Source organism: Daphnia magna, linkage group LG10, assembly GCF_020631705.1.
Source record: "Daphnia magna isolate NIES linkage group LG10, ASM2063170v1.1, whole genome shotgun sequence".
Taxonomy (NCBI): Eukaryota; Metazoa; Arthropoda; class Branchiopoda; order Diplostraca; family Daphniidae; genus Daphnia; species Daphnia magna.
In genome coordinates this window covers 4,739,839-4,811,416 of record NC_059191.1, presented here as the reverse complement: position 1 = coordinate 4,811,416, position 71,578 = coordinate 4,739,839, and the positions used below count along the sequence as shown (strand labels likewise).

Below are 71,578 nucleotides of genomic sequence, written 5' to 3'. Positions count from 1 at the left end.
GATTTCTCATTGGAACTGTAAAAACAAACCTACTGGCATAATCTGATATAACTAATATATATCTGTATCCCTTTGCGCTTTCTTGAATTGGGCCCACTATATCCATAGCGATCCTTTCCCATACTCCTTCAACTAAAGGCAAAGGGTGCAATGGTGCTTCACTTCCACCTACCGCTTTTCTTTTATTGCACATCAAACAACTTTTAACGTATTCTATTACGGAGGTACGCATGCATGGCCATGTGTACTGTCTTTGAAGTCTAGCCAACGTTTTTCCTACTCCTAAATGTCCTGCCAATATGTGATCGTGATTTTCCTTTAAAATTTGTGGCACCAGTCTTACTGGCGTTACAATTCTTCTTCTGGTATCTACTAATAATCCCTTGTCGTTTATTTTAAATTTATTTTTAACGTCCTTACTTGGATTGGCCTTTGCCATTTCTTTTAATATTGTTCTGCAATACTCATCTTTGTGTTGGAGTTCTATCCATTTTTCCGTGTCCTTGGACTGATTACTTTCCGTTTCAAAAATTACTTGTTTTGTTTTAGTTTCCTTGTTTTCGTTTTTTACTTCTGGTTTCTCTTTTGTACCTGTTGACCTTGTTTCTACTTTCGCTAGCGGCACTATTGGGGTGCGACCAAGTGTGTCAGCATTTTGGTGTGACTTTCCTGGTCGGTACCCAATAATGATATCAAATTCTTGGATCTTAAGAGCCCATCGAGCTAATCTTCGTGCTGGTTCTGTCTTACTCATTAACCATTCTAAAGGTCTATGATCTGTAAATACGGTAAACTTACGCCCGTATAGGTACGTCCTAAACACGTCGATGGCGTGGATTATTGCGTATGCCTCTTTCTCTGTGGTTGACCACTTGGCCTCGCGGTCGTTCAGATGTTTAGAGGTATAGGCTATGACGACTTCTACGTCGTCTGATTTACGAAGGTCCTGTCCGTCGGACTCCGCTAAATCCGCTAATGAGGTGGAGGTTGTATTTGAGCCAAGACTGCTCCTATTCCATATCCTGAAACATCCGTGTAGATGATAAATTCTCGAGAAAAATCTGGATAACCTAGAACAGGTCTAGTAATGAGACAGTTCTTAATACATTCAAAGGCGTCCCTTTGTTCCTCCCCCCATTTCCATTCCGCTGACTTTCTAGTGAGCGTAGTTAGTGGATGGGCTTTATCAGCAAAAGCCCGAATGAATTTTCTGTAGTAGCTGGCCAGCCCAAAAAATGAGCTCAATTCTTTTACGTTTTTGGGAGCGGGATATTTAATAATCGCGTCTAACTTTTTTGTACTTGGTGTTATTCCTTTCCCGGATACGATGTATTCTAAATAATCTAATTCTTCTTTAAAAAATTCGCACTTCTTCCTTTTCAACTTTAAACCCGCTTGTTTAAGGAGTCTAAAAACTGCTTCCAAGTGTGTCACATGATCAGTAATTGAGTTACTGAACACTATGATGTCATCTAGGTAAACCAATGCGAATTTGTACAATACCGTTTTCAATATGTTATTCATTGCTCTTTGAAAAGTGCTGGGTGCATTTGTTAAACCAAATGGCATTCGATTAAATTCGTATTGGCCAAATTCACAAATGAAAGCTGTTTTGTGTTTATCACTTTCTTCTATTTCTATTTGCCAGTAGCCGCTTAGTAAGTCCAATGTAGAAAAATAAACTGATCCGCACAACGCGTCAATTGTGTCATCTATCCTAGGTAGAGGGTACTTATCCTTAACAGTGATTTTGTTCAAAGCTCTGTAGTCGATGCACATTCGCATTTTTCCATCTTTTTTAGTTACCATTACTATGGCTGCAGCAAAAGGACTGTGGCTTTCTCTTATTATTTTGTTACTTAGCATTACCTCTATTTTAGTCTTAACAACAAGTTTTAGGGATTCGGGTGTTCTTCGCAGTCTTTGATTAATGGGAGCGTTATGGCCTATGTTTATGTGATGTTTCACTTGTGTAGCTAGACCCAAGTCGGATTCTTGGTCTGCGAAAAGATCTTCGTGTTTCTTTAGTAAAATTTCAATTTTAGTTTGTATGTCGTCTGATACATTGAGTGCTTGTTCTTCTTTTTCAACAATCTTAGCTATCTGCTTAGTTTTATTATTAAAGTCTAATTGAGTGAAGGATTCTAAATTACGATAATCTTGTTGTGTAAGATCTTCGTCTTCTCTATCAATCGGGATTAGTGGTATATGGATGCCTGCTTTGCTAAATGTTACGCTATAAATGGGCATGGTATTACTTCCAAAATTATGTTCTACTCCAAAGTGATCATAGCATATTTGACGATTTCTAGTGTTAATCTTCACATTATTGTTAGATAAGAAATCTAATCCTAAGATGCATTGTTCATTTAAGTTTTTCATAACATAAAAGTGATGGTTAATAATATGATTATCATTGATAATAACTGAAAATTCAAATTTCCCTATCGATTTAAGTTCTTGTCCCGACACCGTTCTAAAAATAGGAGGATTCGCATTTTCTACTTGTTTTAAGTTCTCATTACACTCTAGAGTATCCAATATTTTACTGGATACTAAGCTAGCGGCTGCGCCAGTGTCCACTAAAGCTATGATTTCCTTATTAAACATTCTAACGGGAATACGTATCAGTTTTGGAATTTCTACTTCTACATCTGATCCTAAATTGTATGTTAGTTGGGAGTTACTGATTGGTTTTATGTTGTTTATCGAGGACATTGGTTGTTGGTACGTTCCATATCTGTCCAACATTCTCTTGCAATATGTCCTCTTCGGTTACACTTGTAGCAGGTTATTTCTCGATTTTTAGTGGTTCGAGGGTTGTTGCTAGTTTGTTGTTGTTGCTGTAGATGTTGGTTGCTGTTATAACGTGCTTGTTGTCTGTAGTTGTTTGGTCCACTGTAGTTTCCTTGTCGGTTGGGGTAGTCGTTCCGATATGAGGGACGTTGGTGAGATGGAAATCTGGTTTGCCTGTATCCTGAAGGATTATAATTTCTTCGTACTGACGAATTGTAATCTCTGCGGTAGGGGCTGTTGTCTCTGTTTCTACTTAGACTTCTTTCTCGACTTGATTCTCGGCTGTTATGACTGTCAGCATATCCTACTCGCGAATCACGTGATCTTGAGTAACGTTCACTTGGACGTGGTCTTCTGTTTTCGTATTGGTCAGTTGCAGCTATGGTAACGTCGTTTTCCTGTGAGGATCCACGTTTCGTATTAGTACATTTTAATTCTGACAGAGCATCTGATAATTTTTGCTCAAGTAGTTGGATTTTATCGTCTTGTTGTTTTTCGTGATGCGTTATCCCTGCTATAACAGCTGACATCTCCTTGTCGTCTGTAGCTTCTTTTGTGTGTAGAATTTTTTCAGAAATGAAGATTTGTTTACATAATGCGTCAAAGTCTTCTGTGTTTTCTGGCATTCGTAGATAAAGTTTTGCTTTATACTTTGGTAGTAATCCTTGTAGTAGGATTTTGCTTTTTCTGTGATCCCTCATCTTTTTCACTTTGTTTAGTAATTGTCCTTCAATAATAGTTTGGTTATGGTCAGCCCTTTCTTCTTTACCAGCGATGGTATGGTAAAGATTATTTACGCAGCTTACGAAAAGCTCTGCAGTTTTCTGCCGGTTTTTGAGTTAATTTTGAAAGTTTTTTCTCCAGCGTAGCTAAGTCGTAGGTGTCTTGAAATCTTGTTACTAGTGCTTCTTTCCAATCCTGGTAATTTAGATCATCGCCTTCCTCTTCAGCGTAGTTTTCATGCCATTCGAAGGCTTCGCCTTTCAATCGATCAGAAAAGAAACGTATCTTTTGATTGTCGTCCCATTCATTGTTTCGTGCTACGTGTTCGGCGCCGCGTAGCCACTCTGATATTAGTTTATCAGTGCTTTTTCCTTTAAAGATTGGAATTGCCTTTTTGTATTCTCTGGAGAATAGCTCTCCTAAGGCCTTCACTATTGGCTGAGTGAAGTACCTGTTCACTTTCTTTGCGTCTTCGTCGTCCTGCTCAGTTGCTGGAATATCGTCATCCTTGGGATTTTTCTTGCGGGTAATCGCAAACGTTTTTTCCGAAGTGTCCTCGTCGTCGTGTGTTACGCCCATGTCGACTTTTTTTTTAAGCTGCTGGTTTTCTTGCTCCAAATAGATGATTGTTTTGTTTAAGTGTTCTATTTGCGTTTTCAGGTTTTCTATTGTTTGTTCAAAATCGTTTGCTTTTTATATTTCCAGCTCGTAGTGGAGTGATTTGTCTCCACTGTCTGTCGGCAAGGTCAGTTCGTTTATATCTCCAACTAGTTTGGTTATTTCTCCTGGTTCGTCCTCGTCTAGCCTTGAGTCGTTGGAGTCTTCAGTCTCGATGAATTTAACTTGAAGTTTTTTGTATTCTTTCACCCGGTTTTCTAGAATTATTATTTGATTTTCTTGTCCTCGTACCGATCTTGTAGTTCTTGAAGGTCTTTTTCAAGGTTCTTGTTCTTCGAAGTAAAATCTAGCAAGTTTTTCTTTAAATTGATTTTCTCTGTTGAAGCCTTGTCGAGTCTGTCTGCCAAAACTTTTATTTCTTTCTGAAGCTGCTCTGCTGTTTCTGATACTTGTTTTATCTGGTTTTCCGCACTGCTGGGTTTCTGGATCAGTCTGGTCTTCTTACCTTCAAGTTTGTTAATTATTTCTTGCCCTTCGGTCTCGACAGCTGCGTTGTTTTCCTCTTTTCTTTTGAGAAGATTCTGCAATTGGCTCTCGGTTGCTAAGGGGGCTTCAAGGTTTTGTTCTAGGTCGGCGATTCGGGAATTGGCTTTTTCAAGGGAGTTTTTCAGAGCCTCGTTGTTCTCTTGAAGTTGCTCTAACGAACTACTTAAAGTGTATTTGGAACTCTTTGCCTTCTTTTTGTTACTCTCCAATTGTTTTTGCGTGTTTGAAAGTTCAAATTTTAGCGTAGATATCTGCTTTTTATCTTCAATTAGTGCGATTACTGACTCTTTCTGCAATACATTGATGGTACCGAACAAAAATTATTTTTCTTTTCCGTGCAATGTGTGTAGCTGTTGGAGTAAACTATCGAGTGTTCTGGTGTTCCCACCTTGTGCGACTATATCGTCTTTGAGTGTTTTAGTAGCATTAGCAATGGTTTCTGCTGTTACACCATCTGTTACTTTTAAAGTTTTTTCTAGAAGGTAATAAGTGTAAAAATGCAGCGAATTTTGCGTCGCCTGACTTGCTTCTTGTTTCTGTGTTTGTAACTGCTGGATATTTTCAGTTGTTGAGGTTGTCTGGTATGCTTTACTTCTTTCTAAGTCTTGCTTAAATTCTAAGTCTATTAAGGTCTTCCAATTGTCCAAAAATTGCTCTCGATGGTGACTTAGGTTTGGGTCTTGGTCGGTTAAATCAGATTCTTGTAGTACGGGGTATAAAGGTAGTAGTGTGTTCTCGTTGAGAGCAGTCTTTTGTACAGGTGAATCAAGCGGCATTCGCTTACCTCGATGATGTTCCGATGTCGGTTGCTTGAAGACTTGGTGATAGAAGCGTTGAATACTTGCAGCTGGCGAATGAAGCACAGATCAGAAACTTTTCTTCCAGAGTCTCGTTGTTATTCTTGCTGTCTCGTTGGGACCTCCAAATGTAATAGTTTCTAGACTGTGTATTTGCCAGTAAACTAACTCTACTTAAGACGATACAACCATGCACTTATATACCACAAGATTGAAGGTTAAGAAGGGAGGGGTTTACAATAACTTTTACTTTTATCATTAACTATTATCCGCAGGGAAGGTTACATTCGTGACGACCTTCTTGCTGGGTGGGGCTGCTGTTGCTAGGAGGAGTTGCTGCGGTCTATTACAATAGACTCTATAAGTTAATAAATGTTTCAATTTGATTATTGTGTTAATAACATTTTTTCTTATATGATAAAAAACCCTTATTACAAGATAGGTGGGGGTTGGGCTTATTGTAATCGATTAATATGCTGAATAATCGATTGCTTGTGATCATTGTAAGGAACAGTAATGGCGTCATGAGCTCGGTGATTATTGATGGGCTTGAAGGCCAAACCCGCCCACTAATGTCCCATTTTAGTCAAAAACAGCTGTCCCGATTTCCCGATAAAGACTATTTTTTTAAAACGTTAATATTATCTACAGTAATTGATCGAAAATTATAATTTTTGTTTTTAACAATAAAGAAATGATTAAGCTTCATTTCCATATTAAATTTACATGCCATTTGCGATTATTTTTTTCTAGAAACATTAAATGGCGGAGACAAAATTAACTAAAAAAAACCGTTTTTTTAGTTTTGTTAAAAACTGATACAGTTATTGACAAAACTCAACCAAATTTCATGCCAAAGTAGATTGTATGTATCTAAATAACATACTAAAAAAAATTTTAATTTTATTAAAATCTACTATTTTTCCCCCTACTGTCCCTCTTGACCCGGTGTCCCGGCATACTCCAGTCTCCCCTAATCAAATATCCGAACACCGCTTCGTCCTATGGGGTGCCAAATGACAGTTGCACGTCTTATAAATTTTTTTTTACATAAAGAAATATTTTCTAGTTCACTTGCCTTGCCATTCACAATTCCTGACTGTATTTCTATGTTTTAACCAACATTCAATTCTTCAATTTTAGAATTGAATGTGTCTAATAGAACTGTTCTTTAAAAATTTTTAACAAACCACTAATTCTAATGTTGAACAAGGAACGGTGCCAAAATTTGGGAAACCCAGTCCTTTTGCCAATTGCAGGCTATAGAGCAAGTGACTGACGCGTACCCCTTACTGTTTTACGAACGAACCTTACTATTTTAAAGGAGAAATTGCGGCTGGCGACCATGTTTATCGCGAAACAAACATGGCTTCCAGCCGCAAAAGCTAATCTTAAAACACCAAGGTGCGTTCGTAAAACAATGGGGGTACGCGTCAGTCACTTGCTCTATAACAGAAGGAAATACTGTGTTTGTTAAGTTTAAGTCAACATTTCGTATTCAACATTGGAATTGATTGTGCATATGAAAACTATTCCTTAAAAATCTTTAACAAAAAAACAATTCCAATGTTGAAGGGGGAACGGTGCCAAAATATTGAAAATGCAGTCTTTTGCCTTGAAAACCTGCAACAAAACACCAACGCTTTTATTCTGTGAATGTTATTTCTATCTGAAAAATTGCCTGCAGAGTCATTCCATGGCATTTGAATTTTTTCCGTCGCAAAAAAAAAATGTCCTGATTTTTTTTAAATGCATTCCTTATGGTATGTATAGAAACACTAACAAAGGAAAAAAATATACTCGTAATAGAACACCTGCAATAAAATGGCAAAGTTTGGACTTTTTGTTGTCTTTTTAAGCGCGTTTTAGCGTTAAAACTAATAATTGATGCAATATTTTTATTTAAAAAAAAATCGAAAGTAGCGAAAAGAAAGAGAATTTTTTTTCCTTTCCTTTGGTTTGTGTCCCATGAAAAAAAAATAATCCCGTCATGCCGTAATCTTGATTTTAAGATTATCCTTTATTACAATAAAAATAATCAAAATTCACCCGCTTTCGGTTCTTTAGTTATAATTTTTTGAAAACTGAAAATATTTTACGTTCATAGTTGCACTCGGTGCGGCGCGCGCGCGCTTTTCCCCCCACAGATGGAGAAAGCGCAACCCCACGGAACCCCTTTTGAGTAGGTTTGATTAAATTTGGAAACGGCGGAGCATAAATAAATTTTCTTAGGCCAAGTTCAAAACATAAAATATGAAGCAAATAGATTTGTTATCGAAAATCTTCCATGCAGGCAATATATGTATTTGAAATTTTGGTGTGTTCATCTGTGTTCATTTTAAACATTCGATTTCTTACAGTTGTTGACTTGAGAGATTCAATTTTGGAAAACACATAGGAAGATAAAATATTTTTCTTTGTTTTGGTAGGCTTATACCCTTGAAGCAAACCGGATTCTCCATCGGGTGACAGTAACATTACAATAAATTCTCTTTCTTCCTCTCCCACTTCGTCAATGCCAACTAATTGCGAGACATACCACTTCTTATTATCTGGGTTTGTCAATGCCATATAATCATTAATAGTGCAACAACTAGAATCGAAAATTTCTTTAGGTTTTGGTAACACATTAAATTCACTGAACTCTACTTGATCACCAGACAAAATAGACGCTTTCACTTGAAATGCATTCATTGGAACAAAGCAGTGGAATTTTCGTGTGCCTTGAATTGGAATAGCACTTTGCATTCGGTTTGCAATCAATTTCTCATTTTCTGTTACTTCTGCAGACGAGACGTAAAAGCATTTGATTTCAACATGTTCTGTAGCCCACTCAAAAAGCTGCATTGGAGTTGTAATCTGGTGGTTAAGACTCAGTTGTAGACTAGCAAGTCTTGCCAATCGCTTTATTGTTCCGCCTAGGCCATCGCATTCACTTTTGCCGTGACAAGAAGCAAAAAAGTTCCACTCTGCCTCTAGTTGGAAGTCTTGAACGTGAGCAGATAAATTTACGAAATTTTTCTTGTTTTTGTACTGAGCACCGGAACCACCCGTAAAGTATTTGATTCTTTTAAGTGATGGATTCAACATCTTAAGATGTGTCAATACTGGTCTAAGATAAGCGTGCAAGGATACGGTGTCGTGAGTAAGGTGATCGCTGATAATTGCCATGCCAACGTTTAGCCCACTCCTTTTTTCACTGATTTTTCATGTAGGCCATGAATGGTAAAATAGTAGCTTGGTCGTTGAGCCAGTAATAGCCTTGCACCGAGTCTTGGATAACAAATGAAAAATTCTCGGAAAAGTCGCTCACGAGAACACACGTTTCAAAATCAACAAGTTCTTTGCACTGGGCGAAATAAGCACTTTGATTTCGAGCAATGAAGTGATGGGTTGTTAATTTGTTACCAGAACGACAAGTTTCTCGATATAGTCATCTCTGTCCGAAGAAATGGTTTGCAATTGATTTCCATCGGTGTGGTTCCATTGTTTGTAACTAAGGCTATCCAATTCATCCCCGATTAAATCTTCTAAAAACTTTTGGAGATTTTCTGTTCCGGGGCAATTTAAACACCGTTCCATCATGCACACTTTATCGTACACCGAGCAAACAACTTTGTCCATAAGTAAATGACGTTCTTCACTAAGGCCAACGCCTGAGAGCATTAACTTCACATTTTGATGATATATGCATACGCATACGGAATGTGTACCACTGGATCCGACGGTTATAACATGCTTAGGCCTCTGATCAGCAAAGACAGATAGGCCAAATATTTTTACGCCAATTGTATCTTTAAATTTTTTTTTGTAGTCGGTGTGAAGCTCGTTGATGTTAACAAGCAGCAATCGTTTTTGAACTTTAATTCTTTTTCCGTTCGATTGTTTAATACTTATGACGTTTTTCATGCCAGGTAATTGTCGGCTGTACTCATCTGATATGTAGAAATCGATCATTCGCTGTTTGTCAAGATCCTTTAGGCGGCGGGAAGATATCTTAACGGCTGGTTACGTTAAAATTCCGGATGATTTCTTTAAATTAATAGCTTGAGCAGCTGCATCTTTCGTCACTCCAAAGAATTCACTGATCTCTTGAATAGTCCAACTAGCGGGAGCGAGAGTCAAGAGTGATATCTGTTCATTCCGATTCTCCGTAGAGCGAATTTTTTTTTTATCTGCTTCACTCAATTCAGTATAATCACTCGTTTTTAGTTCTGGTGACGATGCTTCATCTACGCTAAGAATGTTACGTTTCAAGTTTTCAAGAGTGGAAGCACAAATTCGAGATCTTCTTTCTTTTGTTGAGATCAGTAATTGGTGTGATTATTTCCGCTCTCGAAAGAGCATCAATAACACGGCGAGGCGTAATAACCTTCCGGATAACAAACGGACTTGAATCAGCTTGATTAATTTCGTCGCTGTGTGGGTTTTCATATTGTCGTGGCGTTTGTGGATCACTAGAAGACACGCTCAGTTGAGTAAAGCAACGAGGGCAAAGAGTTTTTCCTGGAATCAACAGCAATTCGTCTTTAAACGCAAGCACTTTGTCACTGAACTGAAGGCTTATTTTATGAATGCCACGAACAGCACGTTTGTGTTTTTTAAATGGGTCACAACATTTTTTTGAAAAATGAAAACGAGGTGTATCGTAGTAATCAAAATAAATTGCATAATGATGAGCACATATAGTTTTCACATTTTCACTCTGAACTCTTAACTTAATAACTCGTTGAGAGTCAATCGGCAAATCAAGTAACACAATTAAATCTGAACTAGTAGTAAAATGTTTCTTAAAACAATCCGAGTTCACAAACACACCAACGGAACATCTTTCCGAAGAGATATCCATTTATTCAATTGCAAAACTATCAGTATTATATTAGGCTACGGAGTGATGAAAACACAACTATTGACTGTGAAGTGAAGAGAGAAACTGCCTTTCTATCATTCTATATATTTTTGCAAAAAACACTTCCATGAAACTGAGAATTCTTGAGAAAAAGAGTTAATCATAAACAAGTAAACTATAAACAAGCGCTGGGACTTGGGACCTGTGGTTATGCATCCCCCCTCGGTGGATGAAAGAGCGCGCGCGCGCGCCGCACCGAGTGCAACTATGAACGTAAAATATTTTCAGTTTTCAATAAATTATAACTAAAGAACCGAAAGCGGGTGAAGCTTGATTATTTTTATAGTAATAAAAGATAATCTTATCTACAACTCTGCAAAAAATAATTGCCGTCCGAGTGGCCAGATTTTTTCAACAAGCGACTAAAGTTTTAGTTTTAAAATCAAGATTACGGCATGACGGGATTATTTTTTTTTTCATGGGACACAAACCAAAAGAAAGAAAAAAAAATCTCTTTCTTTTAGTTACTTTCGATTTTTTTTAAATAAAAATATTGCATCAATTATTAGTTTTAACGCTAAAACGCGCATAAAAAGACAACAAAAAGTCCAAACTTTGCCATTTTATTGCAGGTGTTCTATTACGAGTACATTTTTTTCCTTTGGTAGTGTTTTTATACATACCATAAGGAATCCATTAAAAAAATCAGGGCGATTTTTTTTTGGCGACGGAAAAAATTCAAATGCCATGGAATGACTCTGCATTCCATGTTTCACCATTCCAATAATCAATTTTGGTTAACTAAAGGAAATTCTTGATTACAATCTCTCTAAGTAAACTGTTTTGGGATAAGATGTTTAAAATGAATGATTGACTGCGTTCCAACTTTTTGATAAAACCTTTTCTGGGTCACCTTCCAAACAATCGATTAAGGTTTTAAAAATGAAAAAAATCACCATAACGTTGGAACGCAGTTTTTTAGATTTGAATGACTTTTGCAAAAGAAAGATCTACTGTATAATACTTTTAAAAAATGGAATGGTCCCAAAAATATTGGAACGCAGTCAATTCTAAAATTTCATTTATGGATAAGTATTGTCAAAAACTGAAGTGCAAAAGAAAAAAAACTATTTCTATGTTGATTTAAAGATTTTCACAACAAAATTCTATGTTTTAATGAATTAAGTATGCGGGTTTTCTTTACATCTTTATCTTTTTTTATTGTAAATTTTTCTTTTTACGATAAATTCATAGGTTATCAAGGCTTCTGTTGCAACATTCTATCCTGACGCTTAAATTGCCACACCACCGCGGGAAATCACACGTATGGTTTTCAATATTCAAGTAAAGTATTACCCAACCTCATCCTTCCCTCACCAAAGAATTGTTGGATTAAACCTGGCACCGAAAAACTAACTTCCTTTGAGGGTCCTTCTCAAGTCACTGTTGAACACAGGTTCCTGTGCGGGTGATGATTCATTGTCAGGCACGCTCTGAGGCCAAAGACTACGGTCAGGCCGGGAGAATGCAGAGCTGGTGACTTGAGAACAGTCCTTTAATATCGGAGATATAGTGATTGATGTTGGGACCAACAATTTTCTAAGACATAAGCACTGCGAAATCCCACAGGCAACTTTTTATGCTAAAGTGTCGTGAGGTGGAATGGTTTCATTTTTACATTTTAATAGGCTTAGTTTAATTTGAAAGTGTTCTAGGTAATTCTTGTAATGTAATTTTTTTTTTGTCAATTCAAGAGACTAATTTGAAAGTGTTTTCGGATATTTGCGGTGTTCAATATACGCTCCCCATTCCCACCTTCCCCAAAACTCGATTGCCTGTTTTAATTACTTGGAATTTGTTGCACATCCAACTACCTCCAATAGCCCTCCAAAAGCCCTCCACTCAGCCTGTCCCAATCAAGAATCGAACATTACCATTATTATCAACAACCAAACAATGGCACCGCGTCGTCAATTGAGTGATGCTAAAAAAGCAGAAAAAATAAAAAGCAAAGAGAGAAAAGAGCGCAAGAAGCTCCAGAGGCTAGAGAAAAACGTTAACAAGACAATAGAGCCAGGGCACAATATGTGCGCGATGAGAAAAAACAGCGTATCGATTAAGAAGTTCAACGTCAAACCCAAGATGAAATAGACAGGCAAGTGCGCCTAGACGTAGAAGCGCAAAGACGTAAAGAAAGCCGAGCTCAAGAGCCAGACGAAATTCAACAAGCTAGGCTACAAAACCAAGCATTGCGGCAGCAAGCTCTGCGTGAAGAGGAAAGTGAGGAAGAAAGACGTGCAAGGCTAGAGATCAAGCAACACGGCAGCAAGCTGTATGCGACGCAGAAACCGCTGATGAGAGGAGAGTAAGGATGATTGAGGATAATTTGCGACATCAAGTGCGACGCGATCAAGAGACAGAAGACGGCAGAGCCTCCTGCATAATGGTAGATGCAATGCGCCATCAAGTTCTACGTGCCCAAGAGACGGTAGAAGAAAATACTTTGCGTGCAATGGCTGACAGATTGCGTCATCAGATGTATCTGGTTGAAGAAACGGAGGAAGAGGCGGAAATACGTTGGGAACTTAAAAGGGAAAAAACAGCCAACTACAGAGGGGCAGAAAACGAAGAAGAAACCCTAGAAAGAGTAGAAGAAAATCGGCTTCGGTTGGAACGTCTCCGTGAAGAACAAGCGGAAGACGAAGAAATAATTCTTGCAATGAACGCATTGAAACATGCAGAAATCGTTCCCTTGGAAACAGAAGAAGAACGCACGAATCACGAAGAGATTTTAGCGGCGCGTAACCAAGCTGGATTGCCAAGAACTTATCGTTTGGCTTGCAAAACGAAGATCATCGTCCATTACATGATTGTGGAGCAATGGACATCATTTGCGAAGAATGCGGCGCAAAACACTTCAAGGGTGAAAGACCGCAAGACAAGAAATTCGTGCAATTTTGTAGAAAAAGCAAATTTATTGTTCAACCTCCAAAGGAATGCCCTCAACCACTTGCAAAACTTTTGCAAAACAATCATCCGAAATCAAAGAGTTTTATGGCGAAAACTCGCACCTACAACAGCGCTCACGCATTCACTTCATTTGGAGCCAGTATTTCATCTCCACCAGGACGTGGCGTCTATTGTTTCAGAATACATGGCCAAGTGTATCACAACACGACACCTGTCGGTCCGAATACAACCAATCCCAAGTACGCCAATCTCTATTTCATGGATGCAGCACAGGCCAGCGAGTTCAGAGCTGATTTCGATTCGAACGGAAGATGCTGTAGAAACTTGATGGCAGAGTTGGACGCAATGCTCCGCGAAAAAAATCCTTACGCAGCCATTTTCAAAATGATGCGTCAAGTGCTAGAGGAAGAGTACCGTCGAGCCGAAGCTGAAAATTTGCCGCACCAAATAGTGGGTATGATCATCAGCAGTGATCGAAGAAATCTGGACCAAAGACGTTACAACAGTCCGACGACAAACGAGATTGCTGTTTTATTCCCTAGCGCAAATGGAGAGCCACCAGCCAAGAGAGACATCCAAGTACATCTCTTCATACCAGTCAGGGGAAGAACATTCATCAAAATCAGCACACGACAACCAATATGTGACCCCATGACTTATCCATTCCTCTTTCCAAACGGTGACGATGGATGGTATGTAAATATGCCTTACACAACCACTACACGGCGAGAAAGAGAGGAAGCTGCTGCAAGAGCAATGGATGTGGAAGAAGAGGAAGAGATTCGGTTTTAAGGCTCAACGAGAGACTGCTAATGCAAATTCGAGCAGCAGAAGCAGCGGCCAATGATGCGTTTCCGGCAGAAGAACCGGAACCAGAAGAGCAAATAGACGATGATGAAAATGATCCTCAGCGATTGAATCGAGGTGAGGGAAGACGCAAGAGAGTGACGCAGTGCGAATTTTACAGCTTTCTCATGTCGATACTGGACTATTTCAACAACGTGTTGGTCGGAGGACCACTCAATCAGCAATGGATGGTAGATTCCTATGTCAAGATTGAAGCCAACCGCGTCAAGTACATCCGCGAACATCAGGTGGAGTTTCACGTTGCTCAGTACAACGGTCTCTTGGACTACACCAACAATCGGGCGGAAAGAAAAAATATGACGGTCGGATCGTATCATGTTCTCCCTTCGAGTTTTATTGGAAGTCCAAGAGCCATGAAGCAAGCGTACCAAGACGCGATGGTAATCTGCGGCAAATTCGGCAAACTGGTATTTTTCCTGACATTCACATGCAATCTGAATCGGAAAGAAATCGTGGCCAACATTCCGACCCATCTATCGGCATCCGATCGGCCCGATATGGTTGCCAGAGTCTTCAACCAAAAGAAAAATGAATAGGTTAACGACATCGAAAAGCGCCAGGTTCTGGGATTTGCCACCGCTCGAATACACGTCATTGAATTTCAAACGTACGGCCTACCAAACTGTCACATGCTCATCTGGATCGACAAGCGCGACGCACCTGCAACGGCCAAAGACGTGGACGAAACCATCTGTGGCGAAATACCGGACAAGACAACCCATCCAAGACTCTACAACATCGTCATGGCCCACATGTTCCACGGGCCGTGTGGATCGACCAACAAACAGTCCCCTTGCACGGACGGCAACATTTGCAGGAAACGTTTTCCCAAGGAATTTATGGCCGAAACAATTGTCATCGAAGGAGAGATACAGGCGTCGTGCATCGCTTGAAAAGAGGACAAACGCATTTCGAAGTGGATAACATATGGGTCGTTCCATACAACCACTGGCTGTCCTTGAAGTTCGACTTGCACATCAACTTGGAATACTGCGCGTAAATCGTCAGCGTCAAGTACATATTCAAATATGTCTACAAGGGATATGACTGCATCAAAACGGACAAGAAAGTAGGAACTTTTTAACGGGAGGCAGGTGACGTCCCAACAGTTGAGTGGGATGAAATCGCCAGCCATTTGGATGCGCGCTACGTCAGCGCACCAGAAGCCTGTTGGAGAATCTTCAAGCTCCCCTTATCAGACCGGTCTCATGCCATCTGTCGACAGGTCGTCCATTTGCCCCGAGAACAGTCGGGTTTTTTTTTGCCTGGCAATAAACAGCAGGCTGCCATCAACACTGCCACCAAAGAGAACGACCATGGAAGAGGCAGACGTTTTCCAAATGCCAGCTCAACTGAGGCAACTCTATGTCGACATTTGCCTCTAATGTAATCCTACAGACGCCGTGACTCTGTTTGATGCCAACCTCAATCATCTCATGGAAGACTTTATTAGGAGCGGACATGATGCCAATGTAGCCAAAAATCTGACGCTTAAATGGATGGAGAACCTTCAAGTTCCTCTTATCAGACCGTTCTCATGCCATCTGTCGACTGACCGTCCATTTTCCCCGAGAACAGTCGGGTTTTTTTTCTGCCTGGCAATGAACAGCAGGCCGCAATCAACGCTGCCAACAAAGACACCAACCTGACGGCATGCATATTTCAAGTTGAATAGCGAAGACGACAACGCAAGACAGTATTTCTACCGAGTAATCCCTCACCACTACGTGTTCATGAAGAAAACCAATTCGTGAAAACCTAGATGCAGAAGGACTAGAATCATCGGTTGCCTCTACACGGTTGGCGTTAGGCATGTGGAGCGTCATTGCCTTCGATCACTGCTCATCAACGTCAAGGGAGCGACAAGTTTCGAGCATCTTCGAACGGTCGACGGATTACAACATGCCACTTTCAAATCGGCAGCCATCACACTCAATCTGCTAGAAGACGATAGGGCTTGGTCAACGACCATGGAAGAGGCAGCCGTTTTCCAAATGCCAGCTCAACTGAGGCAGCTCTATGTCGACATTTGCCTCTACTGTAAACCTACAGACGCCGCGACTCTGTTTGATGCCAACCTCAATCATCTCATGGAAGACTTTATTAGGAGCGGACATGATGCCAATGTAGCCAAAAATCTGACGCTGAAATGGATTCAGGACAAGCTACGTCTCAACAACAAGACGATGGAAGAATTTTCCTTGCCTGCTCCTGACTTCCATCTCATCAACCAACTGATTGAAGCCCAAATGGAAGAAAACGACGACAACGTGAGGCAACAAAAGCGATTGATGGGTGAAATGATGCTGGCTCAACTCAGCGACGGTCAACGGGCGGCCTTCGATCAAATAATGGCTGCTGTCAACGATGCCACCAACACCACACATCCAAGACAGTATTTCCTAGACGGCCCTGGAGGAACGGGCAAAACTTTTGTCTACAACACTGTCATCAATGTACTCCAGGGCCAAGGAAAGGGAAAAAGGTGTACCTTTTTGGGGGAACACTAGACGTTTTCCACCCGACGAGAGCGCCTCTTGCGGGTGTGTTGGTGTTCACTCCACGCAGAGGCTCATTTGTAGGTAGAAAGCACTCGCACCAGGCGGAAAATTACTCTTACGCTCCGCCCTAAAATCCTCGTTTTTTCGTTTAGTGTTCCTCGCAAGAGGGTACCCCTTTTCTGAAAGGGAAAAAAGCCATAGTGGAGCAACCAGGGGTCTATGAAACACTGCCTGCTTGGGTAAATCAACCATGGTCTTAGTCAGGGTAGAAAAAAAATGCCATGGAATGACGAACTTTTGCAACACAAATACCATTTGGGTTGGCCAATTTCCAACACTTGCAATCTAAATATAATCCATAGTACCATTTTCAACTAATTGCTTTAGTTTTACACATTCTGGCAAAAGCCAAACATCAATTAGTGATGGTTTTAGTGAAATAATAGGAAAAATAAGAAGATTACCAATATTATTTTGGTTGTTAACACTGTAAACAACAGCAGACGACATCTACAAAACGTTAAATTAAAATTAATTCAAAAACACTTACGGTAAAAAATTTGTATTCTAAGTTTAACCTGAATAATCTAGTTTATTATCTTGTATCTAGTTATTTTCTATCGCTAACCACTTTAGAAATAACTCAACTATTAAAAAAACGCCACTGGGTGTCGGCCTTCGAGATTAATTAGACTCTGAAAGGGAAAACTTACGAAACGCTGATCGAATAGAATAACTGAAAAACCTGACGTTTTCCACTTCTCTCCATGACAACATAAAAAACAAATGACAAACGACAGCCGCCCTCTTCGTTTCTAAGGAAACACAAATTAAAAATTAACAAACCAATCTTTCATCACAAAAAATACCCTATTCCATACAGTTGTTGCAATGTGTTCGGCCGGCGAGCGGATTCGGCCAAGCACTTGAACTTAATAAATAAATAAATAATAAAAAGAGGAAACACAATAGATAGGGTACTCACATATATTAAACACTACGCGGAAGTGGCCAGGCAAACGCCGCAACCCTTCCTTAAGCCACGTTCAGACTACAGCCTTTTTCAGCGTTTTACGTACTACGTATAACGTTTTTACGCTCCGAGTTACGTAGCTGGGAACGGAAGAGTGTTCAGACACAACGCTCTACGTAGTACGTAATACGTAAACTCAAAACGTAGTCAAAACAAAGTCAAAACTGAGCGTACGTAAAAATGAGATTGATCTCATTTTTACATAAGTTTTTGGGACGTTCTACGCACTACGTAGCCAAAATCTATTACGCTTGTCTACATTCTTTTGTTTTTTCAGGTTTTCTCTCCTGTTTATTCATTCTGGGATATGTCAGGTGTAGAATTGTAAATTTAATAATTAATTTTTTTAATTTTTATTTTAAAAATAAATATTGGGCCTACTAAAGTTGCCAAAAAGAATTCCCCTAACAAATTCAAGTCGCCCCCCAAAAAATCACCGATAAAGAAAATCAAAAAGTAAATATTATTTCATGAAATCTTTTGCAACTATTTTGGTTTATTGCTTATTCTATTTTAGGTCTTCAAGAAATTGGTCAGAAGAAGAACGTTTCGTCCTCAGAACTTTTATCAATAAATATAACAAAGAGCTACAACAGGTACAAAAATCTACAGCAGACGCTAGAATCTCCGCAGAATCTAGCCTACTCTACGTAAATTTGACAGTGTAGTCTGAACAGTCTACGAACACATTTACGTAAATATGGCTCCGTAAAAAACGCAGCGAAATTTACGAAGTACAAACGTAAACTTTTAACGTTATACGTTATACGTTATACGTAGAAAAGAGCTGTAGTCTTGAACGATACTTTAGACGACTCAAACGAACGTAAGAGTCTTACAGTGTGTTACACACACACACATACGTACGCCTCCGACAGGAGACAGGACAAGTGACGACAAGAGAGACAAGTGACGACTCACACACCTTTTCGTTCGCTGGCCAGGTTACGAGACCGTCACGCCCTCACTCGGCAACACAACACAGGCCCTCAGGGTACACACATACAGGTAGGGGAGACTGGAGTAAGCCGGGACGGTTTTCGTTTTCCCCCTATATCTCCCAAACTAATCATTAAATGAATTTATAATTTTGTTTTTATGTATTCCATACGGTAATGTACCCCCCATATTTTTTATATAATTTAATAATAAACCATTTTCCCATATAAGACCTTTAAAGTTTTCTTAGATTTGTGGGAGGAGCCTATTTTGAGGGGTAAGTGAGGACACTAGGGTGGGTGGTGAGGGACGTCCTCCGTTTTCGCCTTGAAATTCATTAAAAAAATTTGTAAAAATTGAAATAGCGTCCCACTGCATAGACTCTATAAGTTAATAAATGTTTCAATTTGATTACTGTGTTAATAAAAAAATTTTCTTATATGATAAAAAACCCTTATTACAAGATAGGTGGGGGTTGGGCTTATTGTAATCGATTAATATGCTGAATAATCGATTGCTTGTGGTCATCGTAAGGAACAGTAATGGCGTCATGAGCTCGGTGATGATTGATGGGCTTGAAGGCCAAACCCGCCCACTAATGTCCCATTTTAGTCCAAAACAGCTGTCCCGATTTCCCGATAAAGACTATTTTTTTAAAACGTTAATATTATCTACAGTAATTGATCGAAAATTATAATTTTTGTTTTTAACAATAAAGAAATGAATAAGCTTCATTTCCATATTAAATTTACATGCCATTTGCGATTATTTTTTTCTACAAACATTAAATGGCGGAGACAAAATTAACTAAAAAAAAACCGTTTTTTTAGTTTTGTTAATAAATGATACAGTTATTGACAAAACTCAACCAAATTTCATGCCAAAGTAGATTGTATGTATCTAAATAACATACTAAAAAAAATTTTAATTTTATTAAAATCTACTATTTTTCCCCCTACTGTCCCTCTTGACCCGGTGTCCCGGCATACTCCAGTCTCCCCTACACAGATGGGGGGAGGAGACGGAAATCACAAAGGGTACTGAGACGGGTGGACCGTCTGCAACACAGTTTTACATGGAGAATTCAATTGTAATAAAATTTCACCCAAAAAACGAAAACCCAGGGCACAGGAGGGTCCCTAAATCCACCAACCTGCCACCAACCAATCAGAACCCGACAATCACGACCAAAATTTGAATTTCGATCAAATAAAAAATATATATAAAATTAACAAACAAACCTACATATTTAGAAACAACCCATTGGCACGAAGTTGAATACGGCGAATCAGATAAAAAATAAATGAAAACGAACAACTCCCCTGTTTACACACGATAATTTTCAGCCAATCAAAACCTGGCTGGAACCCCTGGGGAAACAATAAACAGTTTGGGGCCCATAACCATGGCATAGCCTTCCATCTTTACCAAGGTAGATCTCTCAGGGATAATCCCATAAGAGGCTGTTTTAAAATAAAGGGTGTGGTTTTCCTAAGATGGCGGATACAAACGTTGCCGGACTACAGCAATCCTGCTATCCGCATTCTGCAAGAGGTCTATAAGAACAAGGCCTACTTAATGCTTAAGGCCTGTAAACTCGTATACCTCCTATGGCGGTGACGCGTTACCTGGCAACAACTAATCAAAGGAAAAACAAGGGCTACGACGACACCATCTGGCACTCGCTACTGCTACTGCTTCGAAAACCTAAATACAAGATTAAGAAAAAACAGGGTTTCCTTTTATTTTTTAATTAAGAGTATCTTAGAATCCTTAACTTTTAGTTAAAGAATTCCAGTAAGTGTAGAAAATCACCTCTTTGAAAAAGATTTGTGTCCACTAAGTAATATTTTCATTATTACATTTCACCATTTCAATGAAATTTGCATCGGTAGGGGGATGGTGGATAAGGACTCCATCTAGAGATTTATGGATATGAGTATGGCGGTTCAATTCTATATTAAGTCATGTTATCAATGTGAGTAAAATTTCCAAATTTTTTAATTTTATCTCTAAGTGAAAATGTTTAATCCGTTTATAGATTTTTTCCTAAGTGATTAATTCAATTAACTACAAGAACAAGAAGAAAATTTTTCATTAACATGATAATAAAACTTATATATTTTTAACATACTACTTTTTTTCTTTTTAACAACTCAATTGACATATTGCTGTCAAACTAGCACACTTTTCATTTCAAAAATTTGATTTCCTTTTGTTTTATCTTTATTCATGTGTTTATGTAACTATAACAAGTGTAACATTTTGGGGGGGTATTTTTCAACGAGGCTATAATTGCGAGCGCCAGATGGTGTCGTCGTAACCCTTGTTTTTTTTGTCTGATTGGCTCTTACTAGGGAACGCCTACCCGCCATAGGAGGTATTTCAGTTTACAGGCCTTAAGCATTAAGAAGGCCTTGATAAGAAGTAGCGATCGGCCCCGATTAGCCATAATTGGGTTAACCCAATTAACCCCGGGAAAAAGCTATCGGGGCTGAATCAGGATGCCATTTCGTTAGCCGGGGCGGGGCGGGGAAAAAATCGAGGTTAACCCGCCTGCCCCGACGCCATTTGCAAAAATGGCACCTAAATTACAACTACGAATTTGGGTCGGATTTTTATCGGGGCAACCGGGGCGAACTCCCCGATTTTCATCATAGTAATCGATTTCGACTCGATTGATTATGTATTTACGTCGATCGATTGATTGCAATCGGGGTTGCATCCCCGATTAGGTACTCCGACACAACCCCGATTGAGATCGGGGTTCAAAAATTTTCACCCCAAGCCCCGAACGCCCCGCCCTGAGCCCTGAATTTCAAAACCCGATTGGCAAAATGCGCCCCGATTAGGGTCGGGGCCGATCCCTTATAAGAAGGTAGTACCCTTATACCCCTAACTTTTAGCTAGAAACTTATAATTTGCATAGAAAGATGCGCCTTAATTACAAAAATTTAACCATACCTAGTTTATTGGGGTGCAAATGATGTCTTGGGGTACTAATTCTACTTTGAAAATATTCATTAACCGAAGCTTCCCCATGCGTTTGGCGGGGTAATACCAGCATACCGCACGCCAATTTTCCCCTGAGGCATAGGGGGGAAATCCCAAAAAATCTACCATTTTCCTGACTCTTGACATTCATCTACCTGGATTTGAACATGGATCGTCCGTGTCTCACACTGTATGCTGAACCGTAAAGCTACCAGATAGTATGAAACTTAAACTACTGTATAATAACATTACTAATCTTATTTGTGCGCCAAATTTAATGTAAGGAATGTACTACCTTGTTATTATAACGTTCCACTATTATCACGCAACTGCCTCGGATTTGGCACTAATAAGCTATGTAGGGATCGGCCCCGACCCAAATCGGGGCGCTTTTTTGCCAATTAGGTTTCGCATTTCGGGGCTCGGCGTTCAGGGTATGGGGTGAAATTTTTCGCACGTCGTATAACACAATACCAAGAGACAGAAATTAACTGTACCTGCGTGAACACAACGCGTTCCACTCCCTCTTAAATTTATTACAAGTGAAAACCAGGCAGTATAAAAAAAGAGTAATTTAATCTTCAGAATGTCTTCATCCATTAGTTTTAAAAAATCCTGTTCAACCATTGCAGTGAATTTTTTAAATCACACCTTCAAGTCAATTATCCAGTACACAGCATAGTGTATTCAAGTGGATGGGGACACATTTCGGTGGTGGTGCGAAGGGTAATTATGAAAAGAGGTAAAGATTTTATCGACGAATCATTTAGAACCGTTGCGATTTCAACAGATTTTTTCTTCGCGAAACACATTGTCAACTTCGCTTGTGTTGGTTGACATCGAACGTTTCTGGGTTTCTTTACTTTGTTCCAGGGCAAATCAACAACTTTTCCTGTTTTCTCAAACTGACGCAACTTCCTTCAACAGCCACCTTTCACGTACAAACGAATTCTTTATTATTTCCCGAGTTTCAAGCTGTGGTTCCATTAACAGGTTCTTCATGAGCCTTTGGATCGGTTATCGGTTTGCGACTACCACTTGGTTTATCATATCTGTTACGCTGATCACGCGAATGGGGAGGCCCAGAGGCCGCAGCTGTATGTAAGGACCCGGCCTGCGAAGCATTTTTTGTAGTAGTTTCAGCCGGTGTCCCCTCTTTACTAGACAAAGCCGAATGCAAACGAGAACCGCTAGATGAGTTGTCCAGGACTGAAACGAGAAAGTGATGAGAACATCTTTATTAATCGGCAAACAAATCTATGTCTATACTGTTAGGTCGACCGTTGGTTTCAGAGTCAACTTTGCGTGGTCTACGACGACGTTGACGACGACCAGGTCCTGATTCTTCGTTGCTTGAGCCGGAATCTGAAAATAGATTTCCATGAATTAAAAGGAAATATATCAGATTCTAAAAAAAACAAACAAAAAAAAAAAAAGCAAAACATAATTGGCGATCTTACCCCTGTCTAGACTAGCGGCACTCGAAAGATCTTGACTATCTGGCGCTGATTCTTCTTCAACACGCCGTTCGGAATCCAAAACGCGATCTCCAAAACCACGCCGAAATCCTCTAGATCTACCTCGAAAAGCTACAAATAAACATAACACAAAAATAATGGCACTATGTAAAAATGTCGATGGTCTACAGCTCGACAATGAAGATTTGCAGCCAACTAAATTGGTTGCCACATCTAAGCTTAACCCAAACATGTTCTAATGATTACTATCAATGCCGCTTATAATCTTAAACCATGACGTACAGAAAAACAAGACATGCGTCGCATTATTATCTGATGATCATGCAAGTTTCAATCGACACAATAACCCCCAGATGCATAAATCGTCATTCGTTGGCTATGAACTTGTGCACAAATCGATTCGCATCGTTTCGATCTTAAGATATCCTTTTTAATCGTCCTCGACTAGAAGACAAATGCCACAGGGAAAACAGCAGAACTTTAGTTGAGTAATTTTCTCGATCAATTTTTTAAAGCTTCTTTGACGCTCATGAAACTACTGGTTTTCATGGACAAATTAGTCGCAATTTTCCTAATTGGCTTCCATAGCTTTAGGATAATTATGGAAAATGCTTCTTGGCCGCAGATCAAATCAAATACATGTCCATTGATGCCAGTGAATAAAAAACGAGAAGAGGTTCGTCTTTTTTTTCAATACGTATGAAACGAACCACAAAGCCATGTGCCCAACGATGCTTTGCTTTTAAATGCTAAACTGAATAGGTTGGAAAGAGGAACTTACCGCTGTCACGATCTCCTCTTTCTGCATGTTCGTTCCGCTCCACACGGTCAGTCCGTTCGGGTCGCTCTCCTCGACCGCGAGCTGCTCCACGACCTCTAACCGACGATGCAATTCCACTTCTCTCCACATGAAATCTTTCACCAAAGCGACCACTACTAACAGGTGCACCTCTTCCACCTCGACCTCGACCACGCGTTAGACTTCCTCGGTCTCGGTTCCCTCCTCCCTCCGGTTCGGCACTGTATCCTCTGAAATACACCATTGTTGTAAAATTATTCTTTTTTAAGTCATAAAATATAAAATGGAAAAACCTATCCACACGCCGTGGGGGAGGAAACACAGGAGCTGACGTAAGGTTGCTGTTGTGAATAGAGCGAAGTTGCTGATCGATCTCCAACTTTTCCATGCGTAATTGTTCCACTTCCTGGAATGATACAATAATGAGCCTGGAACTTGGAAGGTCTGCAAGACGAATGCTACACCAAACTACAAACTAGCAGCAGTCAAACAGGGAATTCCTTACCTTCAAGTGTGCTAAATGATACTCGAGAAGGACTTTGGCATTGGCTATTGAGTCCATTGTACCCACAAATACAAATGGAACTAATCCGTCTTCACGAGGATGAGTCGGATTTGGTTCGTTGTCCCCTTCAATTTTAACTCGGACGACATTACTTTTGTCAACTATTTCTTGAATGACACGTCCATTCTTCCCAATGACTTTTCCCACCAAAAATCGAGGCACCTGAATGGATTCTTCTCCATATTCCAGCATCCCACGAGCTTTTCTAACCGACTCCTCAATCTGACAATCGAATTATCAATACAACTTTTAAAACGATGTCTCAAATAGTAGTAAATCTTCGGAAAATACCTCTCCATGGATTCGGAAGGTACAAGAATTTTCTAATAGATCAATGTTCGTTATTCCATCAATCTTACGAGCTTGCTGAATGTTGGCTCCATGTGCCCCGATAGCCAACCCCATCAAATCCTCTCTAACAGTGAACTCTTCTGTAAACCTATTTTAAAAAACGAAATTCAATTTAAAAAATACCTATGTTGTTCCATACATTCGGAAAGCCATTATATTCACCCTCCGCTAGAATGCGTTCTAGTACATTCCAGCTGTTTAGCAGCTTCTTCAGTTCTTTTGAGCAGCACCACTTTTTGCGTAAGGTTACGAAAATGCATATCCTGTAAAAGACCAGCTCGCTTCCGACTGGATTCATGACGTGACTGATGAAGCGTAATTCAAAAATCAGTCATACATTTCGTAAGAATGTAAGATGCGCGAGTTTTTACCATAACACTAAGTATTCCTTTCTCGGGCACATACCGACAGACGGCTGCTTCAATCGCCTTTTGAAATTCCTTGTGTACTCCATCCCTTTTTGCACTGTTATAGAATAGAAAAGCAGTTGTTTAACAGTTTTACATACATGATCAAGTGCAGGACAGCAGGGGTTAATGTACCATTACTAAAGCTAATGATTGTTGACATTATGATTGAAACCAAACAACCAATGGAAAAACCATACTTACTACTCACGCAACTCTTCAGGCACCTCAATCTCGAATTTGGAAAAGTTGGCTTTTGTTAAGGGTGAGTTGGTGTTTGATGGACGAATTCTATCTCCAGGTACTATTTCTGAATATGACATTTCCCAGCCAACATACTCAACAACATGAAAATCTCCTCTAATCATCTGTGTAATAGAGGTAAATAAAGGAACATGAAATGTCAGTATGAATACTGACTTTAAGTACTAGTGACTTTCAAATATATTAAATTGTGGTTTTGAACAATATAAAGGGATCTAGGACTAACCTTTATTACAGCTTTCCACCAGCCAAATGCTTCCTGTTCATTTGCTTTTGAGTAAACTTCAATTTCCTGATTTTCTACAAATGTGAATGGACCTTTGCTGTCCTTGAGTGGCAGGCGAGACCTTGAGAATAGAAATTTGGTTTCAGGCTGCCAACTAGTTCAAACATAATATATATTAGTCTAGGTAAATCTGAAAAAAAGAATTCCATGTAAATGTATACTCATTCTCAAATGCAACAGAAATCTCATCTTCATGAACATCAGTGACAAAAGCCTGCAAAAGATGAATGTTAACATTAGCAAAAAACATGGACCAAACGAAAAACAGCGGAGAAAGGTAACATTTTTAATATGCTTTCTCTGCTTTACAGGGAGTAACGAGATTTTGCCAAACAAGCCAAAATATCAAAAAGGGCAGGGCCGGTTCTTTCACTGCCGACGCTTTCTTAACGTTAAGATAAGAGACTGGAAACAATGTTGCTGTTGAATATCAGGCAATCCAAAGAAATAAAACAACAGTTTTATTTGGTTGGCACTGCAAAAGAAATTGATAAATATATATTTTATTTTTCACCTTATACCAAGCCCCATTTTCACCCCGGACTTCAACGGCTAGGTCCTCCATTTTCTTCGAGCTCAAACACCGTTGCCAGTTACATCAAACCCAAATTGCTTGAACCATTTGCCAATTAATTATTGCCATTTGCCAGATTTATTCTAAAGCTCTGATGGTGATGTTTACTGTATTTTCTACTTTCTAGTTTGAATCCCTTTGTTAATACCTGAATGGACAGATGGTTCAAAAAGGGTCTTTAATAAAGAACAAATAATCAATCAAAATAAATTATGGAGTTTATGCGGAGCATTGAAATGTTTTAATAAAAATCTTCCGACTACGAGCAATAAACGTAAGGCTTTAGGTAGGTAAAGTTGACTTATTTTGAAAACTCCCCAGGACCTCCCCATAAGACTAGGAGAATACAAAGTAATTGTGTCAAATTGCAATTCAACATTTCGCGAATTTCTTTGGAGTTTGGACAATGGGTTATTGACAGGCTAAAGTTGGGCTTCACCATTGCTTGCATTGTCAGATCTCAAACTAGGTGGATACTTCATTCAATATATTTTGAGTAATAAAATTTTCCATGGAGCCCCACCGGCTGCACTTGACAATAAGGTTTCAGCATTGCCTGGGTTCTACGGCCATTAAATTTCATCGGATCCTAGCACAATTTCGGCATCCGAACACACAAATCAAGAAGTCAAAATCGACTAATCGAAGTAAATAAGCAAGTTCTATTTACTACGTACAGCTCAGGTGTTTGTAAAATTGGCAAGGAATGAAGTGCAGGTGTTCAGCTGTAGCAGCAATCGGTAGTAGCGATACGTGTTAAGTTTTTGGGCTGATAAATGAAAAACTGTTTATTCGTTGGGTGAATTTAACAAATGCGCTGCAAGAGATGTAACGCTAAATATAACGCCGAATACACCGGTGACAGAAAAGATTTTCTTTCTTCCTAAAAACCGAAAAAGAAAAAAAGCACGGACGCAGTTTTGGATTAATATACTGTAGCACTGTTTTAACAGGCATTCTTTCACAAAAAGCTACTAAAGCTAGCACGCAGTAAGTTTAGAAATCTCCAATAATTTTCTGAATAAAAGTTTCCCTTTTCGATGCTAAACCAATGGGTTTAATGTATATACTGTGCATTTTACTTCATAGGACAGCAAAGTTGGAGTTAGCGCGTAAAACTAAGCGATGGTTTTCGTTGAAACCGACTAAAATTTAAAAAGTTATACCACATATGAGTTTTTTGGGAAAAGCGGCGATTTCGAAAACGTACGGCGACTAATCGTAAGTACAGTATAATTCTATCAAAATACAATATCCTTAGATTACAAGTAATATGACCTTTCTATTTTGCTCCTAACGTGTAGCATTGCTTAAGATCTGCCAAATTCTTCGGAACCTTTCAGGGCGTCTGCCATTTAAGTAACTGCCGAGTTTCACCTTCCACAATCGACAGTTCGCGGTTTAAAGCTCACCGTACGGTGCTACCATGTAGTAGAATTCCCAGCTTGGCATTTGCTGTTGAATTGGTGTTGCTTGGCATTTTGTCGGCATTCATGTAGATTATCGGTCGATTATTATATGTCAGCATGTTTTATTTATTACTTATTAATAATTATAAGTAATATATATTTGCTTTGTTTTACATCACTATTCCGGCGAAGTCAGAACCGTTAGTCATGCCTGTGCCGGAATATAAAGGAAAACTTCAACTAGATCGGATTAAATAAACTGTCGGCCAGCTTAAGACAGAAAATTGCGTACGGAAACCTCCAAAAGCATTTCACTGCGGACTCAGCCGCATAACGTCGCTTGCGGTAGAAAAATGCATGAAATATATTCCGAAAAACAAAGCACAGAGTTTCGACAATTTACTGATGCTGTGAATAACTTCTACCTACATGTCCATAAGGTGTTTATGAAAATTTCAACGATTATAAAGCTTCCGGATCTCTTCCAAGGCTGTTAAGAAACTGTTTGACAAGATCTGCCAATATACGACGCTTAAATCGGAGGCATTCGTTGATGACATCCATCACTATAGATTTGCGCAAGTCTAATGACCCTTTCAGACGTGAGAGTTCATTGAAGACGCCACTGAAATCTGAAATCATAGAGTATGTTGTTAGAAGGACTTCAATTTCAAAAGAAAGATTGACAAGTTAAATTACTTCTTCCAGGTCGTTTAATTGCGCGGCAAGCAGCGGATTTTACTTCTAGATTATGTTGTTGTATTTCTTGGATCTCGGGCCGTAGTACAGTACCATTTAGAGGCAGTTTGTCGCTGACTCCACTGACACAGTTCAGAAAAGCGTAATTGATATTCCCATGATTGGCATATAGATCTGTATGTAAATATGGCTAAATTATATTAAACAAATTTAAATATTTTAAAAAGAATAATATGAAAAATTGAAGAAAAATTAGAAAAAACAAATCAACGCGAAAGATTAGATTAAAAATTTTAAAAATATATATAATATGATCAAGAAAGCCTTTAAGACCAATTTTCTGTCAAAGCTCTTGCCTTAATTTTCTTACCTTTTACATCTCCGTTAACAAAATGATTGGCTGTTGAGGCAGAAACCAGTTCTTCGGGAGTTACTATTTCGCCATTATTGGGCAAAACTTGAAGAGATTGAGACATAATTATCTGAAGTTCGCACGGTGGAACATCTTCAAGGGTAGTAGTAGTTTTTGTTAATCCATTGACAAGAGATGTCTCAGGTGTCGCGTCGATGTTACACTCAGCTATTATTAGCGAATGAGATTCATCTTCGCTATCGACTTGATCAATCGTTGGTGAAGGAAATATGGGTGAACTAACACAAGGTAAATGGCTGTCAGGTCTAATTTGCACATCTCCCGGCAAGGACGGAATTGGAGAGGGCGGAGGTGAGGATGAGGGTGAAGATGAGGCTGAAGACAATGGTGTAAATGGTCGTCGGACACACAAATCGCGTGGCAGCGGCCCAGCTTTTCTTTTTGAGGGCCGAAATGGAATAGGGTTAGGAGATTCGGCAGGACGTTTAGTTCCACGTCCACTAGTCTGCGAGGCGCTGCCACCAACCAAATCAATATCAGCTTCATCTACCATCATCCTCTGCAAAACAAAACAATACAAAATGTAGAAGAAAAACGCTACAGAAAATGAAAAACAAAATAGGAAAACAGATGTAAAATCCCTTTCACTAAGATATTTAGCATGTCCAGAGATAAGCGAAACTTAAGCTTGCCTTGTCAATTTTGAACGGATTTCCAAACATATGTTGTCTAACAGGTGTAGATTCGATTTCTCGCAGGGGAGGGGCTATTCGTTTTAAATATTCTTGATAGTTTCCCATTTGACCAACAGGCATACTGTGGACGTCATCTGCCAGAGATTTCAAGCAAGTTATAATTTTTTCCACGATAACAAAAAATGAATAAAAGAAATAAATAAAAAAAACAAACAAACTATATATTTACCTTCGTCTTGCAATCTAGTGTGGGCCAAGGAAGGCTGCAAAAAATTTGCACGCATTCTAGCAACTTGGTCCAGAAGAGTGGCACGTGGAATATCAAATGGATTACGAAGATTCTGAGCTCGCATTTCTCGTTCTTTCAACGCCAATGCAAAACCAGGGAAATCACTCATCTGCTCTCGTAAGTTCAGAAATTTGTCTATCAGAGAAGTGAAAATCAGCGGTAAACACGATTTACATCAATATTTATTAATTTGTCATACCTATAAGAGTGGGATTAGAAATAAAATCTTTCCGAAATGCGGATCTTGGTATAACTTTAATGGAATCCACCACAATCTGCCGATTTCTCCCCACTTCAGAACAAACTCGGTCAAACTCAACTTTGGCCTGATGTTTGAGCCGTTTCAAGTAATTGACTATGCTGTAACTCAGGTTATTATCCAAAGATTCAGGTATCAATGTAGAGGCTAAGTTCGGTGCACCCATTCTCGTCAATGCACGGCGCAGAGGCTGTGTGATTAAAAAAAAGTTAGTAATTCATCGGATCTTGCAAAGCCCTTTGTCTTACCGCAGCATAATACGGCGGCATCGTTCGTAGGTAGTTAGCAAAATGTCCTCGCCAATCAGCTGTTGGCCTCAGGCGATGCACACGGAAAAGTTCATCCAAAAGCGGAAGTAATGCCGGATAGTTGTAGGGCATCACAAAAAGATTAACTGATTGTAGATTTGTACTTGCTTTAAGATATCCAAATGGGTGTCCGGATTCAGAGCTGCGATAACTGTTCGGAACGAACACCTATGCCAAGAAAAAACAGAATGATCATTTCTAAGATGTCACGGATTATATATATAAATATACGGTACAGGATATAACATTATATACATTGAATACAATAATAACCTTATTAAGAAGCAGGGTGAAAATATTATAGAAAAAAGAAAGAAACTAGTAACACACTTGCCAACATGTGGACGCCTGCTTTCTTGACAGGATGTACTGAGTCAATGGACAAGGTTCCACTTCATACTTGTCAAACGGAAGATTTTCAATTATCATAGGTTCTTGGTTAGTGCACGTGAATTGGACAATGGGATGCGCAGTTCGGGGAGACTGTGGCAAAGACAATATATCAACAACTTGCACGTGAATACGATTGTCAGACTACCATAAAATTGACGTACCAGGGAAGGGGCATTCACGTCCGGCCAGAATGCCTCGGGAATAGGCCAAAATCCAACAGCGAAACCTTTTTGGGCTGAACGTGGAACATAAATCATCCTTCGGCAGACTTGCCAGGATGATCCTGAAAGAACAGCTTTACTATCTTCATCAAGAAAAATTTCACCATTTGTACAGTCCGCTTTCCCTGTTTGATTGTTCAATGAAGAAAAAGGTAGCCACATTAAACATTTATGATTCATAATTGCTGCAAACACAAACCTTCAACTAACAGTGGAGGGTCAGGTCCTATTTTTTCAAAATATATCACTACACCACTTTGAATTTTCTGAACCAGACTGTCGACACACTGCATGAGCATTCGATGAGAAGTTATGGCATACGAACGTCCCCCGGTTACTTCACACATGGTATCTATTGGCGAAGTATCACTTGGTACCAATCCCATTGGATCTCTTTCAAGGGGTGGAGTTCCGGTAAGTCGTAGAACTAAGCTAAAGAGCCGCTGATCCCACCGAAATGGCTCACGAGTCAACTCAGCACCAGGAATATTGTTATTCATAGGCAAGTTCAACTGTAAAAATGAAAGAACGAATTGTATATTTTTAAATAAATAATTATGATGCATTGCATATGTTAATAATCAATCATACACAATTTTTCTGTAAAAGTAGCATAAACTACAAACCTCTTCATGGATTCCCCCATTGTATGCTAACTTGCCACCATCAGTTATGGCTACAATTACTGCTGGCTCTAGAAAAAATGGATGTCTTCCTTGACCATACATGTCAATACCTGTTTGCATCCTATTCACATTTAGTAAATCAAAGGCACTTTTGAGTGCCACACCTAATGTCGACAATCCTGTTGCTTGTAGATTCTTCAATTCATTCATAAATGTTCCTAAATTCTCCTTCCAGCCAGCCTGTACAGTTACATATACAATTAACATTTTCAAAAAGTGCAGGTAACAATATGTTCAAAAATTTCCTAAATGAAAACAATAATTGTTCAACAGGTTTGAATTCAAAATTTGTTTGGAATTAGAAATAATTGAATATTTCTAATATTGAGCATCATCATACTGCAAATTGTACCTTGATATTGAACGGAGGTTCTTCAAATGTAAGGAGCATATATCTATCACCACGGCTTTCAGGGGATCGCTGCCTAATCTTTGAGAAGAAAACTCTTATGTAAACTGCAGCATATTCAATTATAAGCTTTCTTCAAAGTTATGAAAATGAAACATAAATTAATTTAGAGAATATATGTTAAATTAAAAGTGAAGATTTAACACAATATTATAGAATCATTTTATGTAGTAAGACAAATAATTGTTTTTATTTGTTAACTTCACATGTTGGTATTCAATATTAAATTCCTTGAGGATTGCAAGTAGCTTATACTTCTTTGAATTGTTCATTTGAACATAAAAACATGAACCAATTTTGGAGTTGGTGGAAACGTTGTAAAAAGATGGCATTATTTACTTTTACGAAAGTCTCCACAGCACCTTTAGCCACGTCCAGCAGCGAAGGACGCCCTCCAAGGTAGGCTCGTTGATTCATTGAAGCCGATGTATCAACGAGGAACACGATTATTGTCATCTTGGTGGCTAACAGAAAAGCCTGCAACTGTTATTTTTAATTATTTCTTAATAAAATCTTCCGTTTGATAGAAATGCACCAATTTCAGTCTAGCATATCCGCTAGTCTAACAAGCTCAACTTGAAGGCTACACCAACACATATAAACGGAAATCTATGGTCGGTGTTCGGCTACACCTTGGGACAATGTAAAGTACGGATTTTAAGTGCGGGATTCCCATATTTTACCCTTCTCTTCCAGGCAGGAACCAACACAGTCTTCACCCGTTATTGGAAACAGATCCATTTACGTTGGTCGCTCAAAACGGATACTTTTTCAGTCGTTACCAACGGATCCGTTCATCTTTTTTTCATATTATAGAATAGGATTAAAATAAGAAACGGTGTTTTTTTATTTAAATTAGTGTAAATTGTCACCTATGTGTACTTGGGTCGGTTGTCGGGCCGGAATAAAGCCGGTTCCAAAACCCGATTATGCTATTTTGTCCCCTGTTTGCCCCGTTTCGTGTAATACAATAAAAATTCTATTACATAATTCTTTACTTTGCTTCACTTTTCCACCATTTTTCAAGTTTTAGGCGGGTCGTATCAGTTACATAAAGTATTTTGAACCAAATTAAACCGCTTGAAGCGTTTCTACCCGACTTGTAACCGATTGGTTATTTTTCGTGTGTGCCTCGTGTTCTCCCAGTAGAACACGAAATTAAAATAATTTTTAGCCGTAAAAATCTAATTATGAAATACAAGAATTTTACTGCAATAGATATCTCTTGATGAGTGCTATCCATTTCTGTTGAATTATCGCTTTAAAAGTACCAACACGAGTAGTAAACCGATTGGGTATTTTTTGTGTAGTTCGGTGTGATTTAACGGGTCTCAGGGAATTTCCTGTTCCAGTAAAAATTTGAGTGGTAAACCGAGAGACCATTTATAGGGAAGGTCGGTGCGGTTTAACGGGTATCGGGTAATCCCCTTCTCCCAGTAGTGTGTAAAATTTAAATAATTTTTGCGGGAAAACTATAAGTTCGAAACACATAAATTTTAAGAACGATTTTTAAAATCAAAAACCGTTTCTCTGTAGGAATTATTTATGTGAAGACCAAAAAAATTTTCCGATTTTTCCCACTTATCTTTCCCGCCGGGAAAAAGTAACAAAGCGGGAACAGAGAGTCCTCGTTTTCTTAAAGTAAAATATTTCGAAGTTACTAAAAAATCCTACGGAATAACGAAACAGATTTTATAAATTCGTTCTTTCACATTATAGAGTTCATAATATCCACTATCTAACCATTTAATTTATATTGCGATACATTAATAACTTTGGCGGGGAAAAAAATAATGGAAACTGACGTAGTGCCATAAGAAAGCATGGGGAAAATGTCGGTGTGCCGATATTTGTTTTCTGGTGTGCCGACTAATTTTCCTTACATAAGGAAAATTTTATATAATTATAGCAAATAGAAAATTCATCTCTTAATGCGTGTTAATTTTTTGGTAGACCTATGAGCAATATTTCTCTTCTTTTTACTTATTCGCGCAAGACACCCTAACGCCGTAAGAACCCGTATTAAATAGCCCTAAAAACTAAAGTGTTCCTATATTTTCGACACATCCCTACCAGCATTCTGCTGTCATAGGGATATCCGGGGGGTTGTCGACTCGTCATTTGCGTGCACGAATTTAAAAATAAAAATATATTTTTAAACATGTTTTGTATTTTTTCATATTTTTTTACATTTTTTCGTATTTTTAATTTTTTTTTTCATATTTTTTCCAGATTTTCCAGTTTGCTAAATTTTGTGAAACCTTTTTAGATTTTTTCAAATGTTTTTCATGCTTTCTTTAGCGCTCGTCGATCCGGTGCGGGGATAATCTCAATCGGGGAAGTAATACCGGGGCTCGGTGCGGTGATATCGGTGATCGGTGCCTTCCCCGATTACCAATGAATAGTGGTCTAAATTGGCAGTTGCCCTGCGGCCAACAAGAACAAAATGTGACCCTAGTCACGTGATTCTCGTTGGCCTATCAGAACGCAAGGTCACTGGTAAGAATAACCCCCTATAGCTGAAGCGGTGCTATCGGTGCAGCACCGATTATAGCACCATTCCGCACTGAAAAAAGAAATCCCCGCACTGAACTTCCCCGATTCATTTTTATCGGAGAAGCTTAGCGGTGTCCCCGATTAGAATGTGAACGGGGCCGAGCCCTAGCTTTCTTGCAAAAAAAAAAACTCTATAGGGCTGTTCGACACCTTTTTTCGCATTTGATTTTATAGCGCAACGTAGCATTCGACGGCCGATTCTGTCTGCTATGACTGAAATTTGTTATTGTGTGAAATATGAATAATTTAAAAGTTTCGCTGAAAGAGTTAGTGTTTCGTTTCACGTTATTCACCGTTTTGGTTTTTTGTGAGTATAAAACTATGTCGTGTTCCGATTATACAAATGGACTCGTAAGTGATGCCAAAACTCGTTACTTAGATAAGTTAAAATTGTAGTGAGTGTCCCTATTCAATTCCCAATTCTATGTGGAAACACGGATTAGATTGTTGCCCAATATTTCCCAAAATCCAAGGGAACCAAAGAGATGAATATGTCTAGGGGGGGGTGCCCTAGACATATTCATCTCTTTGGTTGAAACCAAAAGTCATAAAAACCACTTGGAGGCCCTTCACCAAGGGCCCTTGGTTTATTTTTTTTTAAGTAAAATTATATTTTTTCTTAAAGATGAATTTATTAATTCACGGTAGTCCCATATAAAACCAAGCAAAGCCTATTCGACTTCAACGTTGCCATTTCCGGAATATCAAGATCTGGCCCAGATTTTTGTGGGAAGGGCTACAGGAGTACGCCTTTCAGGAATTATCTTCCGAAGGACCAGTTAACTGCTGGCGCAGATGGTCAGTCGGAACTTACGGGGGTGAGCCTTCTGGACTGGTGGGATCTTTGCGCGGTTAACTACTATCAGGTGCTGTAGCACTTTTCAGGGGCCACAGCTTTCGCCTTGGTCGGGCTACGGCTAGAGGTCCTTGGTATTGCCTTCGCCGTGTCAGGCTAAAGCAATGCCGAGAGTTCTGTTGGGCCTTATCGGGCTCAACAGAGGTGGCGGCCGCTAGAATATTACTCTTCGCGGTGATGAATTGGATCCCGGGTCGGCTTCGGTCGTCTCAGGTCACAAAGCTGGCTCGGCAACTAGGCTGATGGCTAGACAAGCTTGGGAGAACGGCGGCGGCAGGGATCCTCGACCTTAACTGTGGAAATCAGGGGGTTAAGAGAAAAACAAGACAACTTGACTCGAGAGTTCGGTGAAGAAAAGTGAGTGTATTTTCACGGCCGAACAGCCTCTTTTATACATGGGAAAAACTACACCGTTGTCTGATTTTCTTCGAGCGTCCGATCCTGGAATAGAGGGCAACAGTTGATGATGATGTTCCCTGCTGGTTATCGATCGGTAACCTTCCCGATAACCCTGCGGGAACTGAACCAATACTCTGTCGGGATGAACTCTGCAGGCTCCGCCTCATTGAGTTCAACTCTCACGTCGTTCCTTTCACCCTAAACAGGTTTCTCCATATATATGGAAAAGCACTTAGGCAGTTCCGATGTCACTGTCTCGCGCTCCAGCCTCTCAACTGCAGCTCTTACGAGCCGTAGGCCGTCCTAAGTCGTTTGCCTCCGCTCTTCGATTTCCCTATCCTCGGTGGCGCGGCGATCCACCGAGGATGACTCGGCTGAGTCTAGGCTGCTTCGGCCAAAGGTTCATCACCTGGACGAGGGCTATGAGCTTCGTCCGTCGGAATTTCCGACACTCCCCCCGTTAGACCATGGTCTAACTGAGTTCGCGAAAGCTCACTGTCCACGTAGGGTCCTGTGTTCCGGTGGTCGTCATCGATTTGGGTCCGGGTCTCTCGTTATCATGATCGACCCTTTTCCTCTGAATTTGTCCGCGATGAGCACATTTACTCGCCGCGTCTTTCCGTCATTTCCGGGGATTAGTTTCTCTACTCTCCCGGTCTTCCACCTCGTTCTCTTGGCCGACTCGTCGTGTATCAACACGACTTGTCCCAGCTCTATCTCTTTGACGTGCCTTGGAGTTGGGCAGTGAAACTGCTCCAAATCCATCACGTATTCCGAGCTTCGTCCATCAGAATTTCGACAACGCCCACCATGCTATTATACCATGCTAATATTATTATTTTTTAAGAAATCAATAACAAATAGGTAAAACCAACAAGGAATATATGGAATGATAACTTTTTCATTGATGCTGTCGTCTGCTTTGAAATAAAACAACCCTGAAATAGTAGCTGCCTTTGATTTCTTATATCATTTTAATATTTAACTTCTCTTGTGAAATATGTCATGCTAATAACATGAAGAAATATTCAAAATATTTTTATTCGTAGTTATTAATCTATACTGTTCTTTCTAGAATCAGTACTTTGTACCGTAAGTTAACTAAAAATCCATCTATTGAGCTTAGCAGGCGAATTCGGGACACTCAATCTCCATCTATTGAGCTTAGCAGGCGAGTTGCATTCGTTTCCACATTTCCCCACCATCCCAAATGCTTCGCCCTAAATCCCATAGGAAAATTTTGTCAAAAAAACTAATTTTTCGGTAGGTTTCTTACCGTTAGGATCATAACTGCGCCAGTATGAGAATTTCAATATATTAAGTATAACTATTGCAGATTTTTAATTTTTTTAATATAGCTTAATATTTTATATATTTTTATATTTTTTCACATTTTTTTTGTATTTTCTTGTATTTTTCGTATTTTTTGCTTAAAAATATTGGTGTGAACGAATATTTTTTCGAGTTGACAACCCCCCGGGTATATCCCAGCTACATCCTTTTGGACCAAGCGGGATATGCCCTCCGACATCTAATGAAGGTCACCGGGACATTCTAATGTCCGGTTTTTTAGACGTCCTTTAGGATGATCTATTGGACATCTTGAAACGCACGACCGTTGGATATCCTTCATTAGACATGAAAAGAAAAAACACAATGAAAAAACCCTAGCTCTGGGATCAAACCCTTGTTCTTACTTTCTAATGGAAACCAGATTCTTTAGCAACTCAGTTATTCTGATACAGTTTTGAGTATACATTTAGCTTAATGTTGTGCCAAAGTTTTTGAACATTAACTTAGAAAAACTATTATCCCCGAGGGTTGCGAGTTGTTTATTATAGTTGTTGTTTATTCTTAGGAAAATTTAACTTATTACACAAAATCATTTCTTTATCTATGAGTATACTTGTTATGATTAAAAACTAATATTATATCAGTTTATGCGATGTGTATAAAAATATAGCTTACTTAGAGTATATTACAACAAATAAAAAACTCTGATTACACTTTTATTATTGGGTTAATCCAGACCAACTCAACCAATCGTTAGCGCATAATTCAGATAACGATGAAACACTGTTTGCTAAAATTTGATTTAATTTGGTCCATTAGTTTAATAGATACGCTGTAACCAATTTTCCCGAGCTACTTTTTATTTCTTTTTTTTAACCACTTGACACATAATTCCCTCATTTGAAATTTAAAATACACCTTTCTTGTGTAATTTTTTTCCCTTTATCGCTCGGTATAATTTTTGTTTTCAAATTAAAATTTTTAGTTGGAAATACATTTAGTCTAATTTTCAATACCCCCACTTATTTAAAAATCTATAATTTTTTTGGCTGTTAAATTTTTAAGTTTTTCTTTGCAGATTTATATAAAGGAAAAAAATTATTCACAATATTTCTAAAACTGTAGGTGTGTTTTTTGTTTTAAGCCTTAATTAATTTTGCCTAAAACTTGCTCTGTTACGAACGTCACGTGCAAATGGAAGTTGGAACAGAGATGAATTATGAAAGGGATGAAAATTAAAATGACGGATGGGAACTGAACAACTTTATTTCTTTATTTGGGAGGAAGAAAATTTTGCCACCGACGACGGGGCTAAGTAGAGAGAAATGGGGAACTTGGTTACTTTTATACTTAAAATACACTGTTACTAATTACGGGGGAGGTAGACTTTACAAAATTACACTGAACTAAAAGGGCAAGGGCCATTTCCCACGTAAACAAAAATAAGAAGGCCCTTGCCACCTACAATCCTGCCCGTGAGGGCAACCCTGTAAGTGACAGCGGGCCCACCTGTCCACAGGTACTAAAACAAAAACAAAAAAACTCCAAAAAGGAAGCAAACAAAAACAAGACAAGCTCGCACCGAAAGGGGAAAACAAACAAAAAAAGAAAAGGAAAAGAAGGCAAACTTCAGCATCGCCACTGGCAAAGGCCCACGTTCACGTCTAATCCGGGATGACTTCTTGACAGGCCCGTCGGTGTGCACATAGGATCTGGTGGTGACCCGGGCAGTCGCACATTGCGCAATGCCGCGGATGAGGGCAATCAGCGAGTTTTAAGTGCCCAGCCACCGACAACGGCAGGAAGCATCCGAAGCAGCGGTGTTGGGCGAACAGCAACTCCAATCGCTCTCGGTTGGTTCTCAACATAAAATCTTCACATTCTGAGACTTTCCGACCGCAAGCTCACATACCAGGCTTTCCATGGTGGGTCCTCAGAAAGCAGAGGATGGACGGGGTATGCTTGGACGTGACGAACAGCGGGGCGTCCGGTTGGGAAACGGGTTTGGAAGCTGCCTTTTTGCGTTCCTTACGTAGGAGGGAGACAACGTAACCGCTAAGCAGGGTTTAACGTTCGGAAAGAAAGTGAACGTGCACGTTTTTCAAATCCTTTGCGTTCTCCTCCAGCTCCTCGTCGAGTTTGACAACGGCCTTTTGGTGGGCTAGAACCACGTCGATGGCCACCTTTCGGGCCTTCAAAAGATCTTGCCTAAGTAGCTGAAGGTTACTCGCACACTCATTTTTACGCTCACGAGACTTCTTTAACTTTTCTTAAACTGATGCAGCAGATGGAGGTGGATTCTCGGCAATGATGCACATTGGGGCAGAGGAGGTCACTTTAACGTTTTCTCACTACAAGTTCAAGGGTATTACTGTCGTCTGCTACTCTGGGGAAACTAAACAGTCAGGTGATAAACAGTAAGCGACCTAATTTTCGTCTTTGCCCTTTGAACTTCATATAGATGGCGTTGCTGTCGGGAAATTTTGCACCGTTCTTGCAGTGACCTCTACGATATTTACATTCGGGTTTACATTTTTTATACGATTTTTACATATGACTTTATACCAATTTTACATTTTACAATTCGGACATTTGACATTTGACAATTTTTTACAACTTATACCTCAATTTAGATTTCATACAGAGAATTTTACCTTTTATGTAAGAGTTTTACTATTTACACTACATTTTTTGATTTCACGACACTGATTTTGACCCTATCGACCCAGTATTTTCGTTTTTTACGGAAACGTCCTGCTCTTTGGCCTTAGCCATAACACAGAGCTTAGTCACTGGACAATTACATGGTTTTTTTGTGATTGCTGATCTGGACTTTTACCACTCGAACAACGTGTTCCGATTAACGGGGTAGAACTTCGATCACTTTTCCTAATGGCCACTGTCCACGTAGGGTATTCGGTTTGATTACAAGTACCAGATCTCCGACGGTTACGTTTGGCCGATTTTCAGTCCATTTTCTCCAAATCAAGGTTCAGTGTTGGTGAGGCCAGAACGAACTCACGTAGAGCCGATATCACCTTCCTTGATGAGAATGTCTACTTTGTTAGGTTGAAACCGCCAAGTTGTAAGAGTTTTTTCATTTGGCGGGCCCATTTTACTGCCCCGTCTTCGGAATCGAAGGAGTTGAGGTAGTTGTCAACGTTGAAGTTTCTTTGGACGCTATCTGCTGCCTCTGGATACTGGTCACCATGATTGTCGGCAGTCCGGTGGAGGGCGAAGATACAGGTTGTTGGGGAAGATACTGATCCAAAGACGTGGACTGTCATTTGGTACATTAACGGGCTTGATTACTGCCAGGCGTACAGTAGACAAAACGGTAGGCCGCCTTATCTTCTTCTGGGACCTTCACCTGGTGAAACATCTAATCGATGTCCGCGCCGACCGGTACAAGGTTCCTTCGGAAGCGTAGTAGGACACCGAGCAGGCTAACGAGAAGATTGGGTCCGCGTAACAGGTTCTGGTTGATGGACGTTCCTCCATAATCGGCGGCTCCGTCGAATACAACTCGAACGTTGGTCGTAGAGCTGGATGGGCTTATGACCCCGTGATGCGGTAAATACCACGTTTTACTTGATTCCTTCCGCAACTCTTCGGTCGTGTGGAGTCTGGCGTGATCAAGGCCGATGCACTCCTTAACATCTGCATCATACTTCCGGGTGAAGTCTTCATTTCGAGGAAATCGCCTCTCCAGAGAGTAAAGTTTCTTCAATGCAGTTGCCCGGTTGTCCGGAAGGTTTACGTTGTCGGTTTTCCACATTAGGCTGACTTGATACCGATTACCAACATTTTTTACTGATGACTCGAGGATACGTTTTCCACGTAGATCGTCTTCGGAGAAAACAGGCTGTTCTATGTTTACGTCTTTCGCCTCCAGCCGCCAGAATTTCTTGACTAACTCGTTGAGGTCTTCGGGACGTTCCTCTGATACTGTATGGGCGAAGAACGGACGTCCAACTTGTTGCGGGCCCGTTTGACCACCCAGGCACCAACCAAACGGTGGTTTGAAAGCGATAGGCCCAATTGTTCCAGCCGGCGGCTTGACGGAATCTACGTGGTCGTGGGCCTCTGCTACGCCTAGTTCAAACAATACACCAACGTCTTCGGGTTGTACGTTCGGGACATCAAGACCACGTAGGTGCGTCCAGGACTCCATTTGACGAGGGTTGATTGGGTAATTCGGCGTCACATTCAAATTGTCAACGGCGTAGGCGTGTTTGACTTCAAACCGGCTTGTTCCGTCGACTGACGAGAGGGAGAAGTTCACCACCGATGCTTGCACGTTTGACGTGGCTCCATCATACGTGACAACGTTGATGCATTAAGACTATCCAACTAATCCCAACTTCTTTACTACTTCGCTCCTAATCGGCGTGGTGTCGCTTCCGGTATCCATGAATCCGAAAGTTTCGACCCATCTTGCACCGAAGCTAATACGAACGGGCACGATCTTGAAACATACACGTCGCTTTACCGTTTCCCTTTGACTTAGTGTCCCAAGGAATGCAGTCGATGTAGACGCTGATGGAGTTGGTGGATCCATTTGTTTCTTCAGTGAGATGAATTCGGATCCGTGAAGCAGGGGATGGTGTCTTGATCCAGCTCATCTACCAATAGTATATTTGATGTCTCTGGAACACTCCCTGCGTTCGTGCTTGCCGGTGAGGCATAGTATAGTAGACACCTTCTGGACTCAAATACGACTTCAGCCGTTTCGTGGGCGTGAAAGATATAAATTCAGCTGGCCAAGTTGTTAGCCCTGCCGTTACAAGCGAGGCACCTCCACTGGTTAGTCTTTTCGGCTACTTTCTGCTCCGTCTTCTGACGTCTTCCCATGGGAGTGGCTAACGAAGGTGATGATGCCGTTACTTTAGAGCCTTCCTCTGTCTAAACATGTCTAATGGTTGATGTGTGAGAAGCGTTCTGTCTCTTGACTGGCTTCTTCTCATCAAACCGTACTGATTTGGATGTCGACGTAGGCAAGGACTCAAATACGTTTTTACCATGTTGTTTACTCATGGATTTTACTGTTACCCAGTCGTCCAGGTCTAGAACGTTCAATTTTGCGCCTTCCTTTTTTCTCTTCTCGTTCCCCTTCTCCTCCAGGTATGTCGTCAGCTTCGCTTCTATGGCCATCAGGGTAGTCCGGCTGTGAAGTTCATGAGCGTATCTCGATTGTGAAAGGGTCAAAACTGCTCTGTGCAACCGGTTAGCGAATGTCTTGAGGCTCGCAGCATCCTGGCTCTTCAAACGTGGAATCTGCAGCAGATCATCGAGATAGGTCTGGTCCATGACTTCGGTGTGGTCGAAGACTGCATCAAGACGATCCCACACCACTCAGTACATGGATCCATCAGCAAGGCACTCGCCGATCTCGTTCCGTTCTTCTTTAGACAGCAGCTCTTCCAACATGAACAGAAGGGCAGGAGAACCGTTGTATTCGTTCTCGTATAAGGCTCAAAATTTAGCCTTAAACCAAGCGTAATTCTTCGGATTTCCATCGAACGGCTGGATCGTGAAGCTCGGGGTACGTGGACGACTACAGCAACCACCATGAGAAGGAATTGAGCTGCCAGTAGCAGGCTGGTGCTCAGGGGACGTGTCCGAAGACGTGTTGTCCCCAATGAAAGGGCCGCAGGCTGGATGCATGATAGGCAATGTTCCTGAAGGCTGCCCTCGTGAAGAGGTGTCGGCGTCGAGCAGAGTTCTGCGATGAAGTACCGTGGCTTCGAGTGACTTCAAGGTAGACCGGGTGGAAACGTCTTGTCTAGCTGAAAGAGTCTGTGGTCGACTAGGTATGCGTGCTCCTTGGTCGATGACTTGCTCCTGAATCGTTCTCAAGTGAACCTTGCTGACGCCAATCTCCGTTCGAAGACCCTCGATCTGTGCGTTTAAGTCTAACTTAACCGAGTCTTTAACCAACTGTGTGTTGGCGGCGATTTCAGTGGACGTGACATGGGAGCTGTCTATAGGTTTACCTAGTTGCTCACCCATACCCTTTAAAGCCTTACTCAACGTTTCCGTGACTGACGTTGCGTTGGCTTCCATCTTGATCTTTGTTTGTTCCAACTTTACTTCCAGCTCCAGTATTTGCTTCTGGATGTACAGGACTAGCTGGCTTAGGGTGTCCCATTTTTCAGTTTTATTTTTTGTTTTCGATGATCATTGGGATTGGGTTGTCTTTTGGGAAAAAAAAATAATCCCAAAAGATGAAATCCCCAAAAAAATTTTTACCCCCCCCCCCACAATTGGAAAAACAGCAAAAAATTTGTTTTTTTAAATAAAAAAATTCAGCCGCACAGTAAAAAATTTAAAAAATCCACATCGATCATTTCAAGTTTGCTTTCTTATTATGTAAGCTAAACGCGTGTCAAATTTGGATTGGAAGAAATTAAAATTAGGGTTCTTACCAACGAAAATAGTTATAACACTATTTCCTTATTTCCTTTATTTCTTTATTTGGGGAAGACAATTTGACCACCGGCGAGGGGGCTAAGTTGAGAGAACTGGGGAACTTGGTTACTTTTATACTCAAAATACACTGTTACTAATTACGGAGGAGGTAGAAGAGATGTCCTCGTCTACGACTTTACAAAATTACACTGAACTAAAAGGGGCAAGGCCCACTTTCCACATAAACAAAAATAAGAAGGCCCTTGCCAACTACAATCCTGCCCGTGAGGGCAGCACTGTAAGTGACACTTGCGTTTTTGGTTTTTTGACTTGACTATGAGAGGCGGAGCTAAACCCTTTCCCAGTTGCCATTTCACCAAAGGGGCATGTTGGGTATAGCGGAAAATGGGAAAGGGTTTAGCTCAACCCCTCCCAAATGCAAGTTTTGATAAAAACTGCATTATTTTTAGTGAATTAATTAAGGCTTAATAAAAAAAAACTACCTACAGTTTTTAAATATATTGTAAAGAGTTCTGTGGATGGTGATCGTCGATACTGGAGCGTCAGTCAGTGTGGTGATGAGACCATGTATCCGAAGAGGACTATTTCGTCGTGAGAACAGTTTCACGGCACAAAAAAAGGATTTGTAAAGAAGAGATTTTTTACGTTCAGCACGAGAGAGAAGTGTAACAGCGTGGTGGCTTGTGGAACGACTAAGTAAAATGAGAGCCGTAACAGTCGAAGCTATATCAGCAGGCCGACGGGTCTCTTAGAATTCGTGTGATGCCACCTGTGATTCGAGTGATATTTTTCTTTAATTCTAACAAATTGATCTAAAATGTGGTTACTGGCAATAGAGCAAACCAATTATGCGTACCCTAGCCAAGGCAACGTCGCGTCGGCTTCATTTGGGATAAGTTTTTTTACATTTTTCAGTGTTAAAAATGCTATCTCGAAGGAGCAGTTTAAAAGGCCACAAGGACTTGTATTTTATATTTATGTATTATTAGTTTTATATTGTTTACTCATATTTTTATTATAATATTATTTAGCTGTATTAAGTAGTAGTTGCATTTTGAAAACGAAAAAAGTAAACAAACTGATCCCAAATATGGCCGACGTGGGGTTGGTATTGAATATTTGGTACGCGTAGTTGGTTTGCTCTTTTACCGTTAGATCAGGAACGTCAGCCCAAAACTGCCTTCATCACCCCAAATGGGTTTTATGAATGTTTTCGTCTTATGATTGACTGAATCAATGTGAGAAGTGATTAGAATCAAATCAAAGTAGAGTAACGCAATAAAAAAATCAAAGAATGAAAAATCAGAATAATTCAATAAACGTTTACTTAGAATCAAGAATCAAGAATCAGAATCGAGAATCAAACATCAAAAATCTGAATCAATAGTTATCGTTTACCAAGAAATAGTCTAGTTTAAAAAAATGTGTAAGATTGCAGAAAAAATTTTAAAAGTTGATTCTTCAGAGAATCACTCATTCGAATCAAATTTTGATTGGAATCAAAACTGAATCGGCTGATCACGGCACTCGTCACCCATGAACACACCGATTAACTAATTAAAAATACATTCATTTCTTGTTGATTGATTGACATTTTTCTATTAAAATCCCGCAATTGATTCCTGTGATTTTTTTGTTCACCCCACAGCACACTAGCGCCCCTACTGAAGGCGAAGTTTATATTTTCGCTCTAGAAGTGTATAGGGAGTAATATACAAGAGATAGGAAAGAGTTCCCAATAAAATAATTATTAAATAAACAAATTAATAATGCTATTAAATAAAGAACTTTACATTTTTTTGTGCAAAAAAAAAATATATTTTTCCTAGTTCAAAATATTTTATTTTCATTGATGAAAAACGCGGTTTTAACACAGCGCTTATGGGTGAAAAGCTCGTCTTCTTAATCAATGAACGAGTGTGTAGGGGCGTGCGACTTACTCCTACAAAAAATTCAAGTGTGAGTGATTTGAAGATCTATTCTTCTTCTGATCAGCGAAAACAAATCTATGTCTAGCCGTTAAATAGTTATTCGAGTTTTACTTACACACATGGCGCCGTAAGAATACATGGAAATAGACGGGGGTTCCTTATCATTTAGTGGGTAATGTATATGCATTTTTGCTTCGGACGAGATCACTTTTCTAAGATATCGAATCACTAAGGATGGGGCCAAGCCGAGCCCGGAAAAAGTTCTGCCGATCATTGAATTTCCCTCTCCCAATGCTCACCAAGCGAACCATCGGACGAAGGCATTCAGAACTTTTATTGCCAAGGTATCCTTCTACCAAATGTTGTTGTCGGTTTCGCGGAGCTACCTTTTTTATAAACTATTGAAGAAGTGAGGGATCTGGTTGTGGGGACCAGACCAAATAACAGAGTTTGAAAGTCTAAAAACAGCCGTTGCCAATGCCTCTGTTCTTGTTCTAACGCTACTTCTTCTTTTCTTATTCGGGTCACGGCCGCATCTCTTCCTTATAAAAAGACCGTGACTTTCCTCTCACAAGACAGTTCCTTTTTAGTTTCCTTTACGGTTCCATCTAGGTCATTCTTCGAGCTCTGTGACCTAACAATTCTGTTTAAATGACTAGTTTAGTTCAGTTTAACTTAGTTCGGTTAATTGGATTCTCCCCCCTCACTTTGTTCGACCGTCCTAAGTCGGCATGTCACATTTTATTTTATTGATATTTGTAGACTTAGACTTAGAAGCCAATACATTTGCATTGTGGATCAGCCGTCTCTCTTATTTAAACCTCTTTTAATTAATTATTATTCCGTAAAGGGAAGAATAAATAAATTCATTTTCCCTTTACACGAGAGTAACCAGATTGTGTTTAAAGGAGCCGCTGGGCGCTCCCGGAATATCACCGAGGGGGGAGCTAATGGTGCAGTTCGGGCACTCTGTCTGTAGTGCAGCCTCCTCGAGGTCACAGTTGGTCATGTTTTCTGTGGTGGTCTGGAGCCTGGTTGTCTAAACGAAAGGGTAAACTTCTAGGGCAACGGTATTAAGGCCAATGATGTCCATGGCCTTGCCACGACATTGTCGTGAATCCCTCATCCTGCAGCACATCACCTCGTCGACATCGATGAGTTTGCGGCTTTGTGAAACTTGGTTCCATTGCAAAAAGTCTTTACAGACTGCGGTAATCACTTCCCACATACTGGACGTAGGTCGAGCGAAACGTTTGATTTCCAGAAGAGTGAAATAGACGGCATACAATGGGTGTCGGTGGTGTAGGGGCGGCTTGATAAGCGCACTCTCCTTCGTAATTTTTAGAAACCCTAGATTCGCCACGTTGTCGCAGTTGCAGACAGTGCCGTTGGACGCCACCGAGGGAGCAAGAAAGGAGAGTGCCAGTAAGGACGTCACAAATAGTCTAAACATAAAATATACGAGGTGGATTGAGAAAATAACTTCGCATTCTATTCTTCTACTCTACGTAACCTTATATCGCCGGGTATTAGACCTGCGATCGATCCAGTGGATACAGGGATGGATGAATACGCAAAATGGCGAAACAATGGGAGGGTTTTTTCTAATGGCGTGGGAGTCTAAAAGCATTTTACGGTCGGAGACCAGGGTTTGGAACTTCTACGGTGGGGGTTGGATTCGTTGACTCTGGGTGCGTCAGGTTCGGCCCATGACATGGGTTTTCAGATTCCCCATTCTCGTAGGCTGGAGGCCCTGCGTGGAGATCTATTCATGGGAAGGAGGTGCGGGGAGTTCGAGTTCATGCGTTAGGGTGGACGGCGTATTCTTTTTGCGGTTTTCCTCGACATAGAGTTCTTCTTTCCAGATCATTTATTCGTAGAGTGGTTTGATCCGGTTTACATGGACTAGCCCGAGTAGCTCGAATGGTTTGAATGTTATATCTAGTGGTTTTAAGAAAGCTCGGAGGTTTGATCGTAGCTGAAGATCGCAGGGTTCACAAGCTAGACAATACTCATTGATGTCAGAAAGCATCGTCAGCCAGTAGTATTGGTCCCGTAAACGTAGGAGAGTCCTCTGATAGGCTAAGTGGCCGGAGAGTTGGGATTCGTGATACTCCTGCAGCAGAGATTTTGTTAGGCTAAGTGGAACTATTTTGGGGGTTTGGACAAAAGTTGCCTCTTCTTGGACGTTGGCTGGTTGTGGCGGACCAGCAAGCCGTCGGATATCGAATACAAGTCAATTTCATTCGCCTAGATCTGAGTGCTGTTATCTTCACCAAAAGTGCCATTCTCCAGGTAGTCCCTTATGTCGCTGCAGGGAGAATCCTTCTGTTGTTCGCGGATCATGGTGTCGTTGGCCCTCGGTGCGGCTTACAAGGAGTGGATCGGGATTCGTTATAGGAAATTGGTGTTCTCATGAACGCGGCCAGGGTGATACTTGATGGAATACTTGCGATTAACCAACATGATTGACCATCTCCCTAGTCTTCTGGTTTCGTCTTTTAACGTTTGCAACCACTTAAGCGACCAGTGGTCACTGACGATGACGAAAGGTTCGTCTTGAAGATAGTGGCGGAAACGTTTTTTCCCCAAGATCACCACTGCAGCCTTCTTCTCAATGGTAGAGTAGTAAACTTCGGCTTTGTTAAGGTAGTAGCTGGCGTAAGCGATGGGTTGGTTCTTCCTATCGTGCACCTGGGATAAAACCGCACCAAAACAGCATCTTTATATATTAGGAATTCTTTCGAAAAGTCCGGATACGCGAGTATAGGTTCCGACGTCAGGCATTTCCTGATGAACTCAAAAGCTTCTTCCTCTGCCACCCCCATGTTATCTTGTCCGTTTGGTTTTGCTTTTGTTTGACATAACAGGGGGTAGTCAATGGTAGAAAACCCCTTGATAAACCGACGGTAATAGGACGTTAATCATAAGAAGGACTGTAACTCTTTGACGGTCTGGGGTTTTGTGTAGTTTGATAAGGCGTCGACTTTGTTTGGGTCTTGCGCGATGCCTTCTGCAGAGATAATGTACCCTAGATACTGCACCGATTTTGTTAGGAATTTGTATTTTGAGAGCTTAACCCAGAGGCCTTATCTAATAGCTCGAAAATTCTATTTAGGTTCTTTATATGGTCTTCGGTAGTCTTTTAGAAGATGATGATGTCATCCAGATTAGATAGGAAAGACCAAACAGGTCTCTCCTATTTCTTCTTCCAGGACGAAATTCATTAACCTTTGGAATGTTCCTAGTGCATTAATGAGGCCGAATGCATAACGATTGCACTAATACAAATTGTTTTCTACGATGAAGGCGATTTTTTTTTCGACGATTCTTCCATCTCTATCTGCCAATAAACGGACGTAAAGTAGAAGGTGGAAAAGCATTGTTGACCGAGCAGCAGGTCTAGCACGTCGTCGATTTGAAGTAAGGAAAAGGAATGTTTCTTCGTGAACGCGTTCTTTTTTCGATAATCTATACACAGTCGGCCGTCTCATGTCTTCTTCTTTACTAGGACTATTGGGGCAGCCCAAGAGGAAAGTGAGGGGCGAATGATGTTGTTGGCTAGAAGCTCCTCAATAATCTTCTTAGAGATTTCCTTCTGATTTGGAGATGCCCTATAGAGCCTCTGGCGAATAGGGCCCAGTCCCTGGGTCTCCATGACGTGTTTCACTAACCCTGTGTTGCCAAGTCGCTGGTTTTTAAAGCGAATACGTTGTAATAGGCAGCAGCAAATCCTCCTATCAACAGCAACCCCACCCAGTAAGAAGAACGTCGCAACCCCTCCCTTCCCAACCTTCAATCTTTCATATAAAAGTACTTGATTGTAACATCATAATAGGAGTTGTCTAGAAGTCGTCTCAGAGTACTAAGAAGACTCAACCTAGCATAATACACGTTCTGTGAAACTTAACGATTGGTGGTCCCAACGAGACAAACATTCGTTACTGGAAGGAAAGTTTCTGACCCGGGCTTCATTTGCCAGTCTAAAGTGCTCTACGCCTCCACGAAAGAGTCTTCAAGAAACTAACATCGGAACACCATGTTACACCCAAGAAAGCGAATGCTGTTTGATTCTCCCGTACATAAGACTGCTCTCAACGAGAAAACCCTACTACCTTTATACCCCGTACTACAAGAACCGAGAACAATTTTTGGACCATTGGAAGACCTTAATAGACTTAGAATTTAAGCAAGACGTAGAAAGAAGTAAACCATACCACACAAACTCAACAACTGAAAATATCCAACCCTTACAAACACAGAAACAAGAAACAAGTAAAACGACGCAAAATTCTATCCATTTTTATTCTTCTACTAACTTCTAGAACAAACTTTCAAAGTAACAGATGGTGTAACAGGAGAAACCATTACAAAAGCTACTAAAACACTCAAAGATGACATAATCGCACAAGGTAAAAACACCTGAACACTCGAAAGTTTACTCCAATAACTACACACATTGCATGGACAAGAAAAAGAATTTTTGTTCGATACCATCAGTGTATTGCAAAAAAGCAAGTACTTGCACTAATTGAAAATAAAAAACAGATATCTACCCTAAAATTTGAACTTTTAAACGTGCAAAAACAATTGGAGAGTAACAAAAAACAGGCAAAAGTTCAAAATACACTTTAAGCAGTTCATTAGAGCAAATTCAAATAAACAACTATGCTCTGAAGAAATCCCTTGAGAAGCCAACTCCCGAATCGTCGACCTATAACAAAGCCTTGAAACCACCTTATCAACTGAGAACCAATTGCATAACCATCTCAAAAGAAAAGAGGAAAACAACGCAGCTGTAGAAACAAAAGGCCAAGAAATAATCAACAAACTTGAAGGTGAGAAGACCAAACTGATCCAGAAACTCAACGCTGCAGAGAACCGGATAGAACAAGTCTTGGAAACAGCAGAAAAGCTCCAGAAAGAGACAAAAGGTTTGGCAGACAGACTCGACAAGGCTGCAACAGAAAAAAGCCAATTTAAAGAAAAGCTTGCTAGATTATACTTCAAAGAACAAGAACCTTGAAGAAGAAATTCAAGAACTCCAAGCTAGATTAAATTTATCGAGTCTGAAGACTCCAACTACTCATGGTTAGACGAAGACAAACCAAGAGAAATAACCAAACTAGTGGGTGATATAAACGAGCTGACCTTGCCGACAGAGAGTGGAGACAAGTCACTCCCCTACGTGCTGGAAATAGAACAAACCAACGACTTCGAACAAACAATAGAAGACCTTAAATCCCAAAAAGTACACCTAAACAAGACTATCATCTATTTGGAGCAAGAAAACCAAAAATTCAAAAATAAGGTCGCCGTGGGCGTAACACACGATGACGAGGACAATTCTAAAAACACAAAGCAGAAGACGTTCGCGAACACTGAATGATGACGCAAAGAAAGTGATCAGGTACTTCATTCCACCAATAGTGAAGGCCCTAGGAGAACTATTCTCCAGAGATGACAAAAAGGCAATCCCAATCTTCAAAGGAAAAAGCACTGACAAACTAATATCAGAGAGGCTAGGAGGTGCCGAGCACGTGGCACGAAACAACGAAAGGGATGACAACCAAAAAATATGTTTCTTTTCTGACCGGTTGAAAGGAAAGGCCTTTGAATGGCATGAAAACTACGCAGAGGAGGAAGGCGATGATCTAAATTACCACGATTGGAAACAAGCACTCATAACAAGATTTCAAGACACATATGACTTAGCACCGGAGAAAAAACTTTCAAAACTAACTCAGAAAACGGAAGAAAACTGCAGAGCTTTCGTATCAAGGCTAAAAAAATATCTACGATACCATCGCTGGTAAAGAAGAAAGGGCTGATCATAACCAAACAATTATCGAAGGTCAATTACTAAACAAAGGGAAAATGATGAGGGATCACAGAAAAACCAAAATCCTACTACAAGGATTACTACTGGAAAATAAAGCAGAACTTTATCTACGAATGCCAGAGAACACAGAAGACTTTGAGGCATTATGCAAACAACTATTCATTTCTGAAAAAATTCTACACACAAAAAAAGCTACAGATTACGAAGAGCTACAGATGTCAGCTGTCATTGCTGGGATAACGTATCACGAAAAACCGGAAGACGACAACATTCAATTATTAGAGCAAACACTGTTAGAAGCCCTATCAGAACTAGAATGTACAGTATCCTGCACAAAAAGGTGAACATCGATTTATTTTGAAGAAGCCATCTTTGGGTAGAAAATATTTATAGATATGGTTTTAAGGAGAGGTAGGGCGGTTTTGGCGCAAAATCATCATAAGGGGGGTTGGATAATGTCAGTCCAGAAACTTTTTTTTGCCCTAGGTATTAAATGTCTGGAAAAAAGTGTAGACTGTATTATCGGTAGACTCCCTTACCCCCCGGCTAAGTAGAACAATTTTTTCAATACAAAATAGAGTCTTTTCCCTACTTGTTATTGTCATTATCGGGTCGGGTAATCGGGTAGCATATGGAAACACCAAATTATTTTTATCAGTATGCTAGCTGTCTGTTAGTAAATTGTTAGTGGCTTATTGGATACATTTCCGTCGGGAAGATCCGCGTTCTAAGTTTTTTTGCGTTAATGGTTTTCAGAGCAGAACTAGCTAATGAATAAAGTTGAATATTTCTTTGATGAGATATATTATATTAAAAATTTTGAAAAATGTAGTTATATATAATTAATGATTATTTAATTCGTAAACAATTAGCGGCCAAAACGTAGAGACATTATTTTTAAGGTGCAAAACACACTTTTGAAATCATCACATAAAATTTCAATTTTATCTCAAGAACCACAAATCATAGACAAAAAAACTACGAAAAAGCAAATTTGTTTTTTATTTAAGCCATTTATTTTAATTTTCTTGTTTAAAATACAAAAAAGTTATTAACAAAATAACCACTAAGGTTACTAAAAAAGTGCTTTTTTTCGACAAAAATTTACGGCGGGGTTAATCTAACTGCCCAATTTTGATAAAACTTTAAGTTTTTTATTTTAATAACCATTGAAAGATATTGCGCTGATTGAAATTTTGAAATTCAGAAATATTTTTTTTCGAACCACCCTAATCCATACCATCCATACATCGGCCACCGTCGGCCATACATGCTTGCCGCCGTAATAGAATAAGTTGTTTGATGTGTAACAAAAGAAAAGCGGTTGGTGGAAGTAAAGCACCATTGCACCCTTTGCCTTTAGTTTAAGGAGTATGGGAAAGGATTGCAATGGATATAGTGGGCCCAGTTCAAGAAAGCGCTAACGGATACAGGTATATTGTAGCTATGCGTTGTATTCACGGTTAACAAGACTAAGACTGAGACCCGATACACGAATACGGGGGGACTATATACGGGGGAAACACTGACGTCACACGTCCGGTAGTATTGAATACTAACTGGATCACATAACGTGGTCATTGACCACGTGAAAATATATTAGTGATTTCAAATTATGCCAGTCGGTTTGTTTTTACCGTTCTAATGAGAAATCAAACTGGCCAAACAATTGGAAAGGTTTTAATTAATAAGATATTTACTTAATATGGATCTCCAGAAGTAGTTCTAACACATCTAGGTACTAACTTTCTATTCAGCCTGATACAAGAGGTATGTAAACTATTCAAAATCAAACAAATAAGGACTACGGCCTATCATCCACAAACCGATGGATTGGTTGAGAGGTTCAATTGAACTCTCTGTGACATGCTAGCTTGTTATATCTCAGACCAACCTGCTAACTGGGACAAATACTTCCCATTCGTTACTTTTGCCTACAACACAGCAAAACAAGCCTCAACTAAAGAAACACTATTCTTCCTATTTTTCAGTCGAGAACAAATAATGCCAAACGATTCAAGATTAAGAGAACATACGAGACCTACGAGGATACCAGTATGGTGTATTCAAAGCAGTGGGAAAAAGCTCAAAAACTGGCAAGAGAACATCTTTTCAAATCCCAAACAAGACAGAAAAAATACCACGACGTAACCACGAAAATAACTTAATACAACAACGTGACTTCGTTTTATTGAAGGCGCCACCGGCATCCAGAAGATTCATAAATCGATGGAACGGACAGCAGCTGGTATATTCAAGGAAGATGAACATAATACCTCGCAGAAATGAAATGGAAACAATAGAAGAAAGAAACCACAAAGTTTCAACCTTTACCGTGACAAAATCCTAAACGATTCTATAACAAACCACCGATACAACGAAGGCATTATCATGAACCAAATTACTTAACCTTTACATTTTTCTTCACAGAAGCAGACACTACTCTTCCTTCTTTGCTTCCTTCATTCACTGAACACTACTTACCCTATCTACGTATCCTTCTGTGATTGTAATAACGTAAAAATTCAAGGAATCTAGGACATTGAATCGCCTTACTAGCTACTACTGCGACAACGAAAAATCTGAAATACAACACTTACCGAGGATACCAACTGCCTATACTTTGGTGACTAAACAGAAACCAGCAGCTACTTTGAAAGGATGGACATGTAGACAGTGGAATAGAACGAAGAAAATAGCTAGATCGTTCTAGGTCGGATCCTTCGACACAGTATAGTCACAGGAAGCAATATTAATAACCCCTCTGGAATGCTGGCGGATGGTCAACGATAAAAAATGTGGTGACAAAAACATGCAGGTAAGACCGCTGGGACACAGCTTTACGGCCACTCCTACAGGAGAAGGAAAATGGTACACCCAGGAATACCAAACCCTCAAATGTGAAGCGGAGCAGATCATGCTACGACAGGAGAAACGAGATCACCGGATTGTAAACTCTTTTGGACCGCTAAACACCACACAACAAGAAGGACAGTTCATCCAAAATCTAAATACAATCGTGTGAGGAGAAAGAACAACTAACACCTCATATACCCAGAAGTACTAAAAGGAAAAGGATACCTGGAAACTCCCCGAATACCGGAGACCGATAACACCACCCATCTCTACGACACCAGCCGACAGATCAAAATATCTTTTCTTAATAAACCAGATAAGGACATCGTACCAATAGGACACAAAGTAGTTGGAATCCCTCTGACGTATTTGACGTTTCCTGCAGAAAAAACTAAAATTTTATATGAAATTTTCAAAACCACGCTAGCCACATGCCTTCAAAATACCAACCTGGATAATTCAGTATGCAACAATTACAGGGAATTGTATCAGTACAGTACAAGACGTTGGATTTTTCAAGATGTCCAATTTCTATTCAACAGCCCATTAGAAGATGAATAACTTGGGACCCGACTATACAGCATCTCCTACGTCTGGGTAACTATAAGATTGGCATACCGAAAATAAAGGCAGTTGTCAAAAAAAAAGGGAAATTAGTACAAAAGAATTTAACCATCTATATTACTTACGAACCTGGAAAACGCAAATAGCCCACAACCAACTTTCAAAATATGATCCTCTGCCATCAATGTCAGCATTCGAATACATCGTCGACCAGACGATACGTATACAGAAGAGCAACATCTGCATCACGGAGACAGGAGGCGATTGCATATTCGCTTCAACCTGTTCAGAAGAATCAATTAGATGGATATTGGAAAAAGAACATAGTTATTTTATCTCTTAAGAATCACAAATGTGTTTTACCTAGGAATCGATCAATCCTTAAAATTGGAACAATGTGCTGCAGAAGAAAACATTAAGAAAAATCAGCAATGGATTTTTCAAAGAATTAACACTAACCCGGATACAGTAGTCAATTTCCCTGACGCAACACTGGAAGACATACAAGAAGTTCGATTAGAACAACGAAAAGCGGTTACAACCATAATCAACTAACCCATATTTGGAGGTATCCTGAAAAAAAATCATGGCAGTGAAAATATCATCCGGGATATGATCGCCTGGGGGTTGTTGAAAAATGGACAATATCCAAATGAAAAATGTGCCAACGATGATTTTTCTCCTTTTATTGGTACCTCCGGTATGTGTTCTAGTGTTAAAGATGCTGCCTCAGGTACTTCTTGCTGAGCTATTTGTTCAGTTTCACCAATAATTTCCATTACTGCGTCTTCCGTGATGGTGTGATCTTAAGTTGTTATTTTTTAGGTTGTTGTAGGATGTGTGTTCTTGTTGACTTAGTTGTTGTTGATGATATTGTAGTGGACGTTGATTTGGTTGTCATCGACTAGCAACTAGGGGCGTGTTGTTTTTCTACTTAAAAATCATGCAAATTTAGGTTTCATTTGTCTCCAAATGCGTGAAATCTCACAAAGAATGGCGCATATCTGATTTTTTTTTTTTTTTTTTTTTTTTTTTTTAAAAAAAAAAAAAAAAAAAAAAAAAAGGCCACGGAAAAATTAATTACCAAAAAGGGATTTAAGTTTAAGCAGAACAAGTGGCCGGAATGAGTACATTACGTATTTTTACACATAAATAGCCAAGTCAGCCTTTGATAGTCTTATGTTCGGTATATTTAAAAGAAGACACGTAGTGCCATAAGGGTAGTATGGCGGAAAAACCCGCGTTCGTACAATTGTGCACTGGTATGCCGGCAAGCGGCTACAAGTAATAAAAATTAAAAACAAATTTGTTTAGATACCTTAGTTTATTATTTGGTCACAAAACTATTTTCATGCACTTAGGTGGATTTTTTAACCCTTTTTTTCTCAATCGCGCTTAGCTTGCACCGTCATTTGAACCCTTGCTAAAATGGTCCGAAAACGCGAAGTGGTCGGATACTTTTGGCACCTACGGTATATGTATATATCGTAATTAAAATTCTTTTAATAAAACCAGGTAAAAGGGAAATAGAAGTAAGTAGTAAGTGTACTAAAAACACAAATATTGGCAACTCGACACATGTTAAAAACTAAAAGTGACTCTATCAAACTAGCAGTGCTCAAGCAGCTACGAAACGATCAAGTGCTAAGTAAATTCTGGAAGGATTCATCGTAGTGTAAAAAGAACTGGGTGTTGCAGTGAAACAAAACAACGAAAAAAAGTAGCGATCGATAGTGACAGTGAAACCGATAGTGAAATGCAACGAGAAGAAAATTTCAAGTATTATGGGTATTTAGCACCGACGTTCAAACTCAACCCGAATACGACACCATCAAAATGCAGCAACTGTGCGATGAAGACCTATCCAACATTCTCCGCAGCAAAAGCAGACGCTGTTCTTAAAAGAGGGTATGCCATCATACGATTGTGTAATCAAGAAATTTTCTTGGAGATGATTGATGCTCCAAGGAAAGAAATAAGGAAGGGCATAATTAAAAAATTGGGTTCCGCCGCATGGGATTATTGCCCAAAGGCTGAATTTCTCAACCAAAGATACGACGAAAAAACACTGCTTCATAGGAGTATGAAAGTGTAAAAATTGGACATAACTGATTTACTGTTATACTATGGAGTGGACCCAAAGATAGAAGAAGATGGCCAAACCATCGCGCATAAAGGGGCAGCGGAAAACAACAAACTCTTGATTCGAATACTGAGATTTCACCAACACAAGTTTGCAGCACATAACAGCTTGGGGGAAACTCCATTAGTGGTCGCCATCGCCTACGGGAACGAAGATGTGGCTAACTATTTATGGATAAGCGGCAAGGTTGTGCAAATGGTGAAGGACAACAACACCATCTTACACTACGCTGCAAAATATGGAAACGACGGTCTCGCTAGGGCAGCATGCAAAAAGGGCTGCCCCATCGACATCAATTAGAAGACTAAACCAGGAGATCATACGGGCCTACACCTAGCAACAATGTATCGTCAAATTAACGTAATGAGTATTTTAATAGAATATGGAGCAAAAACCGAGGAAGCTGATGTCAACGGAAACACACCACGAGATTACGCAACTGACAGAGACAGTACAAGCGTATTCGAAGACTGGGAATATATGAGAAATCGTAAAAGAAAAACTTCTGACAGCGAATAATATTCCAATTAACCATTTAAAAAAAAGGAACATAAAAATTGCAGATCCAAAAACTTTACTGCTAACACTGCAAAACACTACAATGAAAACACTTCACTAAAATAAAAAAAATAACTGGAGCTCCATCATCACCTTCAAACAACCGCTAAAATATTCCTGAAGATTCTCGGGCAGGAAGACGGCCGACCGTGAAGTAGAATAAAAAAATATCCCCACCTGATTCTAGCCACCACTAAACGGAAACCATCTAAAACGTTTTAATAATCCCCTATCCAGACTCTGCGGTAGTCGAAATCACTGGCCGAGGGAGGAACAAATGGATTATTCAGCCAGGAATACAATAGAAGTTTCACTATCAGCTCCTTATAATCGGGCTGAAATCGAGTGAAGAAATAAAAAGGAAACTAAAACAGCAACGTCTCCGCAACTTCCAGAACGTCATCAAAATTACCATGGTGGCACAGTAAGAATTCAAATGAATCAACTTCCATTTTCATGAAGCACAAAACAAACACAAAAAACAAAAATGAACGAAGAAAGGAAAAACAAAGGACCGAATCAAAAGATCGCCAAGAAAAAAACTAAAAGAAGTAAATTGAGAAAAGCAGACAAGAGTTGAAATCTATCGTATAATTCCGATGAAAAAGGAACGTAGACAATCATTTATTAACTAACGCTCTTATTAGGCTAAAGTCAACGAATAATGGTAAAAGGAACATATCTTATATTTTGTGCCTCCAACTATATAAACATAGCACAACAAAAAAAGAAAACGGTGAAAGGAAGAAAATAGGTCAAGCTGGTGACAATTAAAATAAAAACAAGTTTTCGCCTATCTGTTGCCATGCCACATGCCGAAAAGAAGTAAGGAGAAGAAGAAACTCGGATGACGGAGAGGAGAATTAGAGGACCAATTTCCTCTTGCCGAAGAGGGGAAGGAATGTAAAAGGCAGCGGCAACTCCTCCCAGCAACAGCAACCCCACCCAGCAAAAAGGTCGTCACGTATGCAACCTTCCCTTAGGCTAACTGTTAATCACAGAAGTAAAAGTTATTGTAAACCCCTCCCTTCTTAGCCTTCAATCTTTCATATAAAAGTGCATGATTGTAACATCATAATCAGAGTTGTCTAGGAGTCGTCTCAGAGTACTGAGAACACTCAATCTGGCATAATACATGGTCTGTGAAACTTTACAACGGGTTGGTTTCCCAAGAGCAGGTTGCGCAAGGTGCCTTTGACTTCTTCTGTGGCGTCGGGGAGAGAAGCTTCGAGAATGTCGGGGTGAAGGTTGGCGGGTTGGCTAGAGCCGAATGTTCCAGTGTAGTGTAACAAGGAAGGTCGATAGCACGGCTGATCTCGTTGACTAATGTTATTTGAAATATTCTTTTTTTCTGGTTTCGTAGAGACGTAAGGGTCTACTCGGAGCCCGGGGTTAGTCGGGAGTCTTTGAAAAAGTAGCAGATAGTGTCGAGAGATAGCTCGACGCCACCATTCTCTTTCTATCAAGCATGCAGATCATGGAGGTATTTTTATTCTACTGGCCGCCATCTTGATCGGTTGGTCTACGTTTTGCACTTGATCAGACTCCCTCACTCGATAGACACGCCGCTCACGACCATCGACCATGAATTTATGTTCATAAAGAGCGTCTAAACCTAGTACACCTTCTTCCATAATTCCCTGAACGACAATAAACTCCGGTTAAAAGGGTTCACGGGGCCTTTCGTCCTCTACAAGGACATTTACTACTATGGTTCCCTTGCAGATCAGGGGTCTGTTGCTGATATCAACTACGGTCTACGGCTACCTCCATCGAATATTTTAAGTCTTCTTCCTCTTGTTGGAGCTTGTTGAAAAGCGTGCTGCTGATTTGACTTTTTCCTGCTCCACTATCTACTAGTGCGTGGAATGAACAATTCCCTACTTGCAACCTTATTCTTGGGGATGTGGGGCTTTTGGATACGGACTGGACAAACTGTTCGGAATTAAGAGATAAACCGAGTGGCCCAATATACGTTTCGGTGGCTTTTAGTTTCCCGTCTGAGACCGCAGAATTGCCTGCTTGTGCTTGGGGCGCTTCATGGTGACTTTCAGAGGTGTGGGTGGCGGGGGTCTTGGTTTTTTAATAGTTGGATAGAAATTGTGGCAATGGCCTACTTCCTGGCAGGCGGTGCACGTTTCGTTCCGTTGCTGGTATTTCGTAAAACAATTCTCGGCGGTATGAAACCCGTAGGTATTGTAAAAATCGCAGAAAACTGATGCTCTTCTGAAGACTTCTGGTTGTGCGAGGTTGTGGTTCCTTGGTTTTGGATTAGCTAGGGGTTGTCGCTGGGTGAATTGCCGCTTCATGTCTGTGAGGTTCTGCTGGAACTACGACGTCTGTGCGGTAACGGTCCTGTCGGTTTTACTGTTTAACTTCTTGAGGGCTCCGAGTTCTCCCGTTAACTCATTCCTGTTGCTCGGAATGTTGGGTGAGCTCTACACCGCATTTATGCGTACACGTGATTGATGTTCCTCTGCAACCATTGCGGCCAGTTCGGCCTTGTCGATCAGCATTTCAAATGAATTAAATTGCTTATGTTTTAGGCGTAGTTGCAAGTAATGCTGGAGGCCTTCTATGAATGTATCCATCATCATTTGTTCCCTGGAAGCAGTCGTCGCCGCATTTGGGGTCTTTCCATGGGGTACGCTTTGTAGAATGCTTTCTGGAGGAGGTTAGCATAACGACGCGTCTTCCTCCAGTTCCCTCTTCATGTTATTGAATTACATGCTCCGCTGAGATATTGTTTCAGTTGAGTGGAATAGCATTAGTAGTCTTTCTTTGATGGCTGAATACTCCTGAGCTCGGATGGGATTATCTAATTTGAAGTTTTCGAACTCCTCCGTGGCCTCTCTATACAGCTTTGAGCGCATGAGGCAGAGTTTACATGCCTCTTCGAAGTTTCCCAAGTCTAGCGTGGCTTCGAGGTAGGCCGCTCCATCGTCGAAACGGCCGGACCTCTGCCGATCGCAAAAGATGGTGACTGAGCTAAAGGCTTGCATTGCCTGTTCTTGTCGTGCCCTTCTGATCTTGTCGTCTACGGTTAAATTTGGTTGTGTTGTGAATAAGGGACAGCTGGAACTCGGGATTCCTTGCTGGATGGCTGTTGGTAGTTGGGTATTTAACCAGTGAGGGTTTTATTGTTGACTCGTCGTCAGCTGCGGGTTTAGTGGGGTCGAAGCTGTGAAACCCGGGGGAAGGGGGGAGTGGAAAATAATTTGGGAAAGTGGTCCGGATGAGGTGAACGGGTTTGTGGGGGTTGTTTGAGCGAGGGATGCATTGTAGCCCCACTACAGAATCGATAATTGGATGACTTCCTGTAGCGTCGATTATTGTCCTAAGTAGGAGGTCCCTTGTAGAGTTTTCGTAGGTAGTGTGGATCGGGTCTCCTCCACTTGAGTGAGGGTTAGTGCGGTATTGATCGCCATCCTCATCTCTAAGGATGTTTCTAAAAGCCACGTTAGCTCTCTTTCGTATGCCTCGCCGAAAATTCCTGACGGCTCGGGGAGGGGTTTGCTTGCTGCCATCCCATATACGGGGAGTAGTGGTGTGAAAGACACCTTTCGGTTGGATGGTGTCTTCACTGATGAGGGGAAAGGAGGTAGATGGTGGTGGTGAAACATGGTAGGCGAGTTGCGTGGTGAACTGGTTGAAGTGAGGGATGAAAAATTGTCTTTAGTTCAATGGGGGATAGGTTTATCTGGCAGGGCTTCGTTTGGAGTAGAATATAAGGTTTGTACGGGGCTCTTCTCGGTTTGTACGGGGCACTTCTCGGTTTGTTCGGGTCTGTGGTAAGCCGTTTGGCGAAATCTGGCGTTGGGACGTCAACCAAGCGATCTTCGATGTTCTGAACTAGGTCTGCTCTAAGTGGTGGGATCGGAACGTCGAAAGGCGAGGTGGAATAGCTACTGCTGTCGTACGATCGGGTAAAAATTGGCGTATACCTCGTCTGGAGGTTTAAAATTTGAAGAGTTTCGCTGGGGTATCTAGAGAGGGGTATAGCACTAGTAGGGACAGCAGTAATATTGTTGTATCCTCGTCGCTTAGAAGATTCCTGCTGTTAGCCTCCAGATGGTGTTGTGGTTCGAAGAAGAGTTCGTCTTACGGGATATCGTGAATGCGGGTGTGCCAGTAATGGCTGTGGAACGAGGATTTTTTGTGGCTGGTCGCACGGGAAACGTCTACCTCATGCAGGAGGGTGCTCGCTTTCCGTAACAGCTCCCTCCTTCCCTCTTCCGTGTCGCTCTATTCTTTAAACAGGGATCGTGCATTGATCAGGAGTAGGTTTGGGTTGGAAGAAATTTCTTTTCTCTTCGACTCGTGTCGACAGTGAGCTCGAAGTTTAAAAGGGGTGCGGTTGGTTGGAGGTGATTGGTTTTCGGCTTGGCGCCCAAATGTGTCCACTCTTTCTCGTTTCCGTGTTCGCGTACTTCCTGCGTAGTAAAATACCCTTCTCCTGATCCTGGATGCCTTTTCAGCTGTTGAAAAACTGCTCTAATGGTTCGCCGATGTTTTTTTGGTTGGCCGTGGTCTGGCTGGGTCCTGTCTGACGGAAGAACCTCCCCCAGCGTTTAGGGAGCGAAATCTTCTTTTCAACCCTGTCTTCTTCCTTAACTATCACTATGCTCCTCAGAAAGAGTGTAACGTGAGGGTACGTTGTCTGGCTTCTTCACTGTGATGACTTCTTTTGGGAGGGGGGCAATTCGTCAGCTAAGCTGCTTGGTACGGAAGAAGGATGGCATTCGACGGGGTGCGGCTAGCCTTGAAGGGTATGTTCTTTTATTCCGGGCACTTAATACCTTGTGCGGTACTACTAGTTCGGAGAAGACAGAAGATCCCTCTTCGTGCATCTTTCACTCCCGCGAGAGTTATCATGGGTCCCCATTTCTTCTCCAGACGGAACATGCATGAAAATGAACAGTTAGGGAAGAAAAAACGGTTTTTCTAACAACATTGGGTGTCACGAGTCGGCGTAACTAAGCGTGACACGGCCTGAGTATCCTTTCGAACAGTGTTACTGACACAGGACGTCTATTAACCTATGTAGGTTTGTTTTAATTTGAAAACGACAGAAAAATTCCTCTTCGTGAATTTTCACTACCGTGTGAACGTTATGGTTCCCCTTTGTACAACGATATAAGGGGGTATAGCAATAAAACGGGAGTTTCTGAACCCCGCGTCCGTCCGATTAAACTTAAATGGAAAAAGGGTAAACGTCCGATGGGTGAGCGCTAAATAAATTGGACCAGATGACCTGCACGTTTAATCACGCCGTATAGAAAGCTACCCGACGCATGTCCGTTCATGGAATGTAAGTGCGACGCGAAGTATCCGTACTGCGGAACCTGAACGGGCGAATCGTTGGTTGGTAGCAGGCATGAGTCGCTTAAGAAGCGAGGTCACGGCTTGACTTTGCTGCCACCAGATGCAATAATTACCCAGTCACGTAGGGCGTGACTGGTTTAATTGCTTACGCAAAAGGAAAAGAGCACATACATAGGTTAGTACAGGTCTGAGGAAGTTTTCTGGTATCCTGTTGTGGGTGGTGTACGAGTTATGGTGTTAGGACCCGTCAGCCAGGCACGTCGGCTGCCCGGGTAAGAAGTGATCAATGGTTAGGAAAGCTAGGAAGGATAAATGAAAGGTTACTTACGATGAGGGTGTTTCGATGTCGAAGTGTGGTTGATATGGGCGAAAGCCGCGGCATTGGGTCTGGAGGACTTGGACCGGTCTGGAAGTGAAGAGACGACGGTTTGTAAGAAGAACGTGACGCACACAACGAGTCTCGGCAACGATTCGTTAATTTTCTCTCAATACTACTACTAAAAAGGTTAATTTAAAGTGTCTCAACTTAAATTAGAAGTCCTTATAATGTTTTGATTGTTGGGCGCAGTACTCTACAAGATAAATTAAGCGGGAAGAGAAACCTTCTCGTTGTGCCATCTATCCTCAGAAGAGATATAATTAGTGCGTCTCATGACTCTTCCACATGCCGGGGTTGGTACGACCCGTAGGAAAAGTTGGACTGCTGAAGTGAGAACTAATAAGCTCACTCATTCGCTATTCGCATCCTAGCATAGAACACTGCGTATCCTTGTTCATTTCTAATTAGTTGTTCACTTGCTAGTGGGCTTTTCTTAGCAACTTGTTGAATTTACTAGTAGAACCATAAATTTACGATGTTTTATTACTAACTAAAGTTAGCGAGTAGTTAGTTCGCAGCGGCAAATGAGTGTTAAACTAGGGTAGATTTGCTCGTTACTTATATGTTTAATCCGAATATGCTGTGATACGATAATATATACATATATTATGCCTTACATCAATAAATATTAAATATAGTGGCGCTTATTTAATCGAGGCCTTACCTTTATTGACGTTATTAAAAAAGAGACACGCCCATAGTCTACAACTTTTAAACTTTGACGAACACTGTATACTCTACCGTTTACAGCCATATTAATATTAATCAGTTTCCATGGTATTTTTATCCATGGCGCCAATTTTTTATCACAGTCGGAATTTCGGCGACGAAAAATTTCGAAAAACACACACCAATCGACCCCGAATGACACAATTTGACAGTCAAAACTAATTTTCTTTCAACCAACAAACTCCCAAAGAATTTAAAGAACATCGTTGTGAGCAAAAACATTTCAGCAGTAGACGACATATAACGAAAAAAATATAGTTTTGAAAGCGCATAGATTTTTTTGTGTTTAGGTATCTACCGCCTTTTCGATAAAGTCAAAATTGTTGCCTATCTTGTTGATGGGAAATAATTTCTGTTAATTGGATAGGACACACATCCTTTGAAAATCGCGTCATCTTTTTCCACTAAAGATTTTAGTTCCTTGAAACCAGGAATTGTCTTCATATATCCGTTTTTCTTTTCCCATGACGTCATTCATTAGGTGAGTTGTTTTTGACTGCTCTTTTGTGTTTACCAATTGCTAAATTTTATTAGTCTGCTGATTCTGCTAGTGTTCAGCACGTTTTTTATTCATGAAGAAAATTATAACGTTCCATTTTTACTTGTAGGACACCGGAAATGTCGAGTATGAATCATTACAAGGACAGTATTCATATTTTATTTAAAATGAAGGCCACTGGGGGCTTAACTGTTGGAACAGCTGCAAAGATTTCGCAGCCAAAGCTACCTCTCGATAACTTAATGTTAGTCAAGACAATTGAAACCTATTTGGCTAAGAAGACAGAGATGAAAATAAGGTATGTGTAATTAAGACTATAATGACCCATGCCAAATAAATGAATTTGTGTTTTCAGGTTGGGAAATTTTAATGGAAATTAAGCTATCCCGAAAGTTCTTGTAGCAACTTATTCTGGATATTCTAGTATGTATCGCTGGCTCATTTTTAACGAAGTCTATATTTAATTTACCTTTCATTTATTAATTTAGAAAAATCTAACGGCCAAGTTGAGATGGGGAATCTTAAAGAAGACTTATGCAAGGAGCTAGAATCAAGTCAGCAGCAGGAAAAACTAAGAATTGAGTACGAGGAAAAAGGAAAAAAAAAGTTGAAGAAGAATCTAGTAGAAAGAAAAATGCAGAAGAAGATTTAAAGAAAACATCTGTTAAGGATCCCAAACGGAAACGTGAGTTTCTTAAGGAGGGTCATGGAGGGACTGCAAAAAAGAGACTAGTGTACGACGATGTGTTGCCGACTCAGTCTATTTTGCAACATCGTGCAGATCCTTATTCTTCCCTAGATGATATGTTTGCTTAAAAGATAATATCATATGAGCAATATTTTAATTCTTACTGAACACTTACTATTACGAGGCTCAACATTGGAATCTACTTTGTTAAATTACACTACAACAATCAAATTACATTTGACTATTCAGATGTCGAGTCTGAGGAAGAGTCAGTGGACGAGTCAGTGAACGAGTCAGGGAACGGATCAGATGAGTCTGGCGAAGAAAGGAATGCACATCCATTTCTCGAAAATGAAGAAGGTTTATTTCTCGAAGCGGAAACTGAGTGTTGGCCTTCTGAACCTGGTCGTCTTTTTACGGTTCTTGAACAAATAGGCGCACTGACTGTCCTTCAAACAACTGCCAAGCCGCATGTAGATTCAACTGTATTATCAAGGAAAACTCCAAACATAAAGTATTAAATGAATAATTTGTTTTAACAATTTTTATCACTTCCATTTGTTTTAGATTACTGAATTGAAGCAGCGTCTCAGTGACCTTGAGGCGAAAAATGGCTTTCTTTTTCACCAGATAGATGAGAAGGATTTGGAAATCTCTTCGTTGAAGGCTGAAGTGATTGAACTCAAGAATAAACAACCAGACAACTTAGCTTAAAGTAAAAATTGTTTGAAAGTTAATTTAATTGTTTGTAAAATTACGTAATTTTATGTAGAACTCAGCAGACCCTTTCATTGGCGAATGGACTAAACACAAGGAATTCCTCTAGTGACGACGCTGATGCTGCTACCCATAACGTCTCTAGGCACTCTGCATCAAGGGATCAAGCCGGATTATTTCAATAATTGTTATGTCAATAAGTTCAAAATTTTCTGTTGCACGTTCAGTTGGTTCAAGGCCATAACCTGAGGATAGAAAAATCTGACATGAAATTTGCCATTACCATAGGAAGGCTTTCCAAAAGTAATTTACATCCAATGATCAACAGGATTCTGGAATCGATTTACACCCAAGCTTACATGAGTGAGCACTTATTATCCGGAAAGGCTCCACGATTCTCCAGAGCCCAGCAAAGTGAGCTAAATACACCACCAAGACCAGTTAAACCTGGTTTACCAAAAGAAGACGTGGTTAACATCATACTGTAGCGCCAATGTACTTTGTCGCTTAGCGCAGGATGCTAAGAGACGCAAATGTGCGATATCAATGGACTTTGCCACTCTGGCCGGATGTCAGAGGACTCAAAAGCCCGTCTATGACCGGCCAGAGGGGCAGTACAATTTAGTGATTCAGACTAGTTGTTAGTGCTGTCAGTGCTGTCTCTGTGTAATGCTGTGTGTGTGTGTCGTGTAAGCTGTCCATGACTGAATACATCCCTTAAACCCAGCGAATCTGTTACATGGTGGAGATGCTCCTGCGTTGTTCACTGATCAGGTACACGTTTTAACTCAGGTAGGCGTTCGCTGTGAGGGGTCTCTGGAAAACGAACTCGGCAATTTATTGCCGGGAACGAGGCCACAGCAACGGTCTGGAAGGGCGTGTATTTGGCAGTAAGATCGCAGCGGATCCTCGTGTGAATGTCACACGGGAGAGGTGTGATAATAGACGCTGGGAAAAGGAGCCGTAGACGAGCAGCAGAAGAGACCGCCAAGGAGATTCAGACCTATTACTCGGGTTTGAGGGCGGCGACACCTTTAGCACGATCTTTAACAGAATTGCAGACAGCAGGCGCTGCCTTAGCTCGGTCAAAGGGCCGTTCAAGAGGCCCTCCTGGAGAAATGAGTAACCTCACTTTGAGACAGAAAGGTACGTGGTTGTCCAGGGAAGTTTCCCTACCGTGGGAGGTTCCAGATCCGTCACAATTCCAGTCTGATTCCGAGCCACAGGGCGAGGAATTCGAGGACGCAGAGAGCTGCCAGGATTCTCGGAATCCGGAAGCAGGGGGTGCTGTGACGGAAGGGGCATACGAGTCCGTAGCTGCACGTAAGCAGTACGAGGGGGCTCGTGAGGTAGGAAACGAAGAAGGGATTAACGCACGTACCGGGGCGGGTAACGAGAAGCGGCAGGAAGTGCGGGTCGTCGATCGTGATCAGGGATCGCGCACGCGTCAGGCAGAGTTCGACGACCGCGAGTCGCTTATCCCGCAGGTGTCAGTCTGCAGTGTCCAGGAAAGGATCAGCGAGCAGCGGAGGAAGTCGTACGACCCAAATTCGCTCGGAACGCAGGGGTCGGTGACCGGAAACCGAGAGGTACGGCAGGGTTCGACGTGGGTGGAAGGCGCTGCCGACAGCAGACGCATAGTTAGCGTGGAAGCCGATACCACTGGGGTCATCAACCGATCGTCGGGTACCGACAGCGGTTAGCCGTCGGAAGTGAGGGGTGACAAGGAGCGAGGTGTGGGGTTGGGAAGATGAAGCCTGCGCAGAGGCCTACGGCCTAGAGCGTTTAGTTCTCCACAGGAAGCGGCAACGGGGAGACAGGGACGCGGCGGATTCAGCGTAGGAGGATCGCCAAGCCGACAGTCTCTGGAGGATCCTGAACTCGAATGGGACCCGTTTTTGGAGGAGGAGGAAGACATGGCGGAACCCCCAATGTTCCACTACAAGGAGCCGGAAAAGTTCCGGGGCACGCCAAAGGAAAACGCAGTTGAGTGAATAGACCGCTTCGAAAGGATTGGTCGCCATAATCGTTGGTCTAATAACGATCTTGCAAGGGCTATTGATGTGTCGCTCGAGGGTGCTGCCTACAAATGGATTGTAGGCCTTGAGGCGAGAAACGCACGTCCGGAGCACTGGGAGGACCAGGCGGTCCAATTAGCCGAAACGGACGACGAGCCAGCGCACTACAGAGAGGTGCGTGGGCTCAAGACGTTGTTCCTGAAGCAGTTCGTGGCGGTAAACCTGAAGCGGCAGACGGAAAGGAAGCTGCGCATGCAGGTCCAAGGGAAGGAAGAAGACATCACGTAATACTACCATGATGTTATGGATATGTGTAGCATGGTTCAGCCAGATATGAATGAATAGGTGCGCATAGATCACCTTTTCAGGGGATTGAGCCCGGCTCTCTACTAGAGGCTTTACGTGTTAGGCATTAAATCGTGTGAAGAATTCCTGGAGGAGGCGAGACTTCACGCGAATGCCGTAAAAACAACCTATGAGAGGGGGTACGAGGATGCACGTAGAGAGGGCGAGAAGTCGGCAGTCGGGGCAGTAGGCCTTGACAAGGTGAAAGACCTACAGCGCCAGATTCAAGAAAGAAGAGGATCAAGGCCAGCCCGGCCCAAATGCAGTCGTGTGAATATTGGTGTTTAACCTGGATTAGTTTTACATGGGGAACTCTGTTTGTTATGCCTTATGGGGTTTGTTATCCTGTTTAGGGAACCTATGTCAGTAGGTAGGAGGGGGGATGTAGCGCTAATGTACTTTGTCGCTTAGCGCCGGATGCTAAGAGATGCAAATGTGCGATGTCAATGGACTTTGCCACTCTGGTCGGATGTCAGAGGACTCAAAAGCCCGTCTATGACCGGCCAGAGGGGCAGTACAATGTAGTGATTCAGACTAGTTGTTAGTGCTGTCAGTGCTGTCTCTGTGTAATGCTGTGTGTATGTGTCGTGTAAGCTGTCTATGACTGAATACATCCCTTCAACCCAGCGAATCTGTTACAATACGTAAGCTTGGAAGCAACAAAAGTTTTCCTTTACAAGTTATAAATTTTTTTTTCACCTCTTTTTAGTTTTCATGGTCCAAGCATGGAAAACGTACCATGGTGATGTCATACAACCAAAACAAGTTCGTAAAGCCATCCGCTCCAAGCTTTCCACCGAAACTTGCGCCCTGCTATCTGCTATGCTTACTCCACCGCCAGAACCTGCCAGCAGAGCAGTAAACGATCTAATATGTTAGGTTATATGTGGCTGCTTGAGTTCCGAACGCATTCCAATTAATTTTGTTTTCTGTTTATCCAGATTTTATAACTCAGCGCACTAGTATTTTATTGCTGGTCCATTTTTAATACCCTAGAGTCAACATACATGAAAATGTTAAATGAGTCATGTTTCCCTATTACTGGACTAGCAATTGGTTTATCTAAATGTTTTTGTGGCAATAACTCAGTTGCGTTATCAATAAAATGCAAAAATTTTAAAAAAATTCCGTTTTTATACAGCCTTTTATTATTAAAAATTAAATATAATAAGTAGCCGGAACAGCGTATAAAATAAATTATGTTTTACTGACGAAATCTCAGTCTGATCTTCCATGTGAAAAACATAATTATACTTACTCGTTTATTACTCACTAGAACATAGAAATCTAAAATTTACCTTTTCATATTAGTGTACAACTAACTAGTGCTTGTAAGCGTAACGTTAACATGTTTTGAAGAAAACCCCTGTAAGAGAATACCTTGCAAGTTCTAGTATGTATGCCAGTTGACTACTGGTATGCTAGCAACAGGAAACTAATTGAAATTTTCCTACGGGAAAACACGGCCTAAGCGTGGACATTTTGTTGTTGAGAAAACTTGGTGTAAATTAAATGAGCGGTACTGGTGGCCAGGATCGAAGATAAGTGTTACAAACATTCGAACGGAATTCTGGAAGGTGTTACGCGTATAACCTTTTATGTGTGCTACTCGGTAGATGTCAGGTGGATAGGTAGCCGGGATTCACCTGTCTGGCAGTAACGACGGGAAGTTAGTTCACGAATCCGGCTACCGAGAAGACCTAAAGAAGAAGCTTCGCTAATAGTCGGCTACTCTTCGCGTATTTAAACCCTGTTTTTTTTGTTTTGTGTGATTTAGGGACGCCGCCATATTGGATCCATTCGCGTGTTAGGGACAAGCGTGAATCGTGGGCGCCGCCATATTGATTTTTTTTCTGCACCAGACTCGCGCGCAAAGTGTTACTTCGCGGTATTGAGTTTTTGTGTGCAGGGGCATAAAGCCAAAAGGGAATTTTTCTCCCCCTGTTCCTTTTTGCTGTGTCTTCTCGTTTTTTTTTGCGCGCCAACCCTTTTAGCGGGTTACATTTTTTAAATATCTAAGTTTCTGTTGGGGTATTTATTATTATTTTTGCTGGTGTCTTTTACTTAACTCACGTTTCACTTTGTGGTTCCGTCGTTTATATTTGTTTATTCTTATTTCTCTCTCTCTTTGTCTCTCCTCAAGCTTTTCTTTTTATTCGTATGTTTTTTTCTCTTCTTGGTTGTTATCCGACTGATTAGTCACGTTAGTGTGGGGTTTCTTTTTTTTTTTACTTTTGCTGGTGAAGGGGCTTGCATTTGGGATACGGATTCCGAAATTTAAAAACCTGTTTTTGGTTTTGAGCCATACTACCACTTACGAAGCCATAGCCAACAAACCGATCCAGAGCCGGTTAGACCCCGTGTGGTTCGCCCCGTACCTCGCTATCCACCTAACGATGCTGGTAAACGCCGTCCGGAATTCAGTCTTTCCCCTGCGGAAGCGTCTATCAAGACAGACATAGCGGACAATGCAGCTCTCATCGCCGCGTTACAAGGGTTTGCCGCGGCAGTAGCAACGGATGCAGCAGCTAGACAGAACCAGATGACGCAACTGTTTCAAGTCATCGGGGGTCAACAACAGAACCAAGCCGCTTTACAGGCCAGTGTTGCCGCACCACCCAATGCACCTGTTATGCGTCCCTCCACAGTAGCGGTTAACGCTCCACCGCATTTTTTAGGTAACGTAGATGAAGACGCGCAGGGATTCGTAGATCAAGTAAACAGGGTAGCAGGATTAGAAGGTTGGACAGCTGAAAACTGTCTTTTGGTCACCGTAACCCGCCTCAGAGGCACTGCGTCTCAATAGCATGCTCAAACCGGACAAAACCATGGTACTTAGGCGCTTTGGTCCGCAGCTCTTGTAACAAACTTTTCTCACACCTTGTCGTTCCTGGAATGGAGTTTAATGATGGAAGCAAGATTGCAGAAACCAGGGGTCGAATTCTGAACGTCTGACTTAACTAAGTGTGAAACTTGAATTTTGGTGACTTGAGTCAGTTCCAAGTCAAGTCAAGTTTTTTGTCCAAGTCCAAAAAATTTCAGCTCAATTTTAAGTTTCATTCTGAACCAAAAAATCCAAGATACTTGACTTGTTTTCAATAAGTTAAGTTTTTCACCCGACTTAACTTAGGGAAGTACTTGACTTAAATTATAGGCTCTTAGGACCTCTTAGGACCAATCACAGAAGAGTTTTCAAAAGCATTAAAGACCATTTTTAATATAAAGGTTTCGCGAGGTAGGTTAGGTTAGGTTAGGTTAGGTTAGGTTAGGTTAGGTTAAGGTAGGGTAATTCAGTTAATTATATTTTAAAAAATTAGTTTAGTAACGCTGTTGTAGAAACATAGGCAGCC

General features: G+C 40.8%; 2 protein-coding genes, 4 long non-coding RNA genes and 1 pseudogene across 7 annotated transcripts; 4 read left to right on the top strand and 3 right to left on the bottom strand.

The window, feature by feature from the left end:
• Nucleotides 1-12,285: 12,285 nt before the first annotated feature.
• Nucleotides 12,286-14,550, top strand: LOC116924994 (annotated as a pseudogene).
• Nucleotides 14,551-17,548: 2,998 nt separating this feature from the next.
• LOC123476906 lies at nt 17,549-18,687 on the bottom strand. The gene is made up of 3 exons (XR_006651959.1): nt 18,507-18,687; nt 17,653-17,701; nt 17,549-17,598 (listed from the first exon to the last, which is right to left on the bottom strand). It is a non-coding gene; the product is annotated as an uncharacterized LOC123476906 (long non-coding RNA).
• Nucleotides 18,688-22,298: 3,611 nt separating this feature from the next.
• On the bottom strand, nt 22,299-26,405 carry LOC116932900 (fragile X mental retardation syndrome-related protein 1). Its single transcript, XM_032940816.2, has 13 exons — nt 26,298-26,405; nt 25,945-25,997; nt 25,724-25,877; nt 25,438-25,601; nt 25,198-25,291; nt 24,989-25,131; nt 24,767-24,914; nt 24,416-24,697; nt 24,204-24,316; nt 23,893-24,140; nt 23,094-23,222; nt 22,903-22,998; nt 22,299-22,842 (listed from the first exon to the last, which is right to left on the bottom strand). The coding sequence occupies exons 1-13, from the start codon at nt 26,346-26,348 to the stop codon at nt 22,604-22,606; spliced, it is 1,914 nt and encodes a 637-aa protein (XP_032796707.1). The 5' UTR covers nt 26,349-26,405; the 3' UTR covers nt 22,299-22,603.
• Nucleotides 23,221-24,167, top strand: LOC123477147. The gene is made up of 2 exons (XR_006652469.1): nt 23,221-23,787; nt 23,874-24,167. It is a non-coding gene; the product is annotated as an uncharacterized LOC123477147 (long non-coding RNA).
• A 1,000-nt stretch (nt 26,406-27,405) lies between the features above and the next one.
• Nucleotides 27,406-28,041, top strand: LOC116932958. Its single transcript, XR_004399806.2, has 2 exons — nt 27,406-27,578; nt 27,662-28,041. It is a non-coding gene; the product is annotated as an uncharacterized LOC116932958 (long non-coding RNA).
• A 65-nt stretch (nt 28,042-28,106) lies between these two features.
• LOC116932893 (integrator complex subunit 6) lies at nt 28,107-32,690 on the bottom strand. 2 transcript variants are annotated; one of them, XM_032940798.2, is made up of 13 exons: nt 32,438-32,690; nt 32,042-32,119; nt 31,630-31,869; nt 31,203-31,515; nt 30,944-31,128; nt 30,720-30,872; nt 30,330-30,557; nt 30,022-30,271; nt 29,763-29,957; nt 29,531-29,667; nt 28,836-29,397; nt 28,466-28,639; nt 28,107-28,398 (listed from the first exon to the last, which is right to left on the bottom strand). In XM_032940798.2, exons 1-13 carry the CDS (start codon nt 32,552-32,554, stop codon nt 28,229-28,231), a joined length of 2,802 nt encoding a protein of 933 aa, XP_032796689.1. In that variant the 5' UTR covers nt 32,555-32,690; the 3' UTR covers nt 28,107-28,228. The 2 variants fall into 2 exon arrangements, with proteins under 2 accessions (XP_032796689.1, XP_032796690.1); XM_032940799.2 differs by having other exon boundaries at nt 32,461-32,604.
• Nucleotides 32,600-33,088, top strand: LOC116932946. Its single transcript, XR_004399794.2, has 2 exons — nt 32,600-32,741; nt 32,795-33,088. It is a non-coding gene; the product is annotated as an uncharacterized LOC116932946 (long non-coding RNA).
• The last annotated feature ends 38,490 nt before the right edge of the window (nt 33,089-71,578 follow it).

What these genes read in the sequence shown, in the direction of transcription:
- LOC116932900 (XM_032940816.2), bottom strand. Translation starts at nt 26,348, where the DNA reads ATGGAGGACCTAGCCGTTGAAGTCCGGGGTGAAAATGGGGCTTGGTAT. An exon ending in GGTGGAAAGCTGTAATAAAG is followed by an intron (nt 25,602 to 25,723) that starts GTTAGTCCTAGA and finishes TCTATTACACAG; the next exon opens with ATGATTAGAGGAGATTTTCA. An exon ending in TGCCGCTAGTCTAGACAGGG is followed by an intron (nt 22,999 to 23,093) that starts GTAAGATCGCCA and finishes ATCTATTTTCAG; the next exon opens with ATTCCGGCTCAAGCAACGAA.
- LOC116932893 (XM_032940798.2), bottom strand. Translation starts at nt 32,554, where the DNA reads ATGACAATAATCGTGTTCCTCGTTGATACATCGGCTTCAATGAATCAA. An exon ending in ACGTGAATGCCCCTTCCCTG is followed by an intron (nt 30,873 to 30,943) that starts GTACGTCAATTT and finishes TCTTTGCCACAG; the next exon opens with TCTCCCCGAACTGCGCATCC. An exon ending in TGTTAACGGAGATGTAAAAG is followed by an intron (nt 28,640 to 28,835) that starts GTAAGAAAATTA and finishes ATTTACATACAG; the next exon opens with ATCTATATGCCAATCATGGG.